The 72,089-nt window shown below is 37.5% G+C and overlaps 5 protein-coding genes across 5 annotated transcripts in view; all 5 read right to left on the reverse strand.

Annotated features, from left to right (window-relative positions):
* Positions 1 to 10,741: 10,741 nt before the first annotated feature.
* Positions 10,742 to 13,670, reverse strand: LOC113713902 (protein NRT1/ PTR FAMILY 5.10-like). The gene is made up of 5 exons (XM_072068441.1): positions 13,498 to 13,670; positions 13,129 to 13,274; positions 12,699 to 12,916; positions 12,200 to 12,627; positions 10,742 to 12,053 (listed from the first exon to the last, which is right to left on the reverse strand). The coding sequence occupies exons 1-5, from the start codon at positions 13,515 to 13,517 to the stop codon at positions 11,237 to 11,239; spliced, it is 1,629 nt and encodes a 542-aa protein (XP_071924542.1). The 5' UTR covers positions 13,518 to 13,670; the 3' UTR covers positions 10,742 to 11,236.
* An 11,988-nt stretch (positions 13,671 to 25,658) lies between these two features.
* LOC113713903 (protein NRT1/ PTR FAMILY 5.10-like) lies at positions 25,659 to 29,222 on the reverse strand. The gene is made up of 4 exons (XM_027237706.2): positions 28,898 to 29,222; positions 28,066 to 28,283; positions 27,095 to 27,612; positions 25,659 to 26,622 (listed from the first exon to the last, which is right to left on the reverse strand). The coding sequence occupies exons 1-4, from the start codon at positions 29,067 to 29,069 to the stop codon at positions 25,797 to 25,799; spliced, it is 1,734 nt and encodes a 577-aa protein (XP_027093507.1). The 5' UTR covers positions 29,070 to 29,222; the 3' UTR covers positions 25,659 to 25,796.
* A 5,870-nt stretch (positions 29,223 to 35,092) lies between these two features.
* Positions 35,093 to 36,727, reverse strand: LOC140015778 (uncharacterized). The gene has a single exon (XM_072068593.1). The coding sequence runs from the start codon at positions 36,725 to 36,727 to the stop codon at positions 35,093 to 35,095; it is 1,635 nt and encodes a 544-aa protein (XP_071924694.1).
* Positions 36,728 to 40,977: 4,250 nt separating this feature from the next.
* LOC113714494 (protein NRT1/ PTR FAMILY 5.10) lies at positions 40,978 to 45,368 on the reverse strand. The gene is made up of 4 exons (XM_027238357.2): positions 44,997 to 45,368; positions 44,648 to 44,865; positions 42,178 to 42,725; positions 40,978 to 41,949 (listed from the first exon to the last, which is right to left on the reverse strand). Exons 1-4 carry the CDS (start codon positions 45,133 to 45,135, stop codon positions 41,133 to 41,135), a joined length of 1,722 nt encoding a protein of 573 aa, XP_027094158.1. The 5' UTR covers positions 45,136 to 45,368; the 3' UTR covers positions 40,978 to 41,132.
* Positions 45,369 to 71,272: 25,904 nt separating this feature from the next.
* LOC113715039 (putative germin-like protein 2-1) overlaps positions 71,273 to 72,089 on the reverse strand; it is a 1,090-nt gene continuing 273 nt past the window's right edge. The window contains exon 2 of the mRNA XM_027239189.2: positions 71,273 to 71,962. Within this exon, the coding sequence (XP_027094990.1) occupies positions 71,391 to 71,962 (572 nt within the window). The 3' untranslated portion in view covers positions 71,273 to 71,390. The remainder of the gene's footprint in view (positions 71,963 to 72,089) is intronic.

Consider the following 72,089-nt stretch of genomic DNA (forward strand, 5'->3'; position numbering starts at 1 on the left):
AATAGAGTGAATCTTATAGACACTGACATTACATACACTATTACGATTGAATACATGACATATGCAAATTTTGAGTTTCAAATTCAAATTCGAATTATGTGTTATATATCCAATAGTGAAAGTGTATAGAAAATTAATCCTTAATATATATATATATATATATATATATATATATATATATATATATATATATATATATATATATATAACAGGGGTGCCAAATGGACCCATGATCAGTTCATGGCATAGTTTCCAAATAAGTTGAAAACTAATAGATTTATTTAACTTTTTTCTATCAAAAGGACACCAATGTTCTTAATTTACCTCTATTTACTGAATACTAAAATTAAAATATTTCATTAACAAATAGTTATCAAAATTCACCCGGTTTAAACCGATTTGAACAATATGCTACAAATTAATATTACAAGGAACTTAGCTATTACATTGATAGTCTAATGTACAAATCGTAAATTAGTGATAATTTTTTGTTTGAGTATAATTAGTGATAGTTCAAGAGTGAATGTCATAATTAACTAATGATTCATCAAATGAAGAAATTCATTGAAACAATGTATTTGTAACTAGCTAATTCTAGTTACACATGGCTATGCTACAAAAAGCTAATTCAATTTAACTTTTGTCTTCACATAGTCATGCACACAAAATCGTCGAATGTATAGACTATTATGGTCTTATCCACAATCGCATAATCATCTAATAAACTTGAAAAGCCAATCCATATTCATTTTGATCTAGAAATGTTTTTCTTACTTGTGATTTTGTGAGCTGTGTTGAGGATTCGCTGTCAAAGTCGCTTGCTGATCCATTTCATGGTGGCTTGCACAAATGCTTTCACGTCGGCTTTCCTCAACAGAAAGTCCATAAGTTTTATTTCCAGTAAAAGTAAGATAATCCCTATGGAAAATAGTACAGTTTTTTTTGTCCACCATTGACGATGCCATCTGTAAACCCACTCCCATTTAATCACCATTCCGAAAAAAATCAACACTTGGATCCCAATTAACGAGTCCCAAGAAACCCCAACATTGGTGGCACTAATTAACCTTTATTGATGTTGAAGACAAGTTTTTCCAATTTCTTCAAGTTGAAGACAAGTTTCTTTTTTAATTTTTTTCAAGTGATAGCAGCATATATTTATGAGAATTCTTCAAAAATTAAGAAGTTTACCTGAATTCAACCGGATGAAAATCACTTGATGAACTAATCTTGGGCTGCAACTGTGCATATAGTTGTGTGCAATTGAAGCTTATATGTGTGCTAAATCCAACTTAGAAATCTGAGAAGAGCCCAAAGGAACTTAATTCAATCATAATCACCTGATGGGCAAATTGATGTATGCCAAAACCCCATTGACATAAGCCAGCCCAATCCAATGATACCGACCTATTAATTAATAGTGGCAATCTCATATCAATTTTATAGGCTAATCTACATAAATCATGATTCATGAGCAAGTAGGAAAGAGGAAATAAAATTTGCCTTCAATACCGAAATGATCAACAGCTAGTTAGAAATAATTAAGTGTGGTAGATAATTTACATCGCATCATTAAGAAAAATCATTTCATAAAGAGTACAAAGAGTTCTTATTTAAAAGGAAAAATCATTCAAAATATTCCTCACATTTTGCCAAATAAAGTTTTTCATTCTTCACTTTTAAAATGATAACTTAACGTCTCTTACAAAATCAAGTTGATAAATTTTGATTCCAACCAATCTAAGTTTTCGACTACTTTTTATCCTAAATCCATCATGTGATCTACATATAGTAATTTTTAGGCGAAAAAATTAGAACCCACTTGTAATTAAACAAATGACCAAATTCATGTTCATTTTTGTCCATAAAAAAGTAAGATCTAATCTGAATCATATTTACCTTTTCCTAAAAAAGTGGGATATGATCTATTCCATATTCACTTTGTCATTAAAAAGTGGGATCTGACCTTTTTGTACATAAAATTTATTATATATGGGCCATGAATGGCTTTAGGTTAAAAAGTAATTGAAAACCTAGATTGAGACCAAATTTACTAATTTGATTTTATAAGAGACGTAAAGTTAATATTTTGAAAGTGAAGGATGAAAAGTTGTATTTTGAAAAAATATAAGGGACATTTTGAACGATTTTTTTCTATTTAGAGAACGCATATATGCTTAATAGAAAAATAGGGCATTTCATTTCATTTAGAACAATTTCATCAAAGCACTAAAAAATTTAACACAACATGAAAAATGTTCATAATGGAGCTGCAAAACAACGTCTAACCAAATAGTTGAGTTTTACTTGTCATGAAAATTCAAATCACACAAATCTTAAGAAAAAAAAAAGATCTAATTTGTTCCTATATTTGACTTATACATAATCAACCCATTTTATTTGTACTATGCCAAAAGTATATCTTAGTGGAAAAAAAAAGGAAATAATCTGAGGTTTCTATGTTGTGCACGCTATCCAAATTATTGAAATTATGTCAAAGCCTTTAGTTTTTGGCCAAATCCCATCTTCTCAATTGTCAAATTCTGATGACTTCAGTGGCATTTCCATCGTTAATGTCAACTCAAAGAAAGCAAATTTAGCAGGACTCTCAACAGGATCCGGCTAGCCCGAAGTCCGACTAGAAAATAGTCCACTAAGCCTTATGTTTAATAAAGTTGGACAAAATTTGGATCTGAAAATTTGATCTTTCCTAAGCTCAGATTTCATTAAGGCTAGCCTGTGTATAAGTGTGTGTGTGGAATAATACATATATATAATCTATAATTATACACACTATAACATACAAAAATTAATAATTTATATATAAATTTATAGTAGTTTATAAACATTAAACATATATTCTATATAACTATGAGACTGGACCGAACCGAATCTGAATCCAAAACCCGTATTGAAGTGGGAGCGAAAATGAGCCTTCTTATATGGGTCTGAAAACCTCCTTTGCTTTGTGTACCGAGTTTGGACTTGTTAAACCGAACTCATGAAACTTGACAGGTTGTCGAAGCCTGTGCAATGATAAATACCTGCTCAAACTAAAAGTAGTTTCTGTAGATAGTGGTGAGCAGGGTCGAATCCACAGGGACTGGGAGTAATTATTTCTTTTCAAGCTCACAGTGACAAGGGGAGTGTTTTTATGCAGAAGGTGACAATCAAAGAAATTCAACTAAAATAAAAAGCTACTAAAAATTAAATAACAAATTACTAAAATCAAATGAGTGATAATTAAGGATCTAGCCAAGGAATAACTTCAGCAAAGGTGCACCTAATTGATCATCGATAAGCAAAGGCAATTCCAATTATTTACTAATAAATAGGTTATAACTGCCAAACAAGCGATGACAGTCAACCCCTCCTTACTGTGTCGGTGATCAAGGTACGCCCGTTAATCACTGCTCTAATTGAGAAATAATCCTAGGTACGCCCGTAGAATTTAATTCCTCAATTGCCTTACGTATTAGAGGAGCCCTATTCTAACCAAATAACGCACTACCAGGGTTATTTTAGATTAGCCCGCGTATTCCCCTGACACAAACCCAATCATGCCAGTTATCACTATTTTGAGACAATTAAACAATTACGGATTTAACACCTCAATTGACAATAGATTATTAAATTAACTAATTATCCGGATCCAAGACAATCAATTAATTAAACAACCATAAGCACTGCAATCAGGGAATATGCAAATACCAATAAATAAGAGAAAAAGATAAAATTAAATCGATCTCACAAGTTTTAGGCAATCCAAAGCATCCATTGTCCCTTGACTAGAGAAAGAAAATTAGTTCATAATTGATGAACTAAATCCGCCAGAAATCGTTGCAAAAGCTGCGGCCATCAATTGGGAAGCTGGGCGAATTCAATTCGTCTATTCAATAAAGAAAGAAAGCTACAAGAGTCCACTGAGTGTGTTCGCTTTTGCCCGACATTCGGAGAAGAGAAATTGAATAGGCAGAATCAAAGACATAAGCTAAGCTCCTCAGCAATCTTCCATGCGTAAGAAAAAGCTAACTAACAAAGACTAAGAAGAAAAGTCAACAACTGCGGCTAAGCTACAAGACGAAAAGCTCTCCAAAGAGAAATCAAAAGCTAAGCTTCCGTAGTGCTAGTCCTATGCTATTTCTATATTTCCTATCTCCTCTGCGGCGGCTCTCCTTCCGGAGAGGAAGAAGCCGACCCCTGCCTTCAGCCCTTCGTTGCTCCTTTTAATGCTTTTGTCTTCGGCAATTACTAAAATGGGCATAAGCTTGCCTTTGCCAACAATGCCCCTGGGGTGAGCTCTGTGCCTTAGACTCCTTTTTTGTCAAATTAGCACTTGTTATCATATTTTCGTTCTACTCCCTGGAATATATGCAAAACACTAAAAATGAGTAGAATCCAGCAATTAATCCACATCGGGTCAGGTAATAGGGAAAATTAATAATAAAATAAATGATAAAATTACACCCTATCAATTCCCCCCACACCTAGACCATGCTTGTCCTCAAGCATGAGAACAGCAAATAAGTACCAATATTTGACAATGGTCATTGCTCCATCTACCATATTGCCAAAATACCAAGAAAAATATATATCAAGCATGGGTGACCAAGATCCAAGAAACATCACTTCGGTTAGCTTCTAAACCACAAACTCCTCTAATTTCAGGTTAACTAATCTAAGAAAAATGAATGACGCATAACATTTATCAGCAAATGGTCCAACTATTAACCAAAATCTCAACATTAAATCCATAATTCGGCAAGCTGATTTTTATTACACACTAACACAACCTTCACTTTTTTTTTCACATTTTTCTTCTTCTTTTTTTTTCTTTTCTCTTTTTTTTTTTATTTTTTTTCTTTTCTCAATAGTAAAAAAAGACTTAGTCGCTAGCCATTGGAGCCTTTTGACGCGAACTCCAACATTGGCCAGATGAAAGAGCCCGGTTACTCAGCTTCTATCGCCACGTGACCACGTACTCATAGCAATTACTACCTTTTGACGCGAGAATCAACACTTTTGGTGAAAATCCCCGGTTACTCGGTAGTAAATACTAGCGGAGTACAGTCAAGTTTATGCATAGCTAAAAATCACAAAAACTCAATATAACTCAAGAACCAAAAGAAAACTTGCATCAGCTAGCCTCATTTTCAAACATGGAGAACTAAAGTTAATAACCGGACCAATTCACATGAAAATGCCAATAATCATTCCCTATGCCTAGGAAAGTTAACCAAAAATTATAAGAGTAAAACAATCATCGATATTCACCAAAGAGATGTTTTTGGATTCAACCACATTAACTTGATACCCTTTTATTATTAAAATTGGCAAAAGTAGAAATAGAGACAACAATCCAACATCAAATTTTGGCATGCACTTACGAGCCAATCACTAAAAAGAAGAAAAAGAAAATGAATGAAAGACACTAGCACCATAACTGCTCCCCCCACACCTAAATCCTACATTGTCCTCAATGAAGGTAATAAAGTAATGAAAGCGAAGAGAACAATGAAACTTCCCTGTTGAACAGCTAAGGGATAGGAGGGAACAGTGGAGGGAAGCCGAGTTCTGAGACATCCTTACCACTTGGTGGGTAATGTTCGTCATTCGCTCATCTACGTTGTGAACCTGTGCTTGTAAGTGGCGCCACTCACCATTGACGCCAATTATCACCCCAAACAACAAAAGACAGAATATCCAACAAGATAGCAATCACAAATGCACATTCATAGTCACTGGGGTACCCCAACTCAACAATTAAAAGTAAACGCGGGCCACCCCGGCCCAAATATGGTCAGCAAAGCACAGTTGCACTCCAAAATCAACAACCAGAAACTATTATCAACAACTGAAAACTAGCAAAGTCACGTCCATAAGCATAGGGACTACCTAATTCAGTCAGTCAACAAGCAAACTTGGCCATTCATAATCTCAACAAATACATTCTAAAATTTCAACAAATATCTCCAGAAATTTCAACAAATGCTATAGCAGATCAAAGCAGTAGTAAAGCAATAGCCCCAAGTATGTACTAATCCACCAGTTGGGGAACCCCGGCCGCTGAGGTCACAAACAATGGTCCCAAAATAGCAATATTAACCAATCACCAGGATGTCTTCCATAATTAATAAATGCTACCAATCTCACAAGTAAAACAAGCGGCCAGATATTCCAATTCAACATGCAAAAGCAGAATCAAATCGCCCAAATGTCAATAGACAGTTGCATTATTTCAGCTCACCCAAAATCCCAACAAATGGCTCCAGTTGGCCAATAAAAGTCGCAACTCAAAATTATTAATTTCAATGATAACAGCTCAGGGATTGGACAATGATCACTTGGTCAACTAAATAGAAGTATGCAATTGAGGTCCAATTACCTCACCAGTACCACTGGTGTAGTAAACTGTGGAAAAGAAATCACACACTACCACTAGCCGGCCACCGATAAACCAAAATAACAACTATCAATGCCAACAATTGAGAATTTCAACAATCAAAACACAGGCAGAGCTGCTGTCCTAATTAGCAAAAGAAAATTTCACAACACCAGCCCACCCAATGTAGTCAAATCGTAACAAGGGCCCCAATAATATGGCATACCAGTGACAGCATTTCAAAAATTGAACAATTACAACCCAATCACAAAACCTCAGCAGTTAACCAGGTGGCCAACCGAACGAAATGAAGAAATTAGGGGGGGCAACTTCCAATTACCTCCACCGTAGGTAGTAGCCAGACGAAATGGGACAGTAGTGGGTGTCAGTTGTGCCGGAATCGCGTGAGGGGTTGCGGCGGTGTCGATGAAAACAGCGGCGGTCAACGGTGGAGCAGGAGCGAGCGGCGCGCTATGGAGGTGAAGATGGCGGTGGAGCGCGCAAGGTGGGCCGCGGCTGGCGACGGAGAGCCGCGCTCTGGTGGAGCGCTGGGGTCGCGGGCGGCGGCTGGTTGCGGACAGTGGAGGCGATGTGGTGGACGGCACTGTCTGGCGGGCGGCGATGCGGGCTGGTGGAGGTCCGCTGAGTGGCGGCGGTGGACCAGAGAGAAGAGAGATGGGAGAGCTGCGGCGGTAGGCTGCTGCGTGATGGGGGTTGCGGCGCAAGTGGGCGGCGGGCAACAGAGAGGGAGCAGGGGAGGAAGAAAGAAGAAAGAAGAAGAAGAAAGAAAGAGAAAAAGAAAGAAAGAAAAGAAGGAAAAGAAAAAAAAATTTTTCTACGGAAATCAATTTTTTTTAAAATTTTTTTTTTTTTGAATTTTGGAAACTAAAGCTACGTTGATAAGAAAAATTTTCTTTGCTCTTTTTTTTTTTTTTGAATCCTTACCTTTCCCGCGAACGTGACGCGGGCACGTCATGAGGGCAAGAGAGCTCTCAGAAGTTTCAGAATTTCTGATCGTGAGCTTCCTGCACGTCCCCACGCGGGCACGTCAAGAGGGCAGGAGAGCTCCCAGAAGTTTCAGAAATTTCTGATCGTGAGCTCCCTGCACATCACCACGCGGGCGCGTCATGACTGAAGGGCACCTATAAATCAGCAAAAACGAAAATTAACACCCAAAATCAGTCAAATTCAAGGAAAGCAGATTTAAACTATGACACGAAACCAATCAAGCAATTAAAAGAAACAATTGGGTTGCCTCCCAATGAGCGCCTTTCTTTAATGTCTTTGGCTAGACATGCTATGCTTGTTCACGGGGGATAAAATCTTGTGGCTCGTTTCAATGCTTCATCTTCAATATGATCCTGGTAACCCTCATAGATGGAGTAATCTTTGAGCACACGAGTTACGGGCTTCCATGGACTAGTAAATGGCGCTAAACAAGTCAACAATGATCTGCATTCTCCACTCACTCCTCCACCACACGCATTCATCGGTTCAAGATATTTTTCCATTGCCACTCTTAACTTATTCCTGTCATAAAATTTCAAATTTTCTGGTATAATAAAATCAATTTCAGTAACAGGAATTGAAGAAGAGGAATTAGGAAAATATTGATTAAGGAGTGGAGAAGATGTCACCGCATTTGAAAATTGTTCACTGGATTCATTCACTTGAATACTTTGATGTTGGAGTCTCATGTCTTCCGCTTCAACTTCCTTTTCAACTGTATCTTTGGATCCTCCTTCTTGAGACTCTTGCAGTTCCATATCACTTGTCAGGATAATTGCACTCTCACCTTTTTTAGAGTCATTGATGGTCTGTGAGGGCAAGTCTGACATGAATGACGATTGTTGAGACTCTTGCAGCTGAAAACTCATTGACCCCTCTTCATAATTAACGTTAGAGTTATCCCACCATCCTTGATCATACCGGTTTGAATAAGGGTCATACCACGTTTGAGATCGAGGTGAAGAATCTCCAAATTTTTTTTTGAGATAGTCACTCAGGTAGTCTTGATATTCGGGGCACATACCGGTTGAATGATCCCTGGCATAACAAATTTCACAGGTTGCAGCAGCCATTCTTTCTCTAACAGAGTTTAGTGCCTCTGCATATGCAGACCTCACAAAAAAACTAGCCTCATTGCCTTCCCCGGAAATAAAATCCAGTATATCACCAAAATACGGAGTGTAAGAAGCCATAAACTAAATAAAAAAATGTAAACAAGATGAATTGAAAAAGAAACAAATAACTAGCGCCAGTCCCCGGCAACGGCGCCAAAAATTGACAGGTTGTCGAAGCCTGTGCAATGATAAATACCTGCTCAAACTAAAAGTAGTTTCTGTAGATAGTGGTGAGCAGGGTCGAATCCACAGGGACTGGGAGTAATTATTTCTTTTCAAGCTCACAGTGACAAGGGGAGTGTTTTTATGCAGAAGGTGACAATCAAAGAAATTCAACTAAAATAAAAAGCTACTAAAAATTAAATAACAAATTACTAAAATCAAATGAGTGATAATTAAGGATCTAGCCAAGGAATAACTTCAGCAAAGGTGCACCTAATTGATCATCGATAAGCAAAGGCAATTCCAATTATTTACTAATAAATAGGTTATAACTGCCAAACAAGCGATGACAGTCAACCCCTCCTTACTGTGTCGGTGATCAAGGTACGCCCGTTAATCACTGCTCTAATTGAGAAATAATCCTATGTACGCCCGTAGAATTTAATTCCTCAATTGCCTTACGTATTAGAGGAGCCCTATTCTAACCAAATAACGCACTACCAGGGTTATTTTAGATTAGCCCGCGTATTCCCCTGACACAAACCCAATCATGCCAGTTATCACTATTTTGAGACAATTAAACAATTACGGATTTAACACCTCAATTGACAATAGATTATTAAATTAACTAATTATCCGGATCCAAGACAATCAATTAATTAAACAACCATAAGCACTGCAATCAGGGAATATGCAAATACCAATAAATAAGAGAAAAAGATAAAATTAAATCGATCTCACAAGTTTTAGGCAATCCAAAGCATCCATTGTCTCTTGACTAGAGAAAGAAAATTAGTTCATAATTGATGAACTAAATCCGCCAGAAATCGTTGCAAAAGCTGCGGCCATCAATTGGGAAGCTGGGCGAATTCAATTCGTCTATTCAATAAAGAAAGAAAGCTACAAGAGTCCACTGAGTGTGTTCGCTTTTGCCCGACATTCGGAGAAGAGAAATTGAATAGGCAGAATCAAAGACATAAGCTAAGCTCCTCAGCAATCTTCCATGCGTAAGAAAAAGCTAACTAACAAAGACTAAGAAGAAAAGTCAACAACTGCGGCTAAGCTACAAGACGAAAAGCTCTCCAAAGAGAAATCAAAAGCTAAGCTTCCGTAGTGCTAGTCCTATGCTATTTCTATATTTCCTATCTCCTCTGCGGCGGCTCTCCTTCCGGAGAGGAAGAAGCCGACCCCTGCCTTCAGCCCTTCGTTGCTCCTTTTAATGCTTTTGTCTTCGGCAATTACTAAAATGGGCATAAGCTTGCCTTTGCCAACAATGCCCCTGGGGTGAGCTCTGTGCCTTAGACTCCTTTTTTGTCAAATTAGCACTTGTTATCATATTTTCGTTCTACTCCCTGGAATATATGCAAAACACTAAAAATGAGTAGAATCCATCAATTAATCCACATCGGGTCAGGTAATAGGGAAAATTAATAATAAAATAAATGATAAAATTACACCCTATCAAAACTCAGTTGACAGCATTAATATCTATACTCTACCTGGCAAATGATTTCATTGAGATTGAAGTGACGGGGTGAAGACACAAGAAGTGATGTGGAATAATGTAGTGTAGCAATTCTGAATTGAGTGTGTCTTGGAGCCTATAATCGGAGTTAGAGAGACGGTTACATGCTTGAAAACTAACCCTGCTTGACCTTTGCTGTCCGTGTACTACGTAAGACAAACACCAACACCAATTAAGCCTTCCAAACTACTCTATAAGTGAACATATGAATCGATTAATTCTGTTTGGATTGGGATTTTTTGAAAAACAAGTTTTTCAATCATAATACTACGGTAATACACAAATAAAAAAAAATCAAAAAACCAAAAACAATTTAAAAAATACCAAAAATACAAAAAAAAAACAACCTAAAAAATATTTTAAAAAAAAAAACAACTTCAAAAATACCAAAAACATAAAAAACAACCTTAAAAATACCAAAAATATAAAAAATAACCTAAAAAATAATCTCATCTACAGTAAAAGTTTTTTAGTTACATTGTTACAGTAAAATATTTCAAAAACACCTCTAAAAACAGCTAATCCAAACGGAAATTAAAGTTCAAACGCTTTTCTTTATGGTAATGTTCAAACTCAACCCTTCAAAATCTAATTGAACCCTCAACATAAGCTTTTAAATTTTTCTCGGAGAACTCCAAAGCTAGTTGTTGCGAATTCTATTGCGCTTGTTTCACCCCTTGAATAGTTGGTAAGATACTAGAGCACTAGTGAAGTCTACTAATGAAGTCGTCATTCATTAATTTCCTATGAGGATCATTTACAAATTTAGCATCGCTTCTAAGTTCTAATTACAGTGCCAAAACAAGAGCGAGCAAGGTTTCGAATGAGCACCTAGTACGATCTAATTAAGTTTAACTCAACCTTCCCTCTTTCCCCAAAACTTTAACAAATGAATAGATGCTTCAAAAGAAGTTGCATGGATCAACTATAGAAAATTATCTTATACTGTTTTTGAAGCAAACGAAGGGAATGATAGCTTCCACTTCATCTTATCCTAACTAATTTATGCACTTGGCACATTCTTCTGCCAGCCAAATACAAATATTATGGTTGAAAATTCTCTTTAGGAGCATTTTCCTCGTAGTCATAGGATTTTGCCAAGCATGCAAAGAGTACGAATCCAAAAATACCAATTCCAGCAAGAAGCCAATAGAAGTAATCAAGGTGTGCCCGATTCAAGTTATCAGAAAACCAACCGTCTCTTCCATTTTGACTTGTAGCTTTCTGAATGGCAGAGATGAGAAAACCACTCAAGAAGTTTCCTGTGCCTGCAGCACCAAAATAAAGGGAGAGCCCCAAACTCCTTAATTCAGTAGGAACCTGATCATAGAAAAATTCCTGTGAACCTACAAGAATGAACACATCTGTAAGGCCGATCAACGTGAACTGAGGCACCAACCACCAGAAGCTCATGGGAACTGCTGCATTTGGAATATCAACCAGACCAAAATCTTCAGCAGTTTTGAGTCTTTTCATTTCAATCAGAGCAGCAATAACCATATTCATGACGGATATCGCCATCCCAGTTCCCATCCTCTGCAGCATTGTTATGCCAGTGGAAAAATTTGTGATTTTTCTTGCAATAGGGACAAAAATTTGATCGTAAATGGGAATGCAGAATGAAATAGAAAGGGCAATGAAAGCCCGCAGCGAGGCCGGTGGTATGCTAAAACTTGGCCCTAATGATCTGTCTACTGTACTTGCTTGCTTAGTAAACAATGTGGAGACTTGAGCCATTGCTATTGTATAGGTTAAACAAGTAGACCAAATAGGAAGCAGCCTTAGAAATATCTTTGCCCCATTAGTCTTGGTGGTAATTGCTTCCCCTGAGTCTTCTGCTGCAGGCAAAACTTTGATAAACCTGACAAGAAAATTCTTAGCTTCGCAAGGTGTCAACTATATAGACTCTAACAAATCAGTTAGGGGGATATAGACTTGATTGCCACTGATTGACACGAGAATTCGCTAAATACAGTTCTTTTCTGAAAAAAAAAAAAAGAAGTATACCTTTGACAGATGCTCTCATTCAGGATTTCATCTGCATCGTTCTGTCTGGCAGAAAAGTGATAAGTTCTATTACCTATTTGAAATAGGACCAAACCAATTTTCATAGCAATAAATGGAATCCCAAAACCAATTCCCCAATTTATGTTGTCCTGAATGTAGTGTAAGATCAAATGTGCTGCAGTAGCACCTATGCACAAGCAACAGAGCCACCAGTTGAAAAATGAGCTCTTGGCTTTTTTCTCATCTGGATGATTTCCATCAAACTGATCAGCTCCAAAGGCTTGAACGCATGATTTATATACTTGTCCTAGAGCCACCAGATATAGTGACACAAAAAATAGAATCTGAGCCACTATATCTCTACCTTGAAAGGTTGAAACGCTGATCAATGAAGTAGGTACTGTTGAGAGGGTCAAAAGGCCTAGTCCCTGGAATTTCTCCCATTTTAAGAACGACAAGTTCATTGACAAAATTGAAAGGAAGACAACAAAGTACTCACCAAGATGTAAATAACAGAAGCAACGATGATTGCCTGATAGCGGCCAAGGAATGAATCTGCAAAAAATGATCCAAAAACTGGTACAAGTGAAGCAACACCGATCCATGTATTGACATTTGCAGCTGCTGTTGCTATGGATTCTCCAAGGGGCCCAGTAAGGTAGCTAATGAGATTTGATTCTATTCCAAAATATGCAAACCTCTCAAGACTTCCAGAAACTGTACAAAAAACAAAGCCAACTGAATCAACACATAAACCTAACATCCTGGTTTTCCTGAAATGCAGACGTTGGGAAGATGTGAACCATCTAGCTTTTGGTTATGAGATAGATTCACACATTCCAACCTTCTTGTGTAGCAAGTGAATATAGAGACCAAAGAATAAAAAATGGGACTAAAGAAAGAAGCAAAGAGCTAAGATATTGTCTCACCTAGAATGAAAGATGCTGATCTCCAACCACCTGATTCGGATCGCTTAATTGCATAACCTTGGTAATCAGCATAGCCATCCACTACTTCATCCCTCTGAAGAAAGGGAATTTGTGTTTGTGCTTCCAAGTTTCTGCATCCATCCATTCTAGAGATAGTCAAATGAACAAGGAATCAAATCAAGATAATGGATCAGTCAATCTGGAGGTACGCATAATATATAATATCTGTCTACGAGGAAACATTATATCCCAAATTTGATTAGAAGCTCAGCATTGATTATAGCTAAAGTAACCTTACTCTTTACAAACGTGCAGTTAATTAAATTCCAGATTTTAAGTATTTAATGAATTAAAGCAGATTATGCTGACCCTAGCTGATAAAAGGCCATGTGGGCTTAAATGACAGCTTAAATTCATCTTCCCTAAAATCACCATCGAAAATTCTTTATATTAAGTGGATCTTGCGGTTTGGTAGCATGATTAAGTAATGGTAACAAAGGCATGCTTCTACGTCAGCAACATTGATGGAGTAAGAGTAAAGCAATATGGGGAAAATATCTTGTCAATCAACTAGGAAGAAGAAAAATGCCTCCTTTTTTCTGTTTTCATTAACGATGGAAAGAATCTAATCAACTGTGCCTCATGCTTTTCTATGAAAAGGTTTTCACTTGTGTGACATTCATGTTCACGGAACAAGTTAAGCAGGGCAGTTTGATGAACCTTCCGTAGATTGTGGAATCACTTGCTTTGCTTTGAAGAAACTAAGTAGCTCCATAATTTATGTAGCTTATTTAAAAAAGAATTAAGGTAAATTACTTATTAGCCCCTGTGATTTTATATAATGTAAGATGACCACGACATAACTCCTTGTGGTTTTATGTAAAGTAGAAAATGGACGAAATACAAAATAAGTTACAGCGTTCATACCAAATGTACTTTAGAAGTGCATATGATAAAATTTTCATATCTATGTAACCCGCTTATGGTTTATATAGATATTCACTTTATCTCTCTGTCATTTTTACATTTATTTACATAATCTCCCCAATGCTTTTGTACAAAGTGATTAAACCATCAATTGGTTTAGCATTTAAGTAAGTGCACTATTAGTATTTCAACTAATGACTTTACATAGGGAGTAAATAGTATTTAGTGTTTTTTTTTTGGGGATAATATTCGCTGTAGGGATAAATACAGCTTTCCTATAATCATGGGACAAAAGCAAAGCAGCTGTGTGCAACCGTGCAAAAGTCAAAAGAAATCAACTAATAAAGGATACTCTCTATCTTTATGATAGCTCTAGCTATGACTTTTTTACTCAAGTGAAAAGGAAAAAAATAATTCAGCCTTTTATGTTTGTTTTGGGAGTGGAATGAGTTTCATTCTTTTAAGGAGTTGAATCAATATGAAATCCACACAAGAAGTACGGAATGATAAACAGCAAGATTCAACATTTTCATTTAAATTGAATGAATGCCATAGTTACAATAGATATGAATATCCACTTGAACTTCATGCATATTCCTACCCTGTATATTCATTTACCACAATTTTGATGCCAATTACTCCAAGGCTACACCCAAAGAGATAAATAGTTTGTTGTAAATGCAACAAAAGATAGAATTGTTTTTTCTTTTCATTGAACGAAATGAAGTGCTAATATTTAGCTCACAATTTGATATACACCTTTTTTTTTTCCAATTTTGGTTTTTAAAGATATTCTAAATCTTGCAAGGGGAAGGAAAAAGGGACGATTTGAGTGTAAACATCCTACATCGCTTCCATTGACTTTAATTTTGAGGGCACACACCTTTAATTCAAAATCAACAAGAGTTACTTGCACACATGTTCTAAATTTTAACTTTTGTCCTTTTGAAAATTCTCACATTTAGATATAAAAGCAAATGAGAACATTAAAAAAATATTGATGTTTTAAAATCAGAATCTAATGGTCAAATGAAACACTTTATTAATGTTTCTACGCATCTACTTGTCTAATTACTCAATGTTTTGGATCCTCTTCTTTCTAGGAGCATTTCCCTCATATTTGTATGAATTGCTAGGTGTGCATAGACAACTAACCCAAAACCCCAACTCCAGCAAGCGACCAATAGAAGTAATCAAGATGTGCATGATTCAAACTCCAGCATGATTCCATTTCCACTTGTCACTTTCTCAATTGCAGAAATGAGAAAACTGCTCAAGAAATTTCCTCTACCTAAGGCACCAAAATAAAGAGAAAGGCCTACACTCCTCAATTTGTCAGGTACTTGATCGTTAAAAAAAAAAAAAAAAAAAAAAAACTCCTGCATGCCAACCTGATTGAACACATCTGCCAAGCCAAATATCAATAATATGCACTGAAGCACCAAGCACCAGAGGTCATAGGAACTGTTGCATTTGGAATTTTAACCAGACCATAATTTCCAGCATTTTTGAGTCGTTTCATTTCAACCCACTTGGGATCCTCGGTGACATGTTTTCTATGCCAACTCAATGCCACCAATAGTGTTGCGTCAAGTGTCATGTTATTATTTACACTTTAATTTTCTAATAATTCAATTTGACTTGGTTTAACACAAGTGTAAATAATAATATAACACTTGGCGCAACACTAGTGGTGGCATTGGATTGGCATAGAAAACATGTCACCGAGGATCTCAAGTAATTTCAACCAGAGCTGCAACAACCATGTTAAGGACAGATATGGCCATCCCAGTTCCTATTCGCTAACACTTTGTTATACCGGAAGAATATCCTGTAACCTTTCTTGCAATTAGCACAAAAATTTGATCATAAATCGTAATGCCGAACAAAATAGAACAAGTGATGAAAGTCCTTAGTGAGGCTGCCGGAATGTTAATAGCTGGGCCTAATGATCTATCCACCGCACCTGCTTGCATGGTAAAAAATGTGGAGGCTTGAGCATATGTATGTTAAGCAAGTATTCCATATAGGAAGCAGCTTTAAAACGTTCGTCTTGTTAGTCCTGTTGGAGATTGTATCGATGTTTTTTGCATCACCATCAGCTGCAGATAATAACATCCTCGAGAAACCTAACCACAAATATTCTGCATTAGTTATGTTTCAATAATCATTATTTGATAAACCAATTAGGAAGAAAAGCAAGAAAAGAAACCCTTGTTTTTATCTCAAAAAATCATTAGCCTTCTCCAATTGATTTTTACCCAAAAAAGAAAATTAAGAGCAGTATGAAAACAGGAAATGTAAGTTCAATATCTATAAAATTCCATGAAAAGTAGAATGAGAGTAAGATATATTTCCTTACCTTTGGATTTTAGAGCTTCGAGGATTCTCGTTGCTGTATGAAGCATCTGTCACTTGAGCGAATTGTGCATGGATTCGCTCATCAGGGATTTCTTCATCTTTATTGCGTTGCCTGAGAGCAAATCGATATGTCTTACGTCCCATTAAAAACAGGACCCAATTTATGTTGTCCTGAATGTAATGCCACAGATTCTCTAAGTGGCCCGGTAAGTATTAAGATTTGATTCTATTCCATAACATATAAATCTCTCAAGACTTCCAGCACATGAAAGTGAATGAAGCCAATTCAATCAATATTTCTAGTTTCTGATCAGCCAATAGAAAGGTGGACAAAAGAAAGAGCAGAGAGATTTCCTGACCAAGGATGAATGCTGCAGATTTCCATCCTCCAGCTTTTGATCGATTCGGTGCATATCCTTTATAATCTGTATAGCCATTGACAACATCAGAGTTGTGAAGAAGAGGAATCTGGGCTTCCAAGGTTTTGGTTTCCATGACTATGGCTACGTTAATCATCGAATGATCATTTTCTGAAGTCCCATCTACGATTGGATTATAGCTAGTTCATTATAGAATTTAATTATTGAATAACCACTTGTTTAGTTTCTATTCAAAACTTCCAAAAAGGAAAAAAAGAAGAAGATTGTATAATCAGTTCAACATCAAGATGAAATTATTGAAGTTTGCTAGTATAGCTCATAATTGAGCCAAGTTGATAATGTTATTATCCTTTGCTTAAAATTTTGCTTCGGCAGGGTCCGGCTCTTACTCGAGGATGAAAATTTGGTTCAAAACTTTTCAAGGCATCACATGGAGGAGTAGAACTTGTAACCTCTCATTGGTATTAGCAACCCGCTTATCAGCTGTCTCAAACTCATTAGTTACTACTCTCTCACTTTGAACGGCTTCCTTTGAATCAATTTTTCAAAGAAAAGGAAAAGGACCAAAAAAAAAAAAAAAAAAAAAAGAAGTTGAGAATCGATCTCATATATTCCTTTCTCCTTGGTAGGGGATTTTCATATTCTGGTTTCAAGCAAGTAATAGCTGTTGACTGGCAGGGGAATCATTCATTTAAAAAACAAAAAGGAAAAATAAATTTAAAAGAAACAAATGCACTTTCTTATTTGCATAATCATTCATCCACTCTCACTAGCAATCTCTCTTCTTCTTCTTCTTCTTCTTCTTTTTTTCCTTCTTTTTTTTTGGGCTAATGTTATCCATTAGGATGACAATAGTTGGACAAAGTAAACCAAATTCCATAACTAACGGGTTAATCATATATATGTAAATAGACTGAAAAACAGATTAGATTCTATCAACTAGAGAAATAGCACCAAGCCCTTCAATCTCTGCAGGTCAATAGCTAACCTGAAATAAGAATTTCAGGTGATTGAAGCCTTGAATTATTTGAGTCCTGAAATAAGATTTTCAGCACAATAAATATATTGAAATTGAATAATTTCAGCCCAACAGCTGAAACCTTGATAGGTCATAATTTGTTGCTAAATTTATAATTATTTTTACCTAGATTTTAGCCAAATATTATTTTAATTGATTGATTCTACTTATATTTGGTATTTGGTACTAATTGCAGGAAGGTGGAGCAAAAAGAGATAAAAAATGTGATTTTTCAAGAGTTTTCTAATTCAAAATGGAGTCTACGTGGATTATTGACAGAAGATTAGGAGGAAGTCTATTTGGTTTAAAAAAGTTAAAAATTAGGAAAATCAATTCCTTCAATTTCGTGGCTACCAAAAGGAAAAAGAGGGAAGTATTAGACTCCTAGTAGGTCTACTTGGCTTGGCATGAATTTCTATTTGGATTTGCTATGTGGGGACCATCGAGAGAAAGCCACGGTGGTGGACCTTTGTATTTGGACTTTGGCTAATTTGGATAGCATTGTAATTGGTCTTGATTTTGCTCCTTTAGCCGACCGAGAAAATAGGAAAAGGGAAGCCGGATCCCGCGTGATTAAGAGTTGAAGGCAGCAACAAATTCGGTTCTTCTTTTCACGGCAGAAATAAAAAGGGCACAATTGCTTTTGTTCTTATGACTTTTTTTTCTTTGGCTAGTTGGCCGATTTGGCCAGGAACAATTTTGTAAGGTTCGAATAGCTCTTTCGCATGGTTGTTCTCCATTAATGGAGGACTAACCTCTTAATTCTAGTGAAGGGGACAACTGAAGACTTGGTTCAACAATTACTGTGAGATCTAATTTATTTTAATTGTTTCCTCCATTTATTGGTATTCATATGTTTCCTGCTTTTAACTGTTATAGCTCTTGTGTATGATTGATTAGTGCGCAATAATTAATTATTCATACAGGCTATTTTGCTAAATAGAGGTAATTGAATCCGTAATTGTTCGTTATCTCTATCCCAGTAGAAACTGGCGTAATTGGGTTTATGTCAGGGAAACATACGATCTAATTTAAACAAACCCTCGTAGCGTGTTTGTTAATTAGGATTGGGTCTTTCTAATTATTAATGCAAATCAGAAATTAAATCCTACGGTCGTACCTAGGGTTGTTTTTGGGTTAGGAAAATAGTTAACGGTCGTACCTTAGCTATCGATAAATTAAGGAAGGGTTGGTTGTTTAGCGCGTGCGAGACAACTATAACCACTCTATTAATAAATGTTGGAATTACCTTTGAATCAATGATCAGTTGCATGAACCATTTCTGAAGTATACCCTTGGCTAGAGTTTCTCTCATTTATTTCTTTTAATTAATTATTTTCTGCAGTTAATTTGTTTAGTTGGCATTTGATACCAAAACCCCCCATTAATCTTGATTTGAAAAGAAACAAATATCTCTCCAGTCTCTGAGGAGACGACCCTGCTTACCACTATCTACTAGTTAGAGAACTCAGTTAAATAATTAATTCAGGTATATCGGATTAAGCAAACTCTTCGGGAACAGGGTGAATCAAGTAACCCATTGCACACCTAGAGTCCCTGCTCCAGTACTCGGATTGATTATTGACTGATTTAGGTGGTAGTTAGGTTTTATTTATTATTATTGCACAGGTTCGGCACCTGTCAATTTTTGGCGCCGTTGCCGGGGACTGGTGTCAGATTAATTTGTTTCTTTTTGAGTTCATCTTGTTTTTATTTTTATTTATTTATTTTTCTCTTATTATTTTTTTTATTATATAGTTTATGGCTTCTAACACTCCGTATTTTGGTGATATACTGGATTTTGTTTTCGGGGAAGGCAATGAGATTGATTGTTTTTCTAAGTTTGCATACTTAGAGGCAATAAACTCTATTAAAAAAAGAATGGCTGCTGCAACCTGTGAAATTTGTTATGCCAGGGATCATTCAACCGGTATGTGCCCCGAATATCAAGATGATCTGAGTGTCCCATTCAATAATTATGGAGATTTTTCACCCTGGTCTCAAACGTGGTATAACCCTAATCCAAACGGGTATGATCAAGGATGGTGGGATAACTACAGTTATGATTATACAACAGGGCCAATGAATTTTCAGCAGTATGAGTCTCAAGAGTCATCATCTATGTCAGGTATGTCTCTTGAAGAGATAGTTGAATTAACATATCAAATTCAACAGGAGACACAAGTGAGCAGGCGTAACCTAGCAGATCAAATGGAACAATTGACATCCAGGATAGAGCGATTAGCTTCTCACCTTGAAGAATTGCCCTCACAAATCAACATTAGCCTTAAGGAAGATGAGAGTGCAATTATCCGGTCAAATGATATGGAACTGCAAGAGCTTCAAAGAGACGAATCTAAAGATGCAGTTGAAAAGGAAGTTAATGTGCAGAAAATGAGCTCCCAATATCAACCCGTCCAAGTGAATGAATCCAGTGAACGATCTCCAAATGCGGTGACATTTTCTCCACTCCTTAATCAATACTTTCCTGACTCCTATTCTTTAACTCCTGTTACTGAAATTGATTTTATTATATCAGAAAATTTAAAATTTCATGACAGGAATAAGTTAAGAGTGGAGATGGCAAAATATCTTGAACCAATAAATGCAAGTGAGGGAGAAGTGAGTGGAGAATGCAGATCATTGTTGACTTGTTTAGCACCATTTACTAGTCCATGGAAGCCCGCAATTCGTGTGCTCAAGGATTACTCTATCTATGAGGGTTACCAGGATCACATTGAAGATGAAACACTGAAGCGAGCCACAAGATTTTATCCTCCATGAACAAGCATAGCATGTCTAGCCAAAGACATTAAAGAAAGGCGCTGCTTGGGAGGCAACCCAAGGCTCTTTATTTTAGTTTTCTTATGTTTTGGGAGTTTTTGTTAAGTGTTAGTTGCATTTAGTGATTTGTTGTTTGGTGGCAGGGAATTAGCGGTTAGGCGTGCCCACGCCAAGTGGTCACGCCTGAGAAAAAGGAATTTTCGCTCAGGTTCTGCGAACTCCATAGTAGTTAGACGTGCCCACGCCAGATGGTCACGCCTGACGGAGGAAATTTTCGTTCAGGATCTGCGGACTCTATAGCAGTTAGACGTGCCCACGCCAGGTGGTCACGCTTGAGGGAAAGGAATTTTCGTTCAGGATCTGCGGGCTCTATAGCAATTAGACGTGCCCATGCCTAGGCCAGAGGTTCCTTATTCTGAAAAAAAAAAAAAAAAAAGAGATAAAATTTTTACAAAAGCAATTTCAATTTTTGGAGAATTTCGGTAAGACTAGTTAAAAAAAAAAAACCATTTTATTTTCTTTTCCTTCTTTTCTTCTTTCTTTTCTTTCTTCCTTCTTCCCCGCTGCCCCTGCTTTCCCCTTTTCTCTTGTTCCTTCAACCAGAGCTGCCGGCGATGAGCGCCTGCCCGAGCTCTGCGACAGCCGCGCCACCAGCACACCGCACTCCAGCTCTGCGCACCACCACCGCCACTCCAGCTTTCCTCCTGTTTTGTCTGCTATCCTCCTCCGCCACTGCTGTCGGCTATCTCCACCAGCGGTCAACCTCCTACTTCCTCCCTCGCGCGCAGCTTTCGCCCACAACCAGACCACCTCACGGTCCACTTCGCTGAGGAGCCGCGCCGCCGCCTGCTCGAGCTCCACAACCACCGCTACCAGTCATCACTGTCGCACGCTGCCAGCGCCGCAGCCCAGCCCGCGGGCCTGTTGCCTTCCACCAGCTCAGGGTCGCCCCCACCTCAGCCACGCCAACATCCCAATCTCCCTGGTGCCAGGTTTTTCTTAAATAATTTTCTGGTCCTCGATTCCAATTTCTTGATGTTGATGGGATCTTGATGATTACGATTTCATTGAGTAAATTTGTTGGATAACGCAAGAGATGATTTGAGCATTTTCTGGGTTCATTTAGAACTGAATTGAGGTTAATTGCTGCTCGATTGTTGGCCGTTTGATTTATCGTTTGCCCTGTGACTCACCAGTGGTACTGGTTGATTAATTTTAAAGTTTAAGTTCTTGCGGTTGAGTTGCTGCCATTGAATTTAATTCTTTCCTGTCTGGGCACCAGTGGTACGGGTTGGGGTATTATAACTACATTTGTTGATACTTGGTTCTAGTTGGTGGGCTACTTGATTGAAAACTGCCAAACATTTTGTTTTAGTTGTAGTCCAAATTCTGAACTGCTATTTCTGGTTTTGACGGTTTCTTGGCTTATTTGCTAATTTCGGTTGGTTGAGTTGTGTAATTTCTTGTCCAATTGGAGCCATTTGGACAGATTTTGGGTGGGCAAATTTTGTCGCTCTCTGTTGATCTTTGGGAGGCATTTCTGACCGTATTCTACGTATTCAAATTGGTCGAATTCACTGCTTTGTTGAGGTTATTTTTGGTATCACTTGAGTTCTACTTTGCTGATTTCTGTCTTGCGTCCCTTGAAGTGCCTTTGGTTGGGTATTTTCTTCATTTGTTTGTTGAATTGGAAGGCTACTGTGCCACTTCCATTGCTTATTGCTGTTGGTGGCGTCTAATTGACTTGCTGGGAGTATTTTACCTTTTGATTTCAATTGCTAAATCTTTAGAGCATTTGTTTCAATTTTGGACTACATTGTTCCTGCATTTGACCCAATTGGAGCCACCAGTGAGTATTTGCTGGTTTGATGTTCTCTGTTGCACTCTAGTTCGCCTGGATCAAGACGCACGTCGAAGCTCTCCTTCCCTCTACAATCTTTCACTGCCGCGCACTACCGTAGCACCATTTTCACTCCACCGTTCCCACCTATTCCATAGCCGCCCGAGACCTTCCACCACGTATTCAGGGAAGTCCCGTTGCCCTTCGCCTTGCTATTACTGTTTATTTGTCACATTGAGGGCAATGTGTGATTTAGGTGTGGGGGGAGTAGTATATTGGCATTTTATTGAAAAAGTGCAAGTGTAGGCATTTTTGTTGGAATTTTTGTTTGACTTTGTCGAATTTTGTCCAATTTTTGCCTATCTTTGTGCTTATTTGTGATTATTCCTGATAAACGATGGTTGGATGTTTCAAATTTTTCTATTGCTAAGATTTTACACTTTAAGGTGTTGAGTATGATATGGTTGAGTTTAAGGGTATCTCTTTGATGAATATTTGAGATTTTGTGACTTTTGTACTTTTTGGTTAACTTTTCTAAGTATTGTAAATATTTGTCTAGCATTTTTTGTGCAAATTGGTTCAACTATTAATCTTAGTTCTCCATATTTAAGAAATGAAGCGGGTATGTGTGATTATTAATTTGGTGCTTATTTATGAATAGTATTAGGCTATACTCCGCTAGTATCGTTGCCTAGTAACCGGGAGTTTTCACCACAAGTGTCGACTTTCGCGTCAAAAAGCGACGATAACTATGAGTATGTGGTTTTTAAACGATGATGGCTGAGTAACCGGGCTCCTTCATGTGGCCAATGTTGGAGTTCGCGTCAAAACGCTTGAATGGCTAAAAACTATGCATTCCCCCGGAAAAAAAATTCAATCAAGCGTGGGGATATTTTAGAAAAAAGTGCTAATAGTGAAAAATATGAATGAATTGCTAGCCCGCTGACCCATGAATTTTATTGTTGAGATTTTGCTTAATAGTCGAACCATTTGCTTATGGATGCTGGTTGAATATTTTATATTTTTAGATTAGTTAGTCATAAATTGGAAGAGTTCTTAATTTTGAAGGCTAACTGGAGAGATATTGCTTGAGAAATTACCACTAATACTTGACATATAATTTAATTGTATCTTGGCAATAGAAGATTTGAGCAATAGCTATTATTTGAATTTGATTTGTTGTTCTCATGCTTGAGGACAAGCATGGTTTAGGTGTGGGGGAAATTGATAGGTCATAATTTGTTGCTAAATTTATAATTATTTTTACCTAGATTTTAGCCAAATATTATTTTAATTGATTGATTCTACTTATATTTGGTATTTGGTACTAATTGCAGGAAGGTGGAGCAAAAAGAGATAAAAAATGTGATTTTTCAAGAGTTTTCTAATTCAAAATGGAGTCTACGTGGATTATTGACAGAAGATTAGGAGGAAGTCTATTTGGTTTAAAAAAGTTAAAAATTAGGAAAATCAATTCCTTCAATTTCGTGGCTACCAAAAGGAAAAAGAGGGAAGTATTAGACTCCTAGTAGGTCTACTTGGCTTGGCATGAATTTCTATTTGGATTTGCTATGTGGGGACCATCGAGAGAAAGCCACGGTGGTGGACCTTTGTATTTGGACTTTGGCTAATTTGGATAGCATTGTAATTGGTCTTGATTTTGCTCCTTTAGCCGACCGAGAAAATAGGAAAAGGGAAGCCGGATCCCGCGTGATTAAGAGTTGAAGGCAGCAACAAATTCGGTTCTTCTTTTCACGGCAGAAATAAAAAGGGCACAATTGCTTTTGTTCTTATGACTTTTTTTTCTTTGGCTAGTTGGCCGATTTGGCCAGGAACAATTTTGTAAGGTTCGAATAGCTCTTTCGCATGGTTGTTCTCCATTAATGGAGGACTAACCTCTTAATTCTAGTGAAGGGGACAACTGAAGACTTGGTTCAACAATTACTGTGAGATCTAATTTATTTTAATTGTTTCCTCCATTTATTGGTATTCATATGTTTCCTGCTTTTAACTGTTATAACTCTTGTGTATGATTGATTAGTGCGCAATAATTAATTATTCATACAGGCTATTTTGCTAAATAGAGGTAATTGAATCCGTAATTGTTCGTTATCTCTATCCCAGTAGCAACTGACGTAATTGGGTTTATGTCAGGGAAACATACGATCTAATTTAAACAAACCCTCGTAGCGTGTTTGTTAATTAGGATTGGGTCTTTCTAATTATTAATGCAAACCAGAAATTAAATCCTACGGTCGTACCTAGGGTTGTTTTTGGGTTAGGAAAATAGTTAACGGTCGTACCTTAGCTATCGATAAATTAAGGAAGGGTTGGTTGTTTAGCGCGTGCGAGACAACTATAACCACTCTATTAATAAATGTTGGAATTACCTTTGAATCAATGATCAGTTGCATGAACCATTTCTGAAGTATACCCTTGGCTAGAGTTTTTCTCATTTATTTCTTTTAATTAATTATTTTCTGCAGTTAATTTGTTTAGTTGGCATTTGATACCAAAACCCCCCATTAATCTTGATTTGAAAAGAAACAAATATCTCTCCAGTCCCTGAGGAAACGACCCTGCTTACCACTATCTACTAGTTAGAGAACTCAGTTAAATAATTAATTCAGGTATATCGGATTAAGCAAACTCTTCGGGAACAGGGTGAATCAAGTAACCCATTGCACACCTAGAGTCCCTGCTCCAGTACTCGGATTGATTATTGACTGATTTAGGTGGTAGTTAGGTTTTATTTATTATTATTGCACAGGTTCGGCACCTGTCAAACCTCCTACGTACGATAAAGTCAGATTACAAGATATGACATACAGAGTTTGGTGAAAGAAAGGTGCAAATGTTGCAGTCAATCAACAGCTTTAAGCATATTTTGTTCTTTCCCATTTCATCAATAGTAGTTGAACTAAGCACAAGAGAATCTCCAAAGTTGAGATGCTTTGTTAAAAATCCATTCTAAAATTGCTTTGCAAGTTAAAATTTAACTGAATTACTTTTGATATTTTAGTGCATAAACCACATTTGTGAGAATTGTTCTGGCCATTTCTATATATTTCAAGGGCCTCAAGACACAAAATAGAATCTGAAATTACAACCATCAGTTTTTGATCCAAGATAAGTCAGGCTACTCAATATTTTCCTCCATAATTTGATGTCAGATAACATGAATCTACATCAAGAACTACAACGAAAACAACCAGCTCAAAAATAGGTAGTAAATTTTTAAATGAGTGAAGGATTGACGTACCCAAATTCTAGAATCAAATCCTGTATCTTACACATTGCTCCTGTCTGTCCTTGGCAATCCTACATAATCATCTTAACTATTACAGTTACAGCCAATTCAGGCAGTGGAACGACCTTGACCATTATAGGCATAAGAATTTGCATAATACAAGAAGGCTAAGAACTCCACCATACTAAATCCAGCAAGTAACCAGTAAAAGTAATCAAGATGTGCTTGATTCAAGTTACTGGAAAACCAACCACCGACTCTGCTGCCGCTGCTTGTGAATCTCTCAATGCTGGAGATAAGAAAACTGCTTAGAAAGCTCCCAATTCCAAAGATGCTCAGAAAAAAAGAGAGGCCTATAGTTTTTAATTCACTTGCCATTTGATCATAGAAAAGCTCCTGCAAACCAACCACAGTGAAAACATCAGCAATTCCGGACAATATATACTGAGGCACCAACCACCAAAAACTCATAGGAACCGTTGCGTGTGGCAGATCAGCTAAACCATTCCATTGAGCAATTTGAAGTCTCTTTCTTTCAACAAGAGCAGCAATGATCATTGAAGCAGTACATAGAACCATTCCTATTCCAATTCTCTGCAGCTTCGTTATCCCTGATGGCCTTCCGGTAATAGTTCTTGCAGGAGGGACAAAAATGCAGTCATAAATAGGGACAAAAAGGATAATGGAAATGCCTGTTAAATACTGAAGTGAAGCAGCGGGTAACACAAATCCTGAACCTATTGATTTATCCATTGTAACCCCTTGTTCTGTGAACAAAGTGGAAGTTTGTGCAAACACAACAGCATATGCCAAGGATGTAGCCCATATAGGAAACAAATCTTTAAGTGACTTTAATTCTTCAATTTCACAGACTTCGGACACATCCTTGTACTTCTCAAGATCATCTTTTTCCAGCAAAGCTTCATTGAGAAATCTGTACGTGGTTAAAAAGATTCAAGATCAATTCAAATTTTTGAATAAATTATTGGTGGATTATAGGCAATGATTTAAATGAATGTTGAACTCACCGAAACTCATTTTTGTCAAAATTCTGATAAAGGACCATTTTAAAAACCAACATTTTGTACATTGAGCTGCAATTAAATACATTTAGAGGTTCATGAACCTCCATGAACTTTCTCCAAGTTTCAATAAACATGGTAGTTCTAATTTATCAGCTTAAAATAACAGAGTTTTTTCCGATGTTAGTTGTATCCTACCAACAACAAAATCTAAATGCAGAACAGAAGAATCATATTCCACATTTTTTACAAGCACAAGCATGTCTTTTAAGTATTACTTTTTTTTTCCTGTAGCTTCATCTTCATAGGTTGAAGTCTCAGAAAGATGCCATAAAGACACAATAAGAAAAGACATTCTCACTTATGTAAGTAGTATCATCTTACTCATATTGCTTGGATCTTGCTTCATTGACTGTTGCATGTACTCCTTCACTAGACTTTGATGAAGGGACAGACTGCCTATACTTAGCTCCTTTAGCAAACAAATTGCCAATATTTGAAAGGGAAAACTTCTCTTCATCTTTCACTTTATACCTATAAGTCTTACTGCCAAGTAAGAAAACGAGTAGGGCGACTGCAAGAGAGATGCATGGGATCCCGAAGCCAAGAGCCCAACTAAGGTTATCTTGAATATAGTTTAAGACCAATAGTGCACTCAAAGGACCTGCACATAAACCAAAATACCACCAATTGAAGAATGAACTTTTGCTTCTGCTCTCTTCTGGATCTTGTCCATCAAACTGGTCCGCTCCAAAAGCGACAATGAATGGCTTGTGCGCCCCCTGGCTAAGTGCTATTAAATATAGAGAAAAGAAGAAGAGAATAACTTGTAATTGGCCAGGGGAACATGATTGCATGCTGATGTTGCTTTGGCAGTTAGATATGGTTAATAGGCCAAGTGCCTGCAATTCATATCAGTTGAATTAGTACAATTTAGCAGTCAGGATGCACAATCATGTAGCTATTTGTCAGCATCTTTCATGACCATTCACTGGTTAGAGAGAATTTAGATCATATTTTCACTCTTTAAAGATTAACTGGTGTCTCCAATCTCGATTACCTATTTTACAGTTTAGCTCATATGTTCGCGAAATCAAAGGGTAAGATCCTAGACAGCGAGGATGTGGTATTAGTGATCCTCCTTCAAAAGGATTAGATCCTCTGTCTCTATCAAGGGTTTCCTTTTGGAATTTATCAACAACATAACGACTTAGTAATTTGCTCAGAGACTTGTCACGGAAAATCCATTTCACAACAACAATATCAAAATTGCACTACTTCACAATGGTTTTAAATATGACTATCTACATCACATACATTGACACAGACAAGGGTTCAAAACAAAAGAAACCAACCAGGATGTAAATCACAGATGCAACCACGATGGTCCGATACCGGCCTAGAAATGAATCGGCCACAAATGCCCCCACAAGCGGCAGCATTGCTTCGGCGCCTGTCCAGATGTTAACATTGGCAGCTGCAACGGCTGTTGACTGCCTAAGATGACCCGTAAGGTAAGTTATAAGATTGGAACCTACTCCAAAGTATGCAAACCTCTCTGCTACTCCAACACCTGCCATCCAATTCATAAACTAAAACAGCAGACATGCAAAGTAGTACTACAAGTTTGGGTAATTACAAAAGTTTTGGTACATGTATGATGTATTATAGCATAATCTAGCTATAGTTCTTCCAGAATTAACTATTTACGCAAGACCGACTTGATATAAAAAGAGAAGTGAAGAGAGATCGACTAACAATGGTTAATCCTTTAATGATGAATTTTTGCTGCTTCAAGTGTGGAAATATATGTGTACAAGTATAAAGACTAGTGTTATGCAAAGATTCTATGATCAAATCACTAGGCTAGTTTTCTTGCTTCATGATTATCTTAGCCTAATATTGTGCAGAAAATCCAAGGAAAAATCATAAATAAATAACTAAAATAACACGAATTAAATAGTAAGTAAAAGTTTAAGAAAAGTAGAGGTGCAATTTCCAAGTAAGTTATCAATGTGATGAAACAAGTTTTTTGTTAAAAAAATAATAACAATAATAAATTTTTCCATTTTGCACTAGTTTAAAAAAGTTTCTTAAGTACAAGATGAAAATGAGATGCAGCCATTAATTCACCTACATAGATATTCCTGGTTTCATTAAGAAGGAATTGATAGGAATTAATCTCACCTATAATGAAATAAGCAGATTTCCATTTTCCTGATTGGGATCTTTTTGCTGGGAGACCTTGATAATCTACAACACCATCAATCGTATCATGATGACAAGCTGAAACTTCTTCATCAGAACTGGGAATATCTGCAGGAATGATGGCTGATCCAATAGGATCAGTACTGGCCATGTCTGTAGAACTTCCGAGTACTGGTACAAAACTAGACTAGAGAGTCCACCCCAAAACTGGCACATTGGATTTTCAACGAAATTCCCACAATCCCAGCTTGAAAATCTGAGGAAGGAAGTTGAAAAAGCCATTTAAGCTTGGCAAGACCCTTCGGCAGTGGGCGGGTGGATGGGTGTATACGGGTTGCATGCCTATGCAAGCATGCATCAAATGCTCAACACTTGTGGGAATTTTTCCTTTTTTTTTTTTTTAAGGGAAGGAATTTTTCTAGTCATTTTCGGTTAAGAAGTTAATACTACTCCACCATTACTTTTTTGGTCCAACAAGCTAAAGTTTTTTTTTTTTTTGGATGGGGATCCTGAAAATTGGGCTATATTATATGTGTGCTAATGGCTATCAAGGACCATTTTGGACTGCCCCTTTCTGATTACTCATTGCAATGTGTTTATCCTCAGCCCAACTGAGACACCTTTTCTTTTTAATTTCTTTATTTTCTTACAGGTGAAAATTGTCAAAAACAGAATGACAGGATGTCGAAGCCTGTACAATAATAAAATTAAACCTAATTCCCAGTTGAAATGACCAAAACCCAATTTCAAGTACTGGAGCAGGGACTCTAGGTGTGCAATGGGTTATTTGATTCATCATGTTCCCGAAGAGTTTGCTTGATCCGATATACCCGAATGGAATGGTTATTTTTGCACAAATAATTATGAATTCGTAGACATGGCAAGTAGGGTCGTATCCACAGGGATTGGGTATATTTGTTTCTTAAGAAATCCAAAGTAACACAGGGGGTGATTTTGTAGGAACGATGACAATCAAATACTTCAAATAAGAAAGTAAAAATAAATAACTAACTAGAAATTAAACCACAATTCACTGAACTTAGAATAACAATAATTAAAGGCCTGAATCAATTAAAACAAGAAAACAATTAAAAGTAAAATAAAATAGGCAACTACAAATCAAATGGGCAATTCACTAAAATCAAAATAATATTAATTAAGGATCTAGCCAAGAAGTAACTTCAGTAATGGTTCGCCTAATTAATCATCGATACAAAGCCAATTCCAATTATTTACCAATAAATAGGTTATAACTACCAAACAAGCGATGGCAGTCAACCCCTCCTTACTGTGTCGGTGATCAAGGTACGCCCGTTAATCACTGCTCTAATTAGGAAATAATCCTCGGTACGCCAGATTTAATTCTCCAATTGCCTTACGTATTAGAGGAGCCCTATTCTAACCAAATAACGCACTACCAGGGTTATTTCAGATTAGCCCGCGTATCCCTCTGACACAAATCTAATCGTGCCAGTTGTCATTATTTCAGGACAATTAAACAATTACGAATTTAATGCCCTAACAATAAGTTACCAAATCAATTAATTATCCGGATCCAAGACAATCAATTAATTAAATAACCACAAGCATAGCAATCAAGGAATATGCGAATACTAATAAATAAATAGAAAGATTAAATTAAATCGATCTCACAATTTTTTTAGGCTAACCAGAGCCTTCGTTGCTTCTTCACTAGAATGAGAGAATTAGCTCATATTCGATGTGAAAAACCCGCAAGAAATTGTAAAGAGAGCCGCAGCCATAGTCCCTTGAAATTGGGGAAGTTCAATTGTTCAATTACGAAAGAAAGGAAAAACTGTTGCAATACAACTGATTGTCAGCATACGAAGTAGGCAAAGTAGCTTCAAAAGCTAAAAGGGAGATAAGTCAAAAAGGTTAGCTAAAGCCAAAGGTCCTCCATACGAGAGGGAAAAGCTACCCAAGGAAAGTCAAAGACTAAAGCTTCCAAGCAGTCCGCCCTCTCTGCTGCTCAATTCCTATCTATTCCCCCCCTTTTTCCTTTTGGCGGCACACCAGGAGAAAGAAGCCCTTCATCCGTCCTTGCTTCGCAGAAATTACCATAGTGGGCATGATGTCTTCTTTTCAAAAAATGCCCCTGGGACAAGCTCTATCATTTGGACTCCTTTTCTATCAAATTGGCACCTGTTATTATATTTTCGTTCTACTCCCTGAAATATATGCAAATTACGAAAAGTGAGTAGAATCTATTAATTAATTCATATCAGGTCGGGTAATAGGGGAAATTAATAATAAAATAAATGATAAAATTACAGACTATCAATTCCCCCCACACCTAAATCATGCTTGCCCTCAAGTATAAGAAAAGTACACAGACACCAAAATTTGATAATGGTCATTGCTCTATCTACCGACTTGCCAAGATATCAAGAAAAACCATATATCGAGCACTAGTGATCAAAATCCGAGAAGTATCCCCCCAATTAGTTTCTAAACTGCAAACTCCTTCAATTTCCAAATTAGCTAATTTAAGAAAAAGGAATGGCACATAACATTTATCAGCAAACAATCCAAATATTAACCAAAACCTCCATATTCAGTCCATAAATGGGCAAGCTGACCTCTAACATACTACACAACCTGCACTTTTCTGTTTTTTTTTTTAATTTTTTTTCATTTCCAATAATAATAACAATAACACAAAAGACTTAGTCTCTAGCCGTTGGAGCCTTTTGAAGCGAACTTCAACATTTTTAGATGAAGAAACCCAGTTACTCAGCTCTCACCGCTATACGTCCACGTACTCATAAAAAGTACCATCTTTTGACGCGAGAATCGACACTTTTAGGTGCAGATTCCCGGTTACTCAGTAGCAACTAATAGCGGAGTACAGTCAAGGTTATTCACAGCCAAACAATGCAAAAACGTAAAATAACAACACTAATAATCACGCATAGGAGCAGCTCGCCTCATTATTGCCAAACATGGAGAACTGGAGTCAATATTGGACCAGTTCACATTAAAATGCCAACAGTCATTCCCTATGCCTAGAAAAGTTAACAAAGAAATCAAAAGAGCCAAACAGTCCAATATTCACCAAGGAGATATCTTGGACCCAACCACATTAACCCGATACATTTTTATTTTAAAAACTTGGCAAAAGTAGAATTAGAGTCAATAAACCAACATCCATTTTTTTTTCCATAAGAGATAAGCACCAAGAAAAGAAAATAAGCAACTAGAAATAAAACTAACAACTACTAAAAACTAAAAACACTATAGACCCCCCTCACACCTATAGGACACATTGTCCTCAATGTGTCAAATAAAAAGCAAAAGTGAGAGAGAAAGCAATCAAACTACCCTGAAACCGAGTCAAAGAGGTGGGCGAGGTGGAAACGGAGGAGCGAAGCCCGTATGAAGCAGAAATTGTGCCAAATTCTATGCCATGCCGGCGACATTGGCGTCGACGTTGACCAGCCGAGCCTCCAAAGCCTGAACCTGCTCCCGGAGTTGCTGCCATTCAATCGTCCCATTTGGTGGAGGTGGCGCAGAAGATGATGGCCCAGCTGTGTCCTCGGCTGACTCATGAAATGAAGAGGGTCCTGCTCGGGTCGAAGGGTGCACCCCCGGAGCTCAAACTGGACCCGGAGGGGTAAACTGGTAAGAACCATCGGACAGGCGCTCGACGACTCCCATCTTCTCCAAGTAATTCACGTCCAAGAGCTCTATCTCGAACGTCAAATGTAGGTCGTGGTCCTCCAGGTTAATAACCCCCAACTGTGTCGCCAAGTGGGCGATATAGGATCCAAGGATCAGGGGCTTGTTCTTTTTGGCTAAGACGGTCTTGAACTGTGCCGCCAACCAACACCTCAAGTTGACCTTGATGTTATTTTTCATACTCCAGATGAAGAAAAACTCGGGTCGAGAGAGAATGCCGGAACTGTCCTTGCGACCGGAGTAGCTGTAGGCTAAGAATCGCTGAATGTATCGGGCGCAAGGGTCCTTAAGAAAGGAGCTCCTAGACCTAGAAGGGTCGTAGCGGTGCCGATCGGTAGACATTTCTGCCCACACAACACGGTAGCGGGAGAGAAAAGATTCTATGTAGTCACAGGCACTCTCACCATACTCCCTAGTCTCAGCATACTCTTGAGTAATGAACCCAAATGCCAAATTAAATTGGATAATCGAAAAATTAAATTTCCGACCCATCAGACGGAAGCGGATGACATTGGGTGTCTCAACGGTGTACCTTGTGGGCAGCTCAAACTCAAAGGTAGAATAAAACTCCCGAGTCAACTCGACAAAGGCGGGGCAGAAGATATCGAGATAGGGGCGCCACCCGATGGCTGTAAACATCTGCTTGACCTCTTCTCGGATGCCTAGGCCCATCATTGTCAGCTTGTCACAAGTTTTACAAGGTATGATACGCCGCTCACAGACCTTAGCGTATCTCTGCTGATCGACGGGTCTAGTGAAGGTTAAGTGCCCCCCAAAGTGAGCTGGAGTATCTACCTGAGCACCCCTACCCCTACCCAAACGGGTTCGGACATTAGAAGAGAAGGGTAGATTGATAGGTGTATTCACAGAAATGGAGGCTTGTGGAGGGGGTTGAGATTGAGAGGCCCTAGACCTAGAGGATGACTTCAGTCTCACCATTTCTCCCAACAGGCAGCTGGAACTCAAAGGTACAGAATTTTCAACGCCCAGTGCAACCAGCAACTACCGATTTAATCAACCAGCAAATGGACAATCGAGTCACCCACAATCTATACCAATTACCCAACAAAGCAACAATGGCACTCAATAACCACAGGATGCCCAACTACGAACCACAACTAACAACGGGTAAAGGTTATTTAATAAGCACAGGGATTATCTAAGTCACTCAATCGACAAGCAAACGATGTCCATCCACAATTGTCAACAAGTAGCCCAATTAATGAAATAGCTATAACAGATCAGAGCAAAAGCTACCTATGGCCCCCAACGCAGCAACCCACAATAGAAGCTAGACAATGCCACACTCGCAACAGATGTTCCAACAAAGGCAGTAAACAACTCAATTGAAATGAACACAGAAGGCAAGTGAGATCAAGAGGCCAAATACACTCAGTAATCCAAAATTAGTTAACCAACTTCAAGAAACAATGCCTGGGTCACCACAGTTCAACAATTTAAGTAATAAGCCCCCGGGAGTCAACAACAGAGTCGATGAAACAATCCCAATGGCCGACCCACACGAATGAAAACTCTAAACAAAGCAATGGTTCGGCTCAACAGGTAGATGACGCTCAACAGTGTGCCAAAGCACAAACAATATCAATGAAAATGCTAATCAAACAATCCAAGAGCAAGGAAACGGTCAATCATCCAGCAAACCCAAAACAAAAGAACTCAAATCCCATCAAAAACACAATGAATAGTCTAAAGAATATGGCCGACCAATAACCAACAAAATCAGGACAAATAGCACAACCAGTACCACTGGTTTACCACACAACCGGAGAAGTAGCCCCCACGGCCAACAATACCAATTGTCTATCAACCCAGACAGCTTAATCAATACGAAGAAATTGGTGAGCAAGTCTCAAATACCTCCACCGTAAAAGGGGCGAGTGGGGTGAGAGGGCTGGCGGCGTCCGCAGGTGGATCTGGCAAGGGAACTGTGGAGGATGATGCAGCGGCGCTGCTGTCGTGCGCGCGAGCTATGGTGGAAACCCGCTGAGGTGGAACGAGCAAAAGGGGTGGCGCGTGGTTGGAGGCTGCGCGATGGATCTGTGGCAGGCCAGCTGGTAGGCATCGTTTGGCATTGGTTGCGGCTCGCGGCGCTGGACACGGCAAGGCAGAGAAGAGAGGGAAATGGTCCTTTTTGGTGACGGCGTTTAACTTACGGTAGTCTATACACTGCCTCCATCCAGTGGGCTTGCGTACTGGCACGAACTCACCCGTTTGGTTGGCTTTTACTGTCACTCCTGCCTTCTTTGGGACTACCTGGACCTGGCTCACCCAGGGGCTATCTGATATTGCAAAAATAATCCTCACATCTAGCAATTTCAATATTTCTTTCTTCACCACTTCCATCATGAGGGGGTTGACCCTCCTTTGAGCCTGCCGAACAGGTTTAGCATTCTCTTCCAGTCTAATCCGGTGCATACAGATGGCCGGGCTGATCCCCTTAATGTCTGTGATTGTTCAACCTATCGCCTCTTTATACTCTCTAAGGACCCGGATCAGTTTCTCCTCTTTGGTCTTTGACAGTGCTGACGAAATAATCACCGGGAGTGTCTCGTTGTCACCCAGATACGCATACTTCAGGTGCTTTGGTAGGGGTTTCAACTCCAAAACAGGTGCCTGTACCACAGATGGCAATACCCTCTGGTGAGATTCGGGAATAAAAATGGGTAAGACTTCATACCTTTTTGTAGTGGTCGGCAATGATTGTATTGCACTTACTGTGCATTTTAGATCTTCGCTCCACTCCATTTCAGGAATTGTTTCCAACTCTAGGTGCTTGGTTAAAATCACCTCCAACTCATCCCTGCCAACAGTTTTAAACACTTCCTGCACTGCAAGGTCAATAGCACTCACAGAGAAGACCAAGCTAAAGTTGGAGTTTGAGAGATATTTCATAATATCAAAGATATTAAAATGCATAATTTTTCCATCAAATTCCATGGATAAGGTACCCTTATTAATATTAATTTTTGTTTGTGCTGTGCTCATAAAGGGTCTACCTAACAACAAAGGTGAGGGATCGTGGGAGTGATCATCATCCATATCAAGTACATAAAAATCAGTTGGAAACACCAAATCATTAACTTTCACCAACACATCTTCAACCAACCCATCAGGATATGCATTATTTCGGTCAGCTAATTGAATGATTATTCCAGTTTCTTTTAATGGACCTAATTTCAGAGAAGCATAGATAGATTTAGGCATGACATTAATTGATGCTCTCAGATCCAACATGGCCCTTCTAATCACAGTATTGCCTATCCTACAGGGGATAGTAAACATACCTGGGTCCCCGCACTTTGGTGGAAACTTTCTCTGCAGGACCGCAGACACATTTTCTCCAACAATAATCCTTTCATCTCCCCTCAACCGCCTTCGGTTGACGCACAAGTCCCTTAAGAACTTGACATATTTTGGTACTTGTTTGATTGCGTCTAAGAGAGGGATATTTATCTCTACCTTGCGAAACACTTCCAAGATTTCCTTCTCCTTATCCTGTTTTTTCGATTTTTCCAACCTATTAGGAAAAAGAGGCGGGTTAGTTTTAACTGTAATTATTGGGTCAAGAAGTACCTTTGAATCTGCACCATTGTTGTCCTCCCTCTCAAGCTCATTCTCGATTTTCTCCTCATCCTTGTCCTTAGGGATCACAGGCTCAAGCCCTTGAACCTCCTTGCCACTCCTTAAGGTCATGACGCTCACGTTCTTCAGGTTCAACTCAGGTTGAGATGGCAGCTTCCCTTGAATTTGGGATTCCAAACGGTTGATCGTGATGGCCATTTGATTTACTTGACTTTGCAATGATGGCACTTGTCCTAGTTGATTCCTCATGATTTGCAGGTTTGAATCCGTCTTTTGTTGGTTCGCAAGTAACTGTTTCATCATCTCTTCCATGGACGGACTCGAGTTCGGAGGGGGTGGTGGTTGGCGAGGCTGGTACTGCTGCCGGTACCCTTGCTGCCTATTTGGTACGAAGTTGGACTGCCTATTCCCTCCATAGCTGAGCTTGGGATGATCTCTCCAACCGGGATTGTAGGTACTTGAGTAAGGGTCGTACTGCTTTCTTGGCGCAGGCGCGTGGCCAATCATGTTTACCTGTTCTGCACTTTATTCCTGAATCATTGGGCACATGTATGCAGAGTGACCCATACCAGTGCAAACCTCACATACCTTGGCTTGTGATGCATTTCCCACAGCCAGTTGCCTAACGAAGGATGTCAACTCACTTAGTTGCTGCTGGATAGAGGGTGTCTCTACCTCATTTACCTTGCATATTAGAGCATCCTCCCTTGTACCGAATTGTTGTGAATTCTCTGCCATTCCCTCAATTAACTCCCTAGCTTCCCGAGGGGTCTTGTTTACCAGTGCCCCTCCACTCGCAGCATTAATGATACTCCTGTCTCTGAAGAGTAGCCCTTCGTAAAAATATTGTATAAGCAACTGCTCACTTATTTGGTGCTGGGGGCATTTGTTGCACAATTTCTTGAATCGCTCCCAGTACTCATAGAGTGACTTCCCTGGGTGCTGCTTGATACCGCAAATTTCTTTCCTTAGACACGCAGCTCTAGACGCAGGAAAATATTTATCTAAAAATTTTTTCTTCAACTGATCCCACGTGGTGATGTTACCTGGTGGTAGGTAGTACAACCAATCTTTTGCAGAGTCCTTCAAGGAGAAGGGGAATGCCCTCATTTTTATTTGCTCTTCTGTAATACCCGGGGGTTTCATACTGTTACACATGACATCAAATTCCTGCAGATGCTTATACGACTCTTCACTTGGTAAACCATGAAAAGAGGGTAAAAGATGAATCAGACCAAATTTTAGTTCAAATGGAGTGTTGTCATTTAAGGTGAGGAAGGTAATGCATAGAGGCTGCTAATTTAAATCAGATGCAGCCAACTCCCTTAATGTTCGTGCATTAGCCATGGTTCCTTCCTCCTGGTCAGAGTCACTTGAAGTGTCACCAAACGAATCTGTTGGTTTAACTTCTGACTCAGGTCTCTGAGATGCAACGCTGGAGTACTCCTCTCTGAGTTGTCTGGTTTCCTTTCTTGTCCTACGCGCGATCCTCTCTATTTCAGGGTCGAAAATCAAGTTACCTGTACGAGAAGACCGAGACATACACTAGAAAAATACCAGAAAATTAGATCAAAAAATGAATTTAAAAAGAAACAAATAACTAGCGCCAGTCCCCGGCAACGGCGCCAAAAATTGACAGGGTGTCGAAGCCTGTACAATAATAAAATTAAACCTAATTGCCAGTTGAAATGACCAAAACCCAATTCCAAGTACTGGAGCAGGGACTCTAGGTGTGCAATGGGTTACTTGATTCATCCTATTTTCGAAGAGTTTGCTTGATCCGATATACCCGAATGGGATGATTATTTTTGCACAAATAATTATGAATTCGTAGACAGGGCAAGTAGGGTCGTATCCACAGGGATTGGGTATATTTGTTTCTTAAGAAATCCAAAGTAACACAGGAGGTGATTTTGTAGAAACGATGACAATCAAATACTTCAAATAAGAAAGTAAAAATAAATAACTAACTAGAAATTAAACCACAGTTTACTGAATTTAGAATAACAATAATTAAAGGCCTGAATCAATTAAAACAAGAAAATAATTAAAAATAAAATAAAGTAGGCAACTACAAATCAAATGGCAATTCACTAAAATCAAAGTAATATTAATTAAGGATCTATCCAAGAAGTAACTTCAGCAATGGTTCACCTAATTGATCATCGATGCAAAGCCAATTCCAATTATTTACCAATAAATAGGTTATAACTACCAAACAAGCGATGTCAGCCAACCCCTCCTTACTATATCGGTGATCAAGGTACGCCCGTTAATCACTGCTCTAATTAGGAAATAATCTTAGGTACGCCCGTAAGATTTAATTCCCCAATTACCTTACGTATTAGAGGAGTCTTATTCTAACCAAATAACGCACTACCAGTGTTATTTCAGATTAGCCCGCGTATTCCTCTGACACGAATCTAATCGTGCTAGTTGTCACTATTTCAGGACAATTAAACAATTACAGATTTAATGCCCTAATTGACAATAAGTTACCAAATCAATTAATTATCCGGATCCAAGACAATCAATTAATTAAATAACCACAAACATAGCAATCAAGGAATATGCGAATACTAATAAATAAATAGAAAGATTAAATTAAATCGATCTCACAATTTTTTTAGGTTAACCAGAGCTTTCGTTGCTTCTTGACTAGAATCAGAGAATTAACTCATGTTCGATGTGAAAAACCCGCAAGAAATTGTAAAGAGAGCCGCAGCCATAGTCCCTTGAAATTGGGGAAGTTCAATTGTTCAATTACGAAAGAAAGGAAAAACTGTTGCAATACAACTGATTGTCAGCATACGAAGTAGGCAAAGTAGCTTCAAAAGCTAAAAGGGAGATAAGTCAAAAAGGTAAGCTAAAGCCAAAGGTCCTCCATACTAGAGGGAAAAGCTACTCAAGGAAAGTCAAAGACTAAAGCTTCCAAGCAGTCCGCCCTCTCTGCTGCTCAATTCCTATCTATTCCCCCACTTTTTCCTTTTGGCGGCACACCAGGAGAAAGAAGCCCTTCATCCGTCCTTGCTTCGCAGAAATTACCATAGTGGGCATGATGTTTTCTTTTCCAAAAATGCCCCTAGGACAAGCTCTATCATTTGGACTCCTTTTCTGTCAAATTGGCACCTGTTATTATATTTTCGTTATATTCCCTGAAATATATGCAAATTACGAAAAGTGAGTAGAATCTACTAATTAATCCACATCAGGTCGGGTAATAGGGGAAATTAATAATAAAATAAATGATAAAATTGCAGACTATCACAGAATGATTTTCTGGAGAGCATGGATAAAACTAGCTCCAGATAGCATATGGAATTAGGGGTATGAACCAGTCTAATCAAATCGAATACCTAATGTTCAAACTTGTTTGATTATTTTAACAAATTTGAAATTTTATTCAAACTTGACTTATTTATTTGCTGAATCAAGTTTGAATGAATTTTTTTTAATCGAGTTTGAATGTTATTTAACACAAAATATAATTCAATCTTGATTTGACGAGTTGGCAAACTGATTCCAAACGAGCTTTTACCAAGTCGAACTTAATTCAACTATCAAATAACTTAATTCATCTGTTAGCCTTATATAAAATTAGTTAGGTGAATACCGACTTCTAGTATTTTTTTTTTTAATAAGATATTTAGTGTGTGATACTTGAACTGAAGGGGCTGTTGCATGAATGCAGTTTAAACTCAAATTACGTAGATATAGTAAGAGGAGATATGTAGTCAAGACACTGGCTGTGAGTAAACAACAGATACCAAGTTGTTAACCATTACATAATGAGTTAAGAATACATTAAATATTTTTCTCATTCGGTACAAGTCTAAATTGAAAAAAAAAAAATCATGAGTTTTGTATTTTTCTTTTTCAGTAAAAACGAGCGATGATGAGAGGTAGAAGACCTTGATATCCCTGGCTATCTGTTTATGGACATAAGCAACAACGCCAAATAGATATTCTTAGAGAACATTATATACAATAATTAGTAGGTTAATCTTTCTTACACTAATAGTACACTTACTGGGAGACTTGGACGATTGACAATTATGTGAAGTCCAAATTTTATATTTGTATATATAAAATTTACTCATAATTATTAGCCGGTCTGACTAATTGACCCCAAATTAAGATAGCCAATTATGGTTGTCAAACAAGGGAAAAGTTTTTTAAAAACAAATTTTGTTTGGCTACATAAAACGGACTGCTTCCTATTGGAAATCTATGAATTTTGCATTGAAATTCTCCGGCAACCAACTGTTTACAATTTTTTTTTTTCCATTTATGACCAAAAATTTTCTTACTGCATGAATTTCACCCGGAAATTTAGGTTTGACATGTGACATAACAAACGACAAGCGTAACCGGTAAAGTGCTAAAAGCTTTACTCCAACTAATAATCTGTCCAAGATCAACTTAAATTGGCATAGTTATTCGCATAAATCTTTGACATTTTCTTTGCCCCCTGATTATCAATCTAATGTCTAATGTAATACTTTCCAGGAATACCATATCACACGAGAAACATACTCGAATTGAAGACCGAGTTCATTTCGCCTAGCCTGCTACATTAATATTACAACATTGAACCACTTACATTCCCATTCGCAGGCAGGTTCCTGACTGCTCATTTTACAGGAACACGAGGCCATGAACAGCTGGTGTAACCATGTTCTAGTGCAGGAGCGTGCCGCGCGGAGGGGCACATTGGCTGCTGCAGGATCAACTGAAAAGGGACCAATTGTGTGGCGTAGCATTACAATTATCAACACTTTATTTAAAAGAGTGCTAGAGTGAACAATGTCCAGGGACCGTAGAAAGCGAGTGGTTGTACCATCGTACATTCTGTACAATCTCACCACATTCCACAAACCTACTAGCTTGGTAGATGTGGATTCAGGCAGCTTCAAATGTTACTGCCTCGGTTGTAAATATAAGATTTTGCAAAATACAGATAAGCAATTAATGCCATTGCACTAAGCGTAGCAAGCAGCCAGTAAAAATAATCAAGGTGTGCCCTATTCAAGTTGTCGGCGAACCAGCTATCCCTTCCATCCCCGCCTGTTGCTTTCTCAATGATAGAGATCAGAAAACTGCTTAGGAAGCTCCCTATGCCAAAGATACTGAGGTAAAGAGCGAGGCCTATGCTTTTCAATTCACTGGGCATCTGGTCGTAGAAGAATTCTTGCAAACCAACCATGGTAAATGATTCAGAAACTCCCAAAAGCACATACTGAGGTATCAGCCATGCCACATTCATCGGAACTGTTGCACCTGGCTTATCGACCAACCCATACTCTTGAGCAGTTTCAAGACGCTTCATCTCAACTAGAGCAGCTATAAACATGGAAAGACAGGATATAACTATTCCAGTTCCAATGCGTTGCAGCATTGTTATACCTGACGGTTTTCTGGTTATTGCTCTTGCGATAGGAACCAAAATGCGGTCATAGATAGGGATAAAGACAAATATTGAAAAGCTGATAAATGTTAATAAGGAAGCAGCTGGCACTTCAAAGCTTGGACCAATAGATCTATCCATAGTAACTCCTTGCTTGGTAAACAAAGTGGATGATTGTGAAAATACAATTGCATAAACCAAACTCGTGACCCATATTGGAAATAGCCTAACAACTGCTTTGGCCTCTTCAATCTCACTGATGCTACAAACTTTTCCATCTTCCTTTGAACCATCAGCTTGCACCAATGCTTTGTTCAGAAACCTATCACAAATACAATAAAAGTGGTCAAGTCAAGCAATTTTGATTCTTGGCCTCTGATTATAAGGTCTCTGAAGCTAGCAGAAAATCATGAAATCACTTATCAATGGAAAAGTTATTTAAAGTCAATAAACGCAATTTTACGAAGAGTAGCTGTAAAATCATGTAAGAATAAAATCATTAACTTAAAATTCTCAGGAAAGTTAAATATAGGTTTAGATCATCGCTCACTTGAATTGAGCTGAACCTTGGTAAGGCAAAATGCCCTTAGACTCCTCTTCCATAGATATTGCAGAAGATGTGGTTCTCCAATTCCTCGCTGCATTCACAAAAACCCGGCCTATTCTTACAAAAGGACTCATCTCATCGCTATGGACATGGAATCGATAGGTCATAGTTCCAAGCAGAAACAAGATAAGTGCAACTCCCATGACGAGACAGGGAATTCCAAATCCAAGACCCCAGCTAAGATTATCCTGAATATAGTTCAGAATCGACAAGGCGACCATGGTACCTCCACACATACCAAAATACCACCAATTGAAGAATGAGCTTTTGGCTTTACACTCTTCTGGATCTTGTCCATCAAACTGGTCAGCTCCAAAAGCTTGAACGCAAGGCTTATGCCCTCCTTGGGCTAATGCCACTAGATACAATGAAAAGAAGAAGAAAATAATTTGGAACTCAGGTGGAGAACATGAAATAACATTCTCTATAGGCTGACACTCAGAAGACTTGAAAGAGGGAAGAACAGCTGAAATCGTCAAGAAGCCAAGTCCCTGTCATTCAATGAAATCCAATGATTAACTAAGTGTTTCACAAGAATATTACAGTTGTTAAGATGATAATGGTCAATTTTGTTCACTGAGTCAAAAATCTCCAATATGCAATGAAGCTCATTCTTTCATATTCTGATCAATTTATTGTTTCTTCCATTGGTAACTTTGTTGTTCAAATCTGAAGCATCTTTTTCATGCAACAAAGAGTAATTCTTATATAACTATAGCCAGTAAATTGACTTTTTGAGACAAATAACACAACACCAGAATCAATTTGCTAACATATTTGATATGTAATACTACTCCTAAAATTAAGGAGAAATATAACTATATTAATTTTAGTGCTTATTACATCCAAAATAAAGTAGTACTCAAACATAAAACCAAATTATAAAAAAAAATGCAAACAAGGGCTAAAGACAATACAAAGTGCAAAAAAAATTCACATAACCTAGAATTCGTGTCACAGCTGAATGGTCCAGTTGCATGGTACATTTAAGTTATTTTGAGCTTATTTCATTGATTTTTGACCTATGGACTGGCTTAGATATATGTAGGTCCAATATGCTCCAACTAATCTAGCAAAAACAGAATTCAGGCATTCGGTTGTTAAAGGCTATAAATGTGCTAGAATTCTTGGCTGAAAAATTCCCATCCTTTAGCAAGCTCAAACTCAATTTATCTTACCCGCCTCTAAGAAAGTAATTTCTCAATGGAAGCAGAGGAGGTTGCTCCATCATAAGCGTGGCTGTCAGAAATAAGCAACCCTCTCAAGCTAGCAGCATAGATCAAAGAAACCCCAAGGCAGAAGGATGTAAGCTCCTCTCAACCACTGATTCCTAAAGTTTTAAAGATCACTGTATTCTAAAGCATCAGCATGCAACCCATCTCAACTTCATCAAGCTATTGCTACTTTGCTCTACTGGCCAGCAAAGGCCAACCGAGAGGGGAGAACGAATGGCTTAGAAATCAACCAGTTCCAAGCAGACTCATCGAGCTCCTGCCTGGGTTATCGTAGAATAAGAGGAGCCATCTTAGGAAATGACTTCACTTAAAAGTCAGATGCCGCTGCTGCGGGGTGAGGGAGCAACTTCTCTGGTCTTGCAGAGCACTCGTTCCTGTTGCAAGAGTGAAAATGACACCCCAGCTTGACTCCACTTGTTTTATCATTTATCTTGAAATAATGAATTGAGTCCGTATAGGCATTTTGGATGCCGCTATTGAAATAGCCCTTCTCGCTATATTTTCTGTTACTCCACCCATTTCATAAAGTATCCGACCCAGTTTAATAAAAGCTACCCAATATTCAGGGGATCCTTTTACCGAACCCGTACATACATATGCTCAACCACTATTATATCCCCAGTCAGAAAACTGAAGATCCCCTAATGTCCCGGTCACAAAAAAATAAATTGCACCTGAAACTCAACCAAATGAAACAGCAGTCCCTAAAACAAAAAGCCCCATTATCAATGAAATATGAAGCTTTCAAATTCAAGTGCAACGGCCTACCAACTACTGGATAGATCATGTAAGCCAACAATTCAACAACGTTACCAAACATAGTACTGCCTAATTCCTTGTTTGGGACCACATTTTAGCCGGTGTAGTAAAAAATTTGCAACATGCCATAAATAATGCTGGTGGCTTAAAAGGATTGGACCAAAAAAAAAATTGAAGTCACAAAATTATAGCATTACCCCCACCCCCCGGCCCAAAACTCTCTTTATACCTCGAAATACAACCTTTTTTCAGTATTATGCATTACAAATGATAATGCACAATGAACTAAAGCATGAAGTACAAGCAGAACGAATGTGAAAAAGACAAAAGCACCACAAACTAAGCACAAGGGACAAGTACATGGAAACAAGCTAAAGAAAGTACCACAGAATTAGCACAAGGTACAAGCAGTAACTAACCAGGATATAAAGCACGGAGGCAATTACAATGGTGCGATAACGACCCAGAAACGAGTCAGCTATAAAAGCACCCAAAAGTGGTAAAAGCGACGCCGTGCCCGACCAAGCATTAACGTTCTCCGCCGCCGTAGCGGTGGATTGGCCAAGTGGGCCCGTCAAGTAATTTATTAAATTCGAACTTATTCCGTAATAAGCAAATCTCTCAGCCACCTCAACACCTTCAGAAAAAACGAAAATGTAAAAAAAAATAATAGTAATAAAAATCAATTAGAATCTTGTCTTATCCGAATAAAAATGACCGAATAAAAATGAAAAAAATTTTGGTTAGAGATGAATTGGTTTATGGTACCTATGATGAAAGATGCGGATCTCCATCGACCGGATTTGGATCGCTTGACCGGACGACCTTTGTAGTCAAAGCTTCCTTCGACGACGTCGTCTAACAAAGGAGTTTCGACAGCCTCAGTGGCTGTAGAGATGGCGGCCATGATTCAAGTCTCCGGCCAGCCAGCCGCCAGCCAACGGAGCTGTAGTTTTCACTGGCGCGGCGAGCTAGCTGTATTTTTTCTTTTTTTGGTGGCGGCTGGTTATGCGATAAGGAATTATGTGGCGTTGGCGTGCTAACTCCTTTTTTTTTTCCCCTTAATCTTGTTTTGCCCTTTTTTTTGGGCTATTTTTTGTACTTTTTTCCTCCTGCTTTTCAGCTAATTTCTATGAATATGTTTATGGCTTTGTTTTTTTTTTTTTGGCTATTTTTGTAGGAAAATGATGGGGAATAATTTCAGAAACCTCTCTTGAGATTTTTAATAATTACAGACAGTACCCCTCTAATTTTAGTAATTACACCTACACCCCTTCATGTTTCTAGTAACAGAAAAACTCACTTCACTTTTGCGAGCAAAAATATATAATGAATATTCTAAAATGTCCTTTTTATACTTTTTTTTTGATTGGTTGTCAAACCACTCCACTTATCTCCAACTCCAATTGATTCCTATATTCAATCACGTTTGCCATTAGCTTTGGAGTTCCTGACTTCCTCTTCCCTCCCGCACCATCATATTCAATCACCGGAATGCAACCGTTCTTGAAGGTTCACGGCCAAAATTGATCAAAAAAAGGGATAATTTCAGAAACCTCTCTTGAGGTTTCCAGCAATTATAGAGAGCTCCCCTCAAGTTTTAAAAATTACACCTACCTCTCTTGCTTTTGAGGTTTATGTAACAATATAGACCCAATAGTCCAAATCTTTTTACAAATATCCTAAAATATCTTTCTTCTAAAGAACAAGACAAAACAAACACAAGGTTTTAATTTTAACTTCTTGTACGTGACCTACTCACTAAAGTAAACAAAGTCCAATGAATCCAACTCATCTCAAAGTTCATTACTTGCTAATTCTTATCTAATGCAACTCCCTACCACCACTATCAATACTAAACAAAAAATGCCATCATGTCCCTAAGAACACAATTCATCATTACTCTAGCACTCTTAGAAATAGAGGCAAAATTCTACTTTCATAGTAAAACCATAATCAATAGGTAAATAAAAGAGATTTTTAATTACTAGACTTTTTGGTTTAACAAACATAACAGTCACTTTTTTATCTTCTAACTCTCAATTTCATTTTTTTGCCTCTATCGTTGCCAACTTTTTCATCTTGCCCTAGTTTGACAATAAAATTCACTGTCTGCACCTTGTTAAATTTGTAACTTGAATTGGCTAACATTTGTAAAGAGTAAAACTTTTTTTGTATTTTTTTTATTTTTAAAAAGAAAGAGTCTAAAATTTTTATAGTAAGAAAGAGACAGAAAGACAAAAAAGTATAGATAAATTTTGGAGATGGTAAAAAATTGATAGTGGTGTGATTGGTAACAATAAAGTGCAGTATTTGGTGAAAGGAAGAAGTAGTTGTAGAAGAAAAGAGAGAAGAGTATGAAAGAGGGATGGAGGGAGGGAGGAAGAGATGACAATTAGAAAATTGATGGAGATTATTCTTTGAGATTAGGAAATGGCAAGTAGAATAATAAGAAGTATTTTTCGGCTTTAAATGTCCCTTAAGTGGAGGATATTTTAGTTATTTGATTGGATCAAGGGAGGTCTATGTAATTATTGAAACCTCGGGGGAGCTGAGTGAAATTGTTAGAAACCTCAAGGAGGTTTCTGCAATTATCTCCAAAAAAATGTAAGGTCCAGATTACATTTGTACATCTTTCACATCATGTGTGGGATCCATAAAATTTTGTTCTATAATTACATGTTGTGAATACAAAGTTACATTTTATATATTTTGTACAAAACTGACTCAAAAGGTTTTCTTGACAACGTTTGGGCCCGTATCCTTCAAACACCAAAACAACCCCAACCAAAACTCCTTTGACTTTTACTACTATCACTGTCATTATTCCGGGCCCGGATTCGACCCGTTTATCCGACGGATCTTCTACTCTATATTTCAGATCCGGATCCGACGGGTTTTGGATCCGAATCGGATCTATCTGAAAAAATTTATCGAAACTTATAAATTCTAATAAAAATGAAAAAAATATATTTGTAAACTAATTTCCAACTAATACAAAAAAAACCAAATAAGAAAAGAAATCAAATTGACTTTACTCAAATACATCACCCTAATCAAATTATATTGATAAATATATATTTTAAATTATTAATCCATTTATATCCATATTCGGGTCTAATACGGGTCAAAATTCTATATTCCGTATCCGACCCATTTTTTTGTTTAACAAAACGGATCCGGATCCGAGTAATGGAATTAAATCCCTACCTATACCCGCAATAATTTTACAGATCCAGTCCGGATCCGGGTCTAGACTCGGACCGTTGACCGGCCTACTTTGAACCCACATCAAGATCCAAGTACTCTACCAACGGATCCACCAATCTTTCCCTATTCACCGTCCAATTAATCCCACAATTGATCAGCCATCACTAACATTCACAAGCATGAGGGCCATACCCAACAAATTACTCAAAAAAATAGAGAAATATTAAAAGTGCAATGTTTCAGTGCACCAACCTAAACAGAAAATCAGAAAAATTGAATCCTTGAATGTCATCATGGGAGCAAGAATCAAGAGAATTTTTAGCGACTACAACCTTCCACACTAACCATGGCCCTCCAATTCCCTGCTCCATAATTTTCTTACCGGTGCTTGTTTTAAGCAATTTATAGTTAGGATATATTAACCATGGCCACTGATTGTACATAAAATTCTCCTCTAATTTCTTAGCAATAACATGAAATCCACAAGTAATTGCAAAGGGACTTCAAAATCAAAACCAGTATCCACAACTTAGTTGTCACTGTCCCAAAACAGTCCATGGGTAAACAATAAAAGGACACAGCAATTGGTACCAAATAATATAAGAATTTACGGATTAGATGGAAGTGGAAATAATGGTGGCAACTTGTTGTGGTCTATGAAGGAGAAGGAAAAAATAAATAAATGTTAGAGTTGGGGAAGGATTTGGGGCTAAGTAATGGAGGACTGGGAGGTTGGGGGAGGAGTTGGCCACTTCTCTTTTGCAAGGCATGAAAGACTCTTTGATGGAAATTGCTGCAGTCTTAAGCTTAAGTAGGGAGATAAATTTCGGCAGGAAAACTCTTTAAAAACTCTCTAGTACTTCATAGGGAATGCTAGAAACTTTTTAAGGAGTGCCAGTAACATCTCCCGGCACTAGGCACGCTTTTATTTTTCTACACTCGGCGGCTTTCTTGTCTTTGGCTCACAACAAAAAAAAAAAAAAAAAAAAAAAAGGACTCTTGGAAACAATTGCCTCCATGCAACCAGCTTAGCTTAAACGATTTTTGGATGAACTGGACGGCTACAATAGGACGCAGATTTGAAGCAGCAGAGGCGGAGCTAGGGGCGTAACCCACATTCCCCACATAATTCTACTATTGCCCAAATTATTTAAAAAAAATTTCAGTTATGCCCTTAATATGACTCATGCAGTTTTGAAAAATTTTCAGTTGAACTCCTATTGTGTTGTTTAGAAGTAAATATAAGTAATTAGTTTTGTAACTTAATGGAAATGAAATGTTACAAGATTCAAACAGTGGCCTTCTACATTATTAAAATGAATTTTGTGAATGTTTTCAACAAAAGTAAAAATATAGAGCAATTGTGTTGCTTAGTAAAAATAAAGTAAACGTAATTTTTTCCAATAAGTGGAAGGACTTTTTCAATAAAACAAGAAATTTCCTGTGTTTTAAAACTCGGACCAGACTGGTCGGCTTGATCGGTCGAACCGGGAACCGACCAAGTGTCCGTTCCGAGTTATGCTAAAAAATCGGGTAAGTAAAAATCCGGTCAAAAATCGGATTTGACCGGAAAAAAACCGGATTTTCCGGTTCAATCAGCATTTAAAAAAAAACTCAAATTTTTTCAATATTATGTTTTGAACCCTAAATTGTTAAAAATTATTAATATACCTCAAATATTTTATATTTTATCAATATTTTCTTAAAGTTTGGTGTTATTTTTCAATTAAGTCCATAATTTTAATTCTAAACTTGTTAATGCTCATTAAATAATATAAATTGCTACTTGATTGTTCTAATTTCTTTGTATTTTCTTGTTAAATATATTTGAAATATCAAATATATATATGAATATACCTTTATTAATATTAACATGTTATTAGGTATTTTACATATAATATTTTAATTTTTAAATAATTTTTATTTATAACGTCATTCGGTTCAACCCCTATCGAATCCGGTTGAACCCATTGACCCCTGACCCCTGAGTTTGACTGAGTCGATATCCGGTCCGATTCTGAAAACATAGGAAATTTCATGTCCTTGTGCCTTAGAAAACTATAGGTTTGTGGTTACTTTAAAGGTTTCTTATATTTTTTTAAAGAAAATTATTGTGTTATGTGATTTGCATTATGTTGCTCATTAAATAGAAAATTTTATATCAGTTCAGATTAACTGCTTGGCAGGTTTAATAGTTGCTCCAAAGCAAATGAAATAGTTCCACGTGAATATATAAGAGCTCCCACTAAATAGATGTAATATAGTTTATGTGAATATTTTTGTCATGTACTACATTTAGGAAAGACAAGAAAGAAATTTTGATATTAATTTTGCCCCCACTAAGAAATAGGAAAAATGGCCAATTTCATCCCTATACTTTTGTTCTTGTGCCGAATTAGTCCCTTTATTTTATTCTTGGCCAATTAGATACCTTAACTTAATATGCAAGTTCAATTGAGACCCTCCATAGTGGCGCCACCAAGAAATATCAAGTGGGCATGAAATTGACCACATAGAGAGGGCTACTTTCGGAACATCACTTATGGGCCTTCAATAAAGCCAACTAAAATCACTTCGTACACAAGATTAAACTCTGAAGAAATACCAAACTGAAAGTGACTTATGTAGAAAATAATTAGGGTTTTAATCCAAGAGATATTTGGGCAAAATTCCAGTGATTGATGATGGACAAGAAAGAGAAGGCCGATGGGACTGCAACAACAGACAAAGTGGGGTGCAAATCGAGCATGAAAGGCAATTTCAATGAAGGGCAATCAAGCAGAAATAGTAAGTTCAAATGTTTAGGAATCGATTTTGTTCATTTGTTAACTTGTTTAATGATATGTGGGGTTGGTTTGTTTGGCTTGCAATTGTGTTTATTAAACAACATTACTAGAATGGGTCATCTGATGAGAAACCAGAAAAGGTTTAATTTTGTTCAAAAATTTTTTTTTTTTGGAAAAGAGGATTCATGTGGTGTGGGGTTGGTTTATTTGTTAACTGGTTTAATGGTATGTGGGGTTGGTTTATCTGGCTTCCAATTCTGTTTATTGTACTACATTGCATTACTCGAATGTGTCAACTGCTAAGGAATCAAAAAAGATTTAAGCTTAATTTCTTTTTTGTTTTTTCTTGAAAAAAGATGGTTCATGTGGTCCCTAAGGCTTTATTGAGTTAATTTGAGAAGTTGCTTTCATGTTCCTCAAAGGCCAGACATGAGCATGTGTCAACAAAGATTTAACATATATTTTTCTTTTGTCATGTTTTTGCAAAACACAATAGGTGAACAGTTGGACGTGTTTGACCTAGCCATTTACTGTGGCGGGCTTTATGTTGAAGAAACAGAACAAAAATATGTAGGGGGTAGCATGGAGTTTTTTGAAGGGGTTATTGCCACAAGAATGAACCTGGAAATTATGAAGACTTATTGTGCATATCTTGGGTGTACTGATGATTGTAGATACATGTATATGACAGATGTTGAACCTATACAATAAAAAATATATACTCGAGGAAAATACAATTTTTTTGTATATAGCGGTGAGTAGGGTCAAATCCACAGAGATTGAGAAAAATTTCTTTCTTCTAGAGTACGGAGAAAAGGGATTTTTATAAAATCAAGGATAATTAAACAACTCAAGCAAAGATAAAAATAAATAAATAACCAATTAATAAAAATTATTCATGAAGTTAAGCAGGAATTAAATCGAAGGTAGATAAACTCAAGTCAACGATACATCCTTGCAGACATAGTCCATTTATCCGATCATTGATGCAAAGATGGTTCACTCAATTCATTAACAGGCCAGTTATAGTCGCCAACAAACTCTGACGACCAACTTTACTTTAGTTTATTGATGACCAAGATACGACCATTAATCACTCCTAACCAGGAAATAACCCTAGGTACAACCGTAGGGTTTAATTTCCCAATTGTATGAAGAATTAGAAAAGCTTAACCCTAATTAATAACACACTAATTAAGAGGGTTATTTAAATTAAATTGCACATTCCCCTAATGTGTGTAAGCGCTAGTTACCATTAATATTAATTGACTAAACAATTATGGATTTAGTTGATTAATTTGGCAATAGATTATTAGGTCACTTTGAATATTGGGCTCTAGACATTTAGTTAACTAAATAATCTCTAGAAATTAAAATAGAGAATGCACACATATCAATAAATTGAAGGAACGAGTTAAAATTAGTTCAATCTCACAAATATTCGGGACTGCGTCATTGAGTTGATCTCTGATTTGATTAGGAACTTAACCACGCCTCATAGAGAAGTTTTCACACCAATAAGTAGAATTCAAATCTTTTCCAAAACGATGTAATATGTTCGAGTGCCAAAGTCAAAGAAACGAAGAGAAAACTATGCTCCTGTCTTACGGCCTCCGAAATGAGACAAAAAGGGGAAAAAATATAAAATATATCCTAGACCTAATCTCAATGACTTGTCTATCTTCTCTTCCATTTTTTAACTGAATAAGGAAAAGACAAAGATAAAGCCGCTACTGAATTTTGCTTGTTTCTTGTTTCCTAATACTAGTAAAACTACTAGTCAATAAAAAGAAAGGAATTGGTTTAGCACATCTTGGAGCTGGATTTGTAAATATTTTGGAAGCTTCCCATGTGCACACAATCTCGAGAATCCGGACTTTACAGCATGTCTTCAAGAAAATCTCTCTTTTTAGCATTTTTCTGCTCCACCTCTTGTAATTAGTCCCAATACCAAATATAATTAGAATCCAACAATTAAAACAATATTTGGCAAGGATATAAAGGAAATTAACTATACATTTAATAACAAATTACGCCCTATCAATTCCCCCCATACCTAAACCATGCTTGTCCTCAAGCATGAGAACAACAAACCAACACCAACTTCCAACAATGGTTGTCACTCCATCTGCCTATTGCCAAAATACTATGAAAACACAAATCAAGCATCAATGGCCAAGGAACAAGAAATATCCCCTTGGTTAGCTTCTAAGCCACAGACTCCTCCAATTTCTATCTAACTAATCTAAGAAGAGAGAATGTATGATCAACATGTTACAGTAAACGGTTCAACTGTTAATTAAAATCTAGACATTAAACCCATGGATCAGCAGGCTCCTCCAAATTTTTTAAGTTTTTTTTTTGGTTTGAAAAATTATATAAAAATTGAACAGGTTTAGTCTTTAGCCTTTAAAGTCTTTTGACGCGAACTCTAATATTTGTCTGATGAAGGAGCCCGATTACTCAAGTCCCATCATTATAAGACCATGTACTTATAGGTATCACTACTTTTTGATGCAAGTATCGACACTTTTGATGAGGATCCCCAATTACTAGACAGTGATAACTAGCGGAGTACTATCAATATTATTCATAACCAGGCAACCAAATAACTCAAAAAATCACATAAAGTTATACCAGCCTGCTTCATTTCCTCAAACATGAAGAACTAAAATTAATAGCTAAATCAATTTATATGAAAAATGCCAAACAATTATTTCCCATGCCTAGAAAAGTTAACTAAACATTGTAAAAGTCACAAAATTTTTGACATTCACCAAAGAGACATTTCTGGACTTAACTATATTGCACTTGATATACTCTTATCACTAAAACATGGCAATAGGAAAATTAAAATCAACCAACCATCGTCAATCCTTGGTAATCATAGAAATGCTAACCAATAATAAAAGGAAAAATAAAAGGAAAACATAACAAATAACAAAAATAAAAGGAAAAACATCTAAAAAGAACACTACCAGCTATACCACAGCTCCCGCCCTCACCTAAATCTAACATTGTCCTCAATAGAAGCCATAAAATAAAGGAAACAATCAGAACAATGAAACTTCCCTGAACATGTGGTGGAGGGTCTCGAACAGTTATGGAATAGGTGGAAATGGCGGTGTGAAGCCAACGTGGTGGAAGTAGGCTATCAAATTCTGGGACATCTGGGCCACCTCATTAGCAATATTAGTCACCCGCTTGTTCATATGGTGGACCTGTGTTTGAAAGTACTGCCACTCAGTATCCGAGGATGGTGATGGAGGAGGCCCGAAAGTAGAAGGTCCAACCTCGTCATCGGCCTCTCCAAATGCAGAAGAGGGACCTGCACATGTAGAAGGGTGCCGGCCCGGTGCTCGAATGGGTCCTGGAAGTGTAAATCAAAATATACCATCAATTTCTTCTATAACTCCAATTTTTTCTACACAAATCACATCTAAAAATTCCATGTCACAGGCCAAGTGTAGATCATGGTTCTGAAGATTAAAAACTTCTAAACGAACCGCCAAGTGTATGATATATGACTCAAGAATCAATGGTTTGTTTTTCTTGGCCCAAGACTGTCTTAAACTAAGAAGCCAGCCAACAACCCAAATTCACTTTAATATATGCTTCATACACCAAATAAAAAAGAACTCAGGTTTAGAAAATGTACCAGAGCTATTCTTTCTACCCGAGTAACTATAGACTAAGAACCGCTGAACATAGCGAGAACTCGGATCCTTGAAATAAGAACTCTTAGATCTACTAGGATTGTACGATCCCAGTTGACTGATATTTCCCCCTAAATATCGGGGTAATGAGAGAAAAATAGCTCTATGTAGTCACAAGCACTCTCAGCGTACTCCTTAGACTCAACATACTCTCGATCAATAAATCCAAATGCCAAATTGAACTCAGTAATGGAGAAACTGAACTCCTGACCCATTAAACGAAATCAAATCACATTCGGGGTAGTGACAGTATATCCCGTGGGTAAGTCAAACTCAAAAGTGGCATAAAACTCTTGAATTAGTTCAACAAAAGCAAGGCAAAAAATTTCAACAAAAGATCTCCACCCAACAGTTGAAAACATCCGTTCAATCTTATCTTGGATACCCAAGGCACCTATGGTAAGCTTGTCAAGGCATTTACAAGGGATAATTTGCCACTCACAACATATAGAGTATCTTTGTTTATCTGTGACCTTAGTGAAATTCAAATGATCCCCAAAGTGCAAGGGTGTAGAAACATGGACATACCCTTATCTAGATGTGTCCGTACATCCAAAAGAAGACGAATGGTTGGTAGATTTATTCACAGGATGGTGGGTTGGGGTGTGGTAGTAGACTAAATTTTAGGGATTTTAGTTTTAGATGCTCATCTTTTCTTAGCCATCTAGACCGAGAACAAACAGAGCACCAACAAGGAATGGAGGAGTATTAACCGACAACCAATACACATGGAACTTTTGTAGACAGCTAGGCAATCGAATCCAAAAGCAAGCAATATTGAACCCAGAACTGGATCTTCCCAAGTGCTAGAAAGTGAACTTTAGCAACAAAATTCCATAAAAACGTAAAAATGACTAAAGATATCGCAACGGTGCTACCTATTCTTCATTAGAGCACTTAAACATACGAAACCCAATACAGCCTATCTAATTACAAAGTCACTCAAAAATATTCTCCACGCAACCACCAAGCAGTCAAGAATTAATTCAACTAGAAAGGGAAATGTGAATTACCAACAAAGGCATCAATTGACTAGCATATGGACAGCATATAATCGAGAATTTATCCTCAATTCCACTCCAATTGAAGACAAAATCGGCGAGCAAACAACATCAGCGAAGGAGGAGCTGGACTGGTAGCGAACAACGGTGACCAACGAGAATTTAGAGGTGCGAATAGATGGATCGTGGCGGCTTTGCGGTGGCGGAAGGTGTCGAAGATGACGGCACCATCGAAGCGGACGACGAATGATTGGTGGCATTCGCGACGTGATTAACAATGTCAATCGACGGTGGCGGAGAGGGTGTAATATGGAGCAATGGCGACAACGCGTGGCGAATGACGACATGCGGTGACGAGTGATGGGAGCGAAGCGGAGAGAGGGAAAACAGCGACGGTGATGGGCTGATGATGATGACGGTGTGCGGTTTGGGTGACGAGAATCGAAATGACGGCATTGTGCTATGGTTGCTAGGGTTTAGAGATCGCGGTTTGGGGAGAAGAAAGAAGGAATGAAAAGAGAAAGAATGAAGAAAGAAAGAAAGGAAAGAAAAGAAAGAAAAGAGAAGAAAAAGAAAAAGAAAGAAAGAAAAATAGAAATAGGAAAGAGTTTCGGTGAATTTTTTTTTACTTACTTTTCCCTAGGACACGACGTGGGCACGTCATGACCATAGGAACCCTTCTGACGATGGCTCATTGAATAGAAAGTTACCACATGCCCTGTTGACGTAGCGACGTCATGTTGGGAGAACGTCTACTAAACATTAACGACAGAAAATTAAACCAAAAAAATTATGAAAAATTCAAGAGAAACATGTTGAAACAAACAATAGAATTTAACAAACAACTAAAATAATGTGGGGTGTTTCCCAATAAGTGCCTTTCTTTAACGTCTTTTATTAGATGTTATTAATCGCCCTTAATCCGAATAGATAGGATCCTCGAGGCGCAATTTTCTATGAACTCCACCCTCCTCAACATCCATGTTACAGTGTTTGACCCCCCAAAATGCCTTGTGTTCGAACTTGATTAGAGGTGATACGGTTTCTCTAATACAAATCTATAAGAAAATATTCCAATGAGTGTCCTATAGACCGTCCTTTAAGTCCACGATGCATCTTTTAACCGCACACTCCAATTCTTCCTATCTGAGCGGACTATCTTCTCTAAAATCAATTTTACTTCCTTATTTGAAATCTCTACTTGGCCATTAGTTTGCAGATGGTAGGACGTTGACACTTTATAAAGGACACCATATTTCTTGAATACTGCAACAATCATTCTATTACAAAAGTGCTTTCTCCTGTCACTTACAATTGCTCTTGGGATTTCAAAGCGAACAAAGATATTTGTCTTCACAAAAGTTGTAACCACTTTAGAATCATTAGTTCGGGTGACTTTTGTTTCTACCCATTTAGAAATATAATCGACTGCAAGTAATATGTATAAGATAGCAAAAGAAGCAGAAAAAGGGCCCATGAAATCAATGCCCAAAATATCAAAAACTTCAATAAAAAAACATGGGGGTTTGTGGCATTTGATCTCTACTGGAAAGATTCCTCATTCTTTGACATTTATCACAAGATTTATAGAACATGTAGGCATTCTTGAAGAGAGTTGACCAATAAAAATTACTTTCTAGCACCTTACGAGCCGTTCTCTTCGATCCAAAACGACCTCCACATGTAAAATAATGACAATATGTTAATATGGAGTGAAACTGTCATTGATGCATCTTCTGATCACTTGATAGGCGCCTTATTTTCAAAGGTAAGGATCATCCCAAATGTAGTGTCGGACATCACTTTTCAACTTATCTTTTTTTTTTTTCCTTGGATCATCCTGTAGGAAATTTGTCAGTGACTAAATAGTTAACAACATTTACATGCCAAGGAAGGGGTGAATTCATAGAGAATAGATGTTCTTTAGGAAATTATCGGTATGCGATTCAAATGATCAGCCACCAAGTTTTCTACACCCTTCTTGTCTTTTATTTCCAAGTCAAACTCTTGTAGGAGTAAAAACCATCTGATCAGCCTCAATTTTGCATCTTTTTTTGTCAGCAAGTACCGCAATGATGCATGGTCATAATAAATAATTATTTTAACGCCTAATAAATAGGGGCTAAATTTTTCCAAAGAAAAAATGACAGCTAGAACCTCATTCTCTATGGTGAAGTAGTTGAGTTGAACTCCATTCAAACCTTTTGAAGGATAATAAATTGCGTGAACAGCTTTTCCTACTCTCTAACCCAACACTGCCCTCACTGCATAATCACTGGCATCACACAAGATCTCAAACGGGAGGCCCCAGTTTAGAGGTTGAATAATGGGTGGAGAAATTAGTGCTCCTTCAACCTATTAAATGTCTGTTTGCAGTCATCATCGAACACAAATGCCACGTCCTTTTGTAGGAGTCGGAACAGTGGTGCTCTAATTTTGGAGAAATCTTTGATAAACTTTCGATAGAAACCTGTATGCCCCGAAAAAAATGCACTTCCCGCACACTTGTACGATAAGATAAAGAAGATACAAGGTCTATCTTGGATTTATTGACTTCTCTATCCTTAGATGATATGACATGACCTAAAACTATCCCGTACTCAACTATAAAATGATACTCCTCCTAATTGAGCACTGAATCAATTTCAATGCATCTTTTCAAAATTAAAGTCAAATTATTGAGGCAATCGTTAAAATTATCTCCATATACACTAAAATCATCCATGAACACCTCAATTATCTTTTCTACATATTCAGAGAAGATACTCACCATATATTTTTGAAATGTAGCGGGAGCGTTATATAACCCAAAAGGCATCTTTCGATAAGCAAAGGTACAAAATGAGCATGTGAACGTTATTTTTTCCTGATCGTCTGGTGCTATCGCTATTTGGAAGTAACCTGAAAAACTATCTAGAAAACAATAATAAGTACGATAGGCCAATCTTTTCTATCATTTGATCTATGAAGGGAAAGGAAAAGTGGTCTTTCTTGGTTACCGTATTTAGCTTACGGTAATTGATGCATTGGCACCAACACGAAAGTTTACGAATTGGGACCAGTTCCCCTTCGTGGTTCGCTTCCACTGTCACTCCTGCCTTCTTGGGTACCACTTGAATGAGACTCACCCACTGACTGTTGGAGATGGTAAAAATTATGCCTACATCCAGGAGTTTGAGTATTTCTTTCTTCACCACTTCAATCATCATTGGGTTCAGTCTCCTTTGAGGTTGGCTGACAGGTATACATCGTCTTCTAGTATAATCCGATATATACACACGGATGAACTAATTCTTTTTATATCAATAATAGTACATCGATGACTTCCTTGTGATCCTTAAGCATCCAGATCAACTTATCCTCTTGACTAGGTGATAATCTTACAGAGATTATCACAAGTAATGTCTCCTTATTACTCAAATATGCGTACTTCAAGTGATTCGATAGGAGCTTTAATTCTACCTCAGGTGCCTGCACAATGGAAGTTAATAACTCTTGGTGAGTTTCGGACACAAAAATAAGAGCAAGCCTATATCTTATTAAAGTAAGCATTAGTGACTGCAATGCCTCAACCAAACACTTCAACCCACCATTCAACTCCACATCACAATTTGTTTTCCAACTCGAGGTGTTTGGTCGGGGCCACTTCTAGCTCATCTCTGCCATTAAGTTCAAATACTTCCTGTACCGCAGACACATTCTCCCCTACAACTACTCTTTCATCTCCTTTCAGCTTCCTCTTATTGATGCATAAATCCTTCAAAAAGCTAGCATATCTTGGCATTTGTTTGATTATATCCAATAGAGGAATGTTTATTTTGACCTTTCTGACTATCTCCAATATCTCTTTCTCCTTGTCTGATTTATTTGATTTTTCCAACCTGTTAGGAAAAGGAGGAATATTAGATCTATTCTTAATGATAAAGTCAGAATTTACCTTCTTAGGGTTTGTATTCGTTCCGCTTTCTTCTTCTTTGAGTTCTTTCTTAATGTGTTCTTCGCTTTTATCCTTGAGAGGCACTGACTTAGGTCCTTCAACCTCCTTCCCGCTTCTCAAGATTATAGCACTTACATTCTTTAGATTAGTTTCAGGTTGAGATGGCAACTTTCCAAAAATGTGAAATTTCAGGCGGTTATTTGTTGTTGCCATTTGACTCACTTGGTTTTCCAGATTTTGTATGCCTGACCTCATTTTTTGTTGAAATTGAGCAGCATCCTATTGAAATTGAATAGCACTTGTAGCTAGACTTCTGACCATATTTTCTAAGGAGCTTCCTGAATTATAAGATGAAGGTTGAGATTTTGGCTGCTTTTGTAGTTGGAACTCTTGCTATCTATTTTGACCAAAGTTTTGCTGTCGGTTCCCGCCATAACTCAAATTCGAGTGGTCCCTCCAACTAGGATTGTAGGTGTTGGAGTATGAATCATATTGCCTCCGTGGCGCAGTCATGTTGCCAACCATACTGACTTGTTTAGTATTTTTCTCTTGGATCATTTGGCATATATCAGTAGAGTGTCTTATATTGGTATAGATTCCGCACATCTTGGCTTGTTGTGTTTTTCCTACAGTCAATTGTCGAACTAAAGAGATCAGTTCAAATAACTGTTGTTGAAATGATGAAATTTTTACCTCATTCACTCGACGAGTAGGAAGATTTTCTCTAGAGCCAAATTGTTGTGAATTCTCCGCCATTCTCTCAATCAACTCCCATGCCTCCCTAGGAGTTTTGTTCACCAGTGCTCCACCACTCGTGGCATCAATAATATTCCTATCAGACAAGTGAAGACCTTCGTAAAAATATTGAATTAATAATTGTTCACTTATCTAATGTTACGGGCATTTCGTGCACAATTTGTTGAATCTCTCCCGGTATTCGTACAAGGTCTCCCCCCGTTGCTACTTAACACCACATATTTCATTTTTCAAGCTTGTAGCTCGAGAGACGGGGAAATACTTCTCCAAGAACTTCTTTTTTAGTTGCGCCTAAGTTGTGATACTACCTGCTGGTAGATAGTAGAGACAATCTTTTGCTGAGTCCTTTAGAGAAGAAAAACATCCTTAACTTTATTTGTTCTTCTGTAACGCTAGGGGGTTTTACACTCGAGCATACTACATCAAATTCCTGTAGATGCTTGTGAGGCTCCTCACCTGAAAGACCATGGAAAGAAGGCAGGAGGTGAATTAGTCCAGATTTTAATTCAAAATGAGTATATTCATTTAAGTACGGGAAAGTAATGTATAGTGGCTGCTGAGTTAAATCAGGAGCAGCCAACTCTCTTAATGTTCAATTGTTGGCCATGGTGATTTCCTCTTTTTCAGAATCACTCGAATAATCACTTAAAAACTCCTCTGGGGATAAAACAAGTGGTTGTTCCTCTTTTTGTTCCCCGGTTTCCTTCCTTAGCTTACATGCTGTCTTCCCTATTTCAGGAATATACACCAAATTTCCTATACAAGAAGAACAAGGCATAAACGAGCAAAAATACCAAGAAACAAAATAAAACAAAATAAGGTAAATTCAGAAAGAAACAAACAAACCAATGCCAGTCCTCGACAATGGTGCTAAAAATTGATAAGTATCGAGCATGTATAATAATAAATATCTATTCGAGAAAAATATAATTTTTTTATATAGCGGTGAGTAGGGTCGAATCCACAGAGATTAGGAAAAATTTGTTTCTTCTAGAGTACAAGGAAATGGGGATTTTTATAAAATCAGGGATAATTAAACAACTCAAGCAGAGATAAAAATAAATAAATAATCAATTAATAAAAATAATTCACGAAGGTAAATAGTGTAACAGCCCCACTTTCCCCTAAGGCGAACCAAAGGGGCTAGCGAACTGTCTGCCCAGCTTTCGCCAGGACTACGGATCAGTTCACGTCGATCTACTACGTTCCGGAACATACCCACGCGTGTAAACAAGTCAAAATCACAAAAAGAAATAAAAAAAATGAAAAACAAATGAAGCCGATGGTGAACAGTACCGGCCACGTCAGAATCCAGATACTAGGCCGAGAGTAGCCAAAATTTTTCGTTTGCTGTTTGAAATACGAGTTGATCCGAAATTCAACCAAATATCAACCAAACATATGTACATTGAAATACAACGTTTACAAGCCAAACGGCATACCAAAATGTCCAACTAGTCCATACATGTGCAAATAGCCAATTACAAACCAACCATTGGGGGGAAACAAAACACTTAGGGTTTTCACTCTCAAGGAGCTATTCAAAAATACATTTACAAGCTCAACTTGGCAACCAACTAGCACAACCTTTCCCAAAATAGTCATTTTCCTGTAAGGAAAACAAATGGAACGGAGTGAGTTAAACCTCAGTGAGTTACTACCACATAAGCATCTAAAATCACATAAGTGTAACCGTTCAGTTCAAGTATGCAGATAAGAAGTAAATCAAATCAGTGAAAGGATACGGACGGCTCTCAAGAGCCCATTTCCACGCTTGCAATCTTGATCCAACCTCATTGACCCTCCGTCAATGTTTAAGAATACACGACCGTAGACCTCACTTCACTTCCATTCCTTCCACCCAACATACCCCAACCGGGCCCGCACTCCAATTCAGTAGCCTTTGGTAATACTCGAGTTTATCGGAATCAAGAGTCCCATTACTACAAGATTCCCCAGTACAGTCCCCGTAGCACGTCAATATTCACGACCAAGCCCTCGCCGGCTCGATCCAATTGACTACCTACGGGGTTGAGTTCAGTAATACAGTAAGGCCGTTGGACATTCGTCCAAACGACACCAAATCAGTTTCCATGAATGGAATTCAATATCTCATATAGCAAGTGCAGTATTTCAGTAAAACGGTAAACAGTCATAAATGGAATCACAAGGGGGTGAGGGCGGTCAAGTACACCCTCACCTCAATCATTTTCAATAGCCATATTAGCCGTCAAGACATCAAATTCACATATACCAAAGTCACATTGTAACATTTAAGTGAGTAGTATACTCACCAATCAATTAAGTGCTATTTCATGCACTTCCGTCAGGAGAATGTCGTGAACCACCGTCACGCCCTAGAACACGTAAGCAAGTACAATGAGACTCGATAACGAGTCATAAAGCAATACCAATTATAACCCTAATAGTGTTTCATATGCATAAATAAGCATCATAGGTAACCAGAAATTAAGAAATGGCATTAGCTTAGGCCTTAAAAAAAAACAGTTTTCGTCATACTTTTGCGGTAATGACACAAAATGCTCTACGCTTATCGGATGAGGGTGTAAGACCCACCATCTCGAAGCTAAAAGACAGGGCTACAACAATTTAGAAGGCCATTCAGTCCAAATCCTAGCACAACTAGGTCAAAAATGCAGATTACCAAACCAGAACCGCAATTGCAGGTTCACAAATCACACTATGCAGTAATTGGTACAACTCAACCTATACAAGTCCAAATGCCGAAATTCCAAAGGAATATGATAGCTAGGACATCAAGCTACATTTCATCAGAAGACACCAACAACAAAATCCAAACCAATTCCAGTCAAAATAGCAATTACTAGTGCAGTTTTCGCATTCTGATCAACCCAGAACAGCAACAGTAAAATCGACATATCTCACTCTACACTAATCCAAATGACCTGAAATTTTGCAGGCACTTCAAACTCATCAATACCTACAACTTTCATGTTTTGAGTAAAGTCTAATTCGGCCTCTAACCCTATGATCCAAAACCGGACAGAATTAGGGGTTTATGAACCCTAACTTTTCATTTTTCAATCCAAACCCAAAATTGGTTGCTATTATCACCAATTCACACCTACTAGAGTCATTCTAGGCCATTGCCAATCATCATAAACAACCACACCATCATAATCCAATTAAACCAGAAAAATCATTAATAAAATAAAAACTTCACCAAATCACTTCAAACCAAGATAAAAACCAGAAATTTCAGCACTTTAATCACTAATAAGCATAACTTAAGCTTCATAAGGTATAGGAGGGTAGTCAATCACCACTTACCAAGTAAACAAGAGAGAGGAAGATGTTGGACACCTTAAGTTCTTCAAAAAGCTTCACCAAAACACTCACTAACACCAAGTGGAAGGATTTTATGGAGTAAAAACTAATTTAAGCAAGTAATTTGGATGATTTGAGCTAGGAATCTGCCAAGATGTTGAAGAGTTTTGTCTTTCTTCTTGCTAGAGAGGGCCGGCCATCAAGGGGTGAAAAATGGTAATTTTTTTGTGAATTTTGAAGATATTTAATCCATAAGTCAAAAGGTCAAAACCATGAATAGTAGTCTTAAGTCCTAACCAACATCATGGTGACATGTGGCACTACAATAAATGCATTCCTATCCTTTCTTTTCTCTCTCACATCAATCATTTCACACACTCTACTTATCTATTAACACCCGATAAATTTTACACAGTATCCGGAATTTAACCTAATTGGCCGAATTTTTCCGAACTTTTCGCACTAGTGGGTCCTACGTCCATTATTTATCCTTAATTTTTCAAAAACTCACCAATACTAGAAAAATCATCTAAAAACTATAATTACTCATAAAATCCACCAAGAAAATATTTCTAAACCAGAAAATGCAGAAAACATGCAATTAAGGGAACTAAAACCCTAGGGAAAATGATTAGGGTTTTTTTTTTTACGGGTTCTCACAAATAGGAATTAAATCGATGGTAGACAAACTCTAATCAAAGATATATCCCTGCAGACACAACCCATTTATCCGATCATTGACGCAAAGATGGTTCGCTCAATTCATTAACATGCCAGTTATAGTCGCCAACAAACTCTAACGATCAACTTTTTTTTAGTTTATTGATGACCAATGTACGACCATTAATCACCCCTAATCAGGAAATAATTATAGATACGACCGTAGGGTTTAATTTTTCAATTGCATGAAGAATTAGAAAAGTTTAACCCTAATTAATAACACATTAAGAGGGTTATTTAAATTAGATTGCGCGTTCCCCTAATGTGTGTAAACACTAGTTACCACTAATATTAATCGACTAAATAATTACGGATTTAGTTGATTGATTTGATAATAGATTATTAGGTCGCTTTGAATATCAGGCCCTAGACATTCAGTTAACAAAATAATCTCTAGAAATTAAAATAGAGAATGCACAAACATCAATAAATTGAAGGAACGAGTTGAGATTAGTTCGATCTCACAGATATCCGGGGTTGCGTTGTTGAGTTTATCTTTGACTAGATTCGGAACTTAGCCACACCTCATAGAGAAGTTTTCAAGCCAATGGGTGGAATTCATAAACATCAAATCTTTTCCAAAACGATATAATATGTTCGAGTGCCAAAGTCAAAGAAACAAAGAGAAAACTATGCTCTTGTCTTACTGCCTCTGTAAAGAGACGAAAAGGAAAAAAATATAAAATATATCCTAGACCTAATCTCAATGACTTGTCTATATGCTCTTTCGGATTTCAACAGAATAAGGAAAAGACAAAGATAGAGCCACTACCGAATTTTCCTTGTTTCTTGTTTCCTAATACTAGTAAAACTACTAGTCAACAAAAGGAAAGGAATTGGTTTAGCACATCTTGGAGTTGGATTTGTTAATATTCTGGAAGCTTCCCACGTGTACACAATCCCGAGAATTCGGACTTTATAGCATGTCTTCAAGAAAATCTCCCTTTTTAGCATTTTTTTGCTCCACCTCCTGTAATTAGGTTCCAATACCAAATATAAATAAAATCCAACAATTAAAACAATATTTGGCAAGGATATAAGGGAAATTAACCATAAGCTTAATAACAAATTACTCCCTATCAGTATAAAATCCCTTCAATAGATAGCAAGTTAAGACTTAAAGAAATACATGTTGAGAGGGATGTTTGGGAGATGACTTGTATAGGTAAACAAAATGGTAAAGCCGAACTTTATGTAGTCTATGAGTTTCATATCAGATTTTTGAATGCTGGCAAAGACTACTCAACTGCTGAAAATAAAGACTTGTTGGCGACAGTAGATGAAGATGATGCTAAAAAGGGCTGCTCAACTCAAGAAAATGAAGATTTTGTTAAGTTTTTAGATGAAGACTTGTTCCATGTAAATGACATTTGATGACTTCTTTGAGAGTAGTGAACTTCCAGTTCATGTAACAATTGAAGAAGTTGATGGGGATAAAGAAAGTAAAGGAAAAAAAAAAAGCAAAAGAAGAGTTAGTGAAACTATAGAAAATGGTGATGAGGTTGATGACTGTGATGATAGCTGCAATAATTTTCATGACAGTGATTATGATTTTAGCAAGGATGAGGATGACATAATATACAAGAATTGTACTTCCAATATTGATAAGTCACTTGAAAATCAAATTCGCAATCTTAAGACTGGTATACAGGGAAAATGTTCGAAGACGGGTGCTAAAGAGAATAGGAAAAAAGCGTACACATATAAGCAAGAACATCGCAAATGAGAGACACTTATGCTGGCGCTGATTTCAAAATTTATGATAGAGAGCATATTGCTATCCAAGAAAAATCAGACTCAATGAACATAGAAGAGTTAAACAACGATTACGGGTCCTCAGATGAAGATATATAGTGCACCAAAGAAGCCAAGGTATGTTTGGTTTAGATCAGAAATTGACATGAAGGATCCAAAATTTTTTGTTGGGTTACTATTTGACACAAAAAAGGTATTCAAAGCTGCAGTTGATTATTATGGGGTGTTGTGGAGCGAAAACCATGGTTGGAAGAAAAATGATACCAATAGAATAAGGGAAAAATGCAAGAATGTCAAGTGCAAATGGTTCATCCATGCAACCAAGGAACCAAATAGTGATGCCTTTGTCATACAGACTATGGGGCCAGAACATGGATGTGGAAGGACATTCTACCATAAGCTGGCCAATTCTGGGTTTCTAAGTGTACATTACAAGGAGTTCTTGCAGTTGAATATGAAGATTTCAGTTGGAGAATTTAAGGCAAAAGTCCATCAAGAATTGAATGCACATATTACCAGAGATCGGGTTTACAAGACATTCACAAAAGTAAAGGTGTTGATCCAAGGGAACTACAAAGAACAGTACAAAAGGATGTAGGACTATTGTGATGAACTCTTGCGATCAAATCCAGGATCAACTGTTCATATGGAGACAGAAATTGATGAGCTTAGTGGAAAAGAGCGATTCCAAAGGCTGTACATTTGCATTGCAGCATTGAAGATAGGCTTCAAAGTCGACTGTAGAGCTGTTATTGGTGTAGATGGCTGCCATCTACGTGGTCCACATCGAGGAGTTCTACTAACAACTGTAGGGATAGATGCAAATGATTGCATCTATCCTATTGCATATGCAGTTGTTGAGGTAGAAAATAAGAATTCTTAGAGGTGGTTGATCGAGTTTTTGAAATTTGATCTTAGCATCCATGAGCAAAGCAAATTGACATTTTTAAGTGACCGATAAAAGGTAATGCATATGACCATGGCTGAGTTTTAAATACGGACCATATTACTTTAGTTCATGATTGCTTAATTTTTGGCATTTATTGATGACAGGGATTGGGTTCAGTCATGCATGATATTCTTCCAAATGTGGAACATAGGCACTGTGTGAGACATTTATACAATAACTTCAAGAAACATCATTCTGGCGAAACAATAAAGGGCATGTTTTGGGACTGTGCAAGGGCAACATATGTGAACAAATTTGAGATCGAGATGGACTCCTTGAAGCAATATGATGAGAGTGCACACAAGTGGTTGATGGATAATACATCGCCTCGCCATTGGTCAAGGAAACATTTTCGGAGTATAGCCAAATGTGACATTCTTTTCAATAACCTTTGTGAAAGTTTTAATTCTTGGCATGCTTGAAAATATTGGAATATATCTTATGGAGCGACTTAGGACAAAGAGCGAATGGATGAGAAAAAGGAATGAAGAAATCTGCTCCAAAATTTTGAAAAAATTGGAAAAGGCTAAGGATGATGCCAAGTCAAACACTGCAAGGTGGGTTGATGATGATACTTTTTTAATTGATATGAAGAGAAGGATGTGCACATGTAGGCGGTGGGAACTCACCAGTATACCATGTTCACATGTTGTATGATGTGTTTCATTGCAGCAAAATGAGCCAGAGCATCTTGCAGATCCTTGTTATTCAAGAGATGCCTATTTGAAAGTCGACGAGCCAGCTATTGAACCAATTAATGGACCCAACAACTGGAGAAAATCTAAGAAGGGCCCCATTAATGTGCCAAAGAAGTTGAAGCTTCCTGGTAGGCCTAAAAAGGCAAGGAGGAGGGAACTAGATGAGCCATGATCTGATTCTAAAGGCTGTACAAAACTGTCCAGGAAGGGTATTACACAAATTACTTGTACCAAATGCCAAGAAAAAGGGCATAATATAAGAAGTTGTCCATTGAACCATACAACTGATGCATTGGCTGCTGAAGGTACTGGAAGGCAACCTCCTTTGAACTTGAACAAGTGCAGAAAATCAAAGGACTCGGCACAATGTCAGAACTTGTCCATTGACAACCTCAGGAAAAACAAATATCCAAGCAAGAGAAGAAACACCTATGCCTGCATCTGCAACAATCGATGAGGATGATAGTGAATCTTCAAAAAACATAGCAGCCACAAAGTCCAAATCAAGTATACAACTTGCATATTTTTTAATTTAGGTGTGTTTAAAGGGCATGCTTACTAAATGTATGTTTCACCGCTCAATAGTCAATATCCAAGCGAGTGAGATGGCTGAAACAATTCACGTGCAGTCCTCTGCTCCAGAGTTAAGTTCAAAAAAAGTTCGTCGAACTGTTTGCTATCTTTTCTGTCATGCTCCAGACCAAAGCAAAAAAAAATTGCGCCTGCATGTGGGCCCAACTTTGGAGATGCAAGATGGCTGCTGTTGTGTCTCCAGGAAAAGGCAAAAGAAGAAAAGAAACTATATGTTTTTTGCATTAATAACTCAGTCTAATTTCGAACTATTAGCCATTACTCTTTGCTGGTTCTCATTTCAAATGTATTTTGCAGGTGCATAGGTTGTTGGATGAACTGGATAGCTTCATGGACAATGATTAGGACAGTTGAAGACATTCATATTTTGCTGAAACATGTTGATGGCAGTTAGTTTTTGTTAATTTAGTTAGTTTTGGCTATTTTTGGGACTCGTTGTAGTGGAAGGGTAAAAATGCATTGGCTTCCACACCCAAGCTGCTCAAACGTTGGCTGTTATAGTTACTTTTGACTATTGTAGTTACTTTTGAATTTTATGGCATTTAGTGGACAGCTTGTTTGTGTACTGCATAACTTTTATGTCACTCTGACTATGTTATTCAGTTGCAAAACTAGTCATCCTATTTTTGGCGAATGTGTAAGCTATTTTGCAGAATTGGTGCCAAATGGAAGGGTCAAAAGACAATCAAAATTCTGTCCAAAATTTGGGAGACCTTTAACAACTTTGTTTGGTGACCATGCTAGATATTTTGCTGAATTGGTTCCAAATGAAAATATCCATAAACAAGCTTCAATTTTGTCCATTTGTTTTGCTTCCACAAGCTTACAATGACCAAACCAATTCCCAAACAATTTCCAACCAAAAAACTAGTGTACTTGGCTGCTTATCATTCACATTCAAGTTTACAATGAAACACATATCTCGTCAAACTTTAACAAATTCATAACATACTACCATCTTTCTCCTAACAACTTGTACAAATTCAAAAGAAATTAGCAGCCATGTATTCGAAAGATCTAGAACATGTCAAAACTAGTTCAGCATCTTCAGCTCCAACACATCATGCTTTTGTCTTCCACTACCATCAAGCACAGTAGTAATTATAATGCAGCAAACATAAACACATACCAATATCATTAGTTTCACTTTTGTTCTCAATTTTCTTATCTCAAGTTTCAATGTTGCATTTTCTCCCTCCATACGTCTGAGGTCCCTCAATAATGAAGCAATTACTTTCTTCACCTTCTGAGGTATGGGTGGATCGTACCATGGAAAGAAATTATGAGCTCTAGATTTCTGCATTCACAATTAATTCATAGTTAACTTCAACGAAATTCATTAAATTTTCAGAATTGAAATATGTTTACTCAGAAATAGTACCCCATAGTTTTTGTAGCCGCGAAATCTTCTCGAAGGATTTGACTATGTCCATGAAGTAACTACTCGATACTCTTCAAGGTAGTGCCAATGCACAATTAGGTCTCCATTGTAGTATTCATCCTTCCCTCGGTAAATCTCCGTTACTGTTTGAAATCGATTTGCACCATTATTGCTTGAAACTAGGGCTGCAAACGAGCCGAGCCGAGTCGAGTTTTGAGCTAATCGAGCCGAGCCTCGACTAAATTTTACCAAGTTCGAGCTCGAGCTCGAGCTCGACGAGCCGGCAAATTTCGAGCTCGAGCTCGACTCGAATCAAGTCGAGCTGAGCTCGAAAAAAAATAAAAAATAATTATTTTATTTTTAAAAAAATAAATAAAATAATATTTTTTTCTTAATAAATAATAAAATATTAAGGATATATACGTAATTTTACTATGGAAATAAAAAATAAAAAAAATATATATATAATATACGTAATTTTATTATTAAAAAAAAAAAATATATATATATATATATATATATATATACCCAAGCTTGCGAGCCGGCTCCCGAGCTAACGAGCTTAATATTCTGAGCTCGAGCCGGCTCGAGCTCGACTCGAGCTCGATTAATATTGAGCTCGACTCGAGCTTGACTCGAGCCGCTCGTGAGTGGCTCGATTCGTTTGCAGCCCTACTTGAAACACAACCTGAACTTGATGTTGCTTTGGCCCAATTTCTCCTTGCCTGTATTTGCAATGATTCTATACACAATTTGGGAATTTAGGGAGACTTCCTTTTCTCGGATGAACCCTAGCTCTCCAATTGGACAAATCTACAAATTAAGCTCCTCACTTTCATTTTAGTTCTGTTACCGTATGAATTAGTTGGCTTTATTGGAGGCCCATAAGTGATGTTCTGAAAGTAGCCCTCTCTATGTGGTCAATTTCATGCCCGCTTGATATTTCTTGGTGGCGCCGCCATGGAGGGCCTCAATTGGACTTACATCTTAAGTTAAGGTATCTAATTGGCCAAGAATAAAATAAAGGGATTAAATCGGTACAAGTATAAAAGTATAGGGATGAAATTGGCCATTTTTCACTAACAATTATTTCTGGTTTCACCACTACTGAAGACTCGTGTTTAAGCTACTGGTCAAACTTACAACTCATGTTTAAGATATTCCAAATAGTTATATCTATACAAAAGCCCTTTATGATTTGATCTTGACGTACACTGGCAGTAGTACCCAGGCTTAAAGATGCATCATAATATTTTCTTCTGGATTAATGCAGTAAATTATGTTATTCATCACATATACACCACAAACAATGCAGTCCTTCTTTAAAGAAGTACAAACAATATTCCTGTTTCTATGCACATCCCTTAGGAGTATAAAAATATTTGACATGTTAATCCTAACCAATTGTTTGTTGAAAACAGTAGCAGAATTAGAAAATTTAATTTGAGGGAGTGAAATGCATACACATGTAAATTTTGGAGTCAATATAAAAATTTTGAAAAGTTTCGAGGACAAATAACTTAATGTATTTAGGAAATTTTGAAAATTTTCAAACTTTTAAAAGAGAAAGCATGATTTTCTAGAAACTTGGGAGCAGATATATATATATATATATATATATATGTATGTATGTATACATATATATAGAAAATTTTAAAATTTCTCAAAATTTTATAGAAGACAAAACATGAATTTCTAGACTTTGTGAGACAGTGCCCCTCCCTGCCCTTTGCTCCGCCCTTGACTAAGAACATGCATCCAATGCAAATTTTTGGGTTTAGGAAGCAGGAGAGATAACTTTGGTGTTTAGCTAACTCTTCTAAGAGGATTTTGTAGCGAGTTATTTGGTGCCAATTAATTTACGTTTCTCAAATTTTAATAGTTCAGCCCTCTATTCTACGACGTTGAAATGAAGTCTAATCACTAAAACTCACCAAAGGTCATTATTTTCTTTGGTTGTCACCTTCAGTTTATGTACTAACCGTTTTCTGTTGAGCTTTTCTCTTCCTTCTTGGCTTGTACGTGCAAAAATTACTTGATCTAAAAGGACACGTTAGCGGCCAATGGCTCAGTGGTCACCAGGGAAGGACTTAAGTCCCTCCTTGGGCTGTTGGTGAGGGTTCAAACTTCACTAACAGCGAAAAAAAATCTAAGGGTTGTATCATAACACTCTCTTGATCTAGTTGTATCTGTATATCACTAGTCCTAATAATAATAAAAGGACACGTTAGCTAATTAATAAAATATCACACTATTCTCATACATATAATAAAGTAGGATTATCAAGATAATCATGGCAATGTCCTCTGCATATATAGCACAAGAGTCATGCTAGTAGAAATTTACAACAAATTCATGGATCCTTTCTGGTTGTCTCAAGAAACTGACCCTCAAGTAAGTCAATGACTTTCTTGTCAACTTGGAATGCCTTAGCGAGAACAGCTGGAGAAATGAGCGGATCTGATCCAAAGACTGCATTTGCAATAGTAATGACTCCTGGATTTTGGCTGCCGAAACCAGCAAATGCAACAGCTTTCGTCTTCCCAAAATTAAATTGGAAGTGAATCAGACCTTCAGGGAACACGAAAACATCTCCTGGATTCAACGTTTTGGTAAAGAGTTGATTTTTCATGTTATTTGGTGGATTTGAAGTGACAAAACCAACATGAAGAGTGCCCTCTAACACGAATAGAACCTCGGTTGCACGAGGATGCGTATGGGGTGGGTTTAAGCCATGAGGAGCAAAATCAAGACGAGCTAGGGAAACTCCCAAAGTGTTGAGCCCAGCTAGATTGTTGACATTCACAGCAGTAACAGTAGAACCTTGTCGATTTGCTGTATTTCTAGGTTTGTTCAGTCCCTGAAAGAAGAAATCGTTGGCCTTCACAACCTTCGGGTCCTTACAAATCTTTCCGTTCACAAACACTGCATTAAAAAAACTAGCTGTTAATAATGTAATGATGAGACAAAACAAACCCGCATTGATTTTTGCATGTCCTATTAGGCATCATGCACGATGTTGTGAAAATAATAATAATAATAATAATAATAA

The sequence above is a fragment of the Coffea arabica genome, chromosome 10c (assembly GCF_036785885.1).
Source record: "Coffea arabica cultivar ET-39 chromosome 10c, Coffea Arabica ET-39 HiFi, whole genome shotgun sequence".
In the NCBI taxonomy this organism is placed as follows: Eukaryota; Viridiplantae; Streptophyta; class Magnoliopsida; order Gentianales; family Rubiaceae; genus Coffea; species Coffea arabica.

Excerpts from the sequence above, each read along its gene's own strand:
- LOC113713902 (XM_072068441.1), bottom strand. The coding sequence starts at position 13,517 with ATGGCCTTTTATCAGCTAGG. Across the intron at positions 12,917-13,128 it reads ATCAGCATCTTTCATTCTAG|TTTCTGGAAGTCTTGAGAGG; the intron begins GTGAGACAATAT and ends TTTTTTGTACAG. Across the intron at positions 12,628-12,698 it reads CTTCTGTTATTTACATCTTG|GGACTAGGCCTTTTGACCCT; the intron begins GTGAGTACTTTG and ends GAGAAATTCCAG.
- LOC113713903 (XM_027237706.2), bottom strand. The coding sequence starts at position 29,069 with ATGGCCAGTACTGATCCTATTGGATCAGCCATCATTCCTGCAGATATT. Across the intron at positions 27,613-28,065 it reads CATCTGTGATTTACATCCTG|GCACTTGGCCTATTAACCAT; the intron begins GTTGGTTTCTTT and ends TATGAATTGCAG. Across the intron at positions 26,623-27,094 it reads GCAAGATCCAAGCAATATGA|ATTTCTCAATGAAGCTTTGC; the intron begins GTAAGATGATAC and ends AACCACGTACAG.
- LOC140015778 (XM_072068593.1), bottom strand. The coding sequence starts at position 36,727 with ATGATTGGCCACGCGCCTGCGCCAAGAAAGCAGTACGACCCTTACTCA.
- LOC113714494 (XM_027238357.2), bottom strand. The coding sequence starts at position 45,135 with ATGGCCGCCATCTCTACAGCCACTGAGGCTGTCGAAACTCCTTTGTTA. Across the intron at positions 44,866-44,996 it reads ATCCGCATCTTTCATCATAG|GTGTTGAGGTGGCTGAGAGA; the intron begins GTACCATAAACC and ends TTTTTTCTGAAG. Across the intron at positions 42,726-44,647 it reads CCTCCGTGCTTTATATCCTG|GGACTTGGCTTCTTGACGAT; the intron begins GTTAGTTACTGC and ends ATTGAATGACAG.